The following is a 72,089-nucleotide window of genomic DNA, read 5'->3' on the forward strand; positions in this document are numbered from 1 at the left end:
TTTTAGTTAAATTCGAGGTCATCTCCACACAAATCACATCCTCAGGATTTTGCAGACACTGCAATAATGTGCTAACCTAAATATTTACCATCATACATTCCCAGTGACTATCCCAAAACCACTCCCTCAACCCAGTATCGTTCCAGCTCACAGACGATCCTATGACACCATACAGTCATCTCCTCCCACCCTCCCACTCTGAAGGGCTATGTGAAGAAAGGCAAGAGTTACCTCACACTAATAAGGAAAGCGTGATTAATATTTTCTCTATATTTAATCTAATCAGCTCATGCACTAGGTGACATAATGAATATATAGATTCATATTCCTACATGGTTCTTTGTTCTGAGGGAAAAATAACCTCTATTCAGTGTAACAAGTATGCAAATACCTTGCTCGTGGGTGCCTACCTATCACTTTACCTGTGAGCAGGAAACATGAGAATTTTCTCAAGAATTGCTCACTTATAGAAAGACTGGGAAATACTGCTATTGGTGTTTCCAGGCATACACTTGGCAATTGTACTTCTCCCAGTCCCAGTTAAAAGAATTTGAAGCCTGGATGCTTTAATAGAGGTGTAACTCACCTCCTTGCTTCAGAATCATGATGAAAATGCATGGTGGGGTAGCTTGTGGCTAAGTGGCTACTGGATGTGATCATAAGGTTTCTTCCTATGCTTAAGTCACCTGAGCAGTATGGCCACGCTGAGAGCGAGGCAAAGCTGTTGAGAGAGAAAAGAAAAAAGCACGTTGCACAGAAAAAGGAAAATAAGGCAACGTTTGGTTAAAAATCTGCATCACCTAAGTGCTTATTATACTCTCCCTCACGAGCCTGATTTGCTTTTGCTGCTTTGACACAACTGAATCGATCATTAAGCTACTTTTAGAGAGAAAACAGCCAAACAGTAGAAAAGGTGGAGGAAAACGGTTTTAATAAAAAAAGTCTATCCTGATGAAAGCTTTCTTTGTAGGATTCATCCAACTCACAGCAAAGAACTAAAATCTTATGACAAACCTCAGGGAATATGGGCTATATATTCCCCCACTGATGTCATTCACATTTTTTTCCTCCTTTTTCTTTTGGCAGCCATGCTCTCTTCACCTTAAAAAGAAGTTCATGAAATTAAATGCCTCTATGGAAAGTCCACATCTGGGTCACAGTTTAAAGGCTGTCTTTTTTGTTCTGTTAAGATGATACCTTGTCAGCCACATGAATGAGTAGACACATGTGCAAGCAACCAGGCACATTCAGGCAAGACATACTTGTCAGCCACTGAGTCTTTGCAGTGATTTATTTGAATTTAGGGTTCACTCCTGCTTTCTGTGTAGATTTCAAAGGAAATTGCAAACTTACATATTCATCAACCTCTGTTAATGGAGGGACAGAATCAGGAACTAAAGAAGAAACAACATTTATTCAAAATTACAAAACAAATGGAGTAGTCTAATAAATACAGTGGTTTTTATAAATTACGATGTTCCATGAACTTTGCGCACTGACTTGATAACACTGTGGGGTTTTTATTTTGTTATCCCTTAGAGGCACATTTTTGATCCCGAGCATACTTGCTTTAGAGTAAAATATACCGATATTTAGATCACTTTTATTTTCCATTCAGACAGATCAAAAATTAACTGTGTGACTGTGTTAGCTGTAGATTGTCCCTGGGGGTATGATACTCATGTTTGAAGTTCATTTGTTTGAGTAAGGAATATATGTTTCAAGCCCCTCCAAAGGTTCTCCATGCTATAGTTGATCAGGTTCAAAGGACAAAATGGAACCGCACTGTACCATTTACTACTGAGCACTCCTTGAAGTACTATGGTCTTCAGTTATGGCAATCACCATCTGTCCGCCCTATTCATGTGGCCTGATTAACTGTAGGATCTAAACATCTCACAATTTTGGATTTATTCATCCTCACAACACCTAATAGAACATTATTTTCCTGTTCCTACAGTTGAGAAACTGAAGTATTTGACAAAAAAAAATAATTGTAAACGACCAAATAACTTTTAATATTAGAGTGGAAACTGTTGCACTGTTGTCCAGATCAAGAGAAATATTTAAGTGCCCAACTGCCTTTGATTTTAATGGAAGGAAAGATACTGAATTGGGCTAAGATCAGTTTACAGCAATATTCACTTTGCATTAATGGATATGACTTACAAGAATAAAGTTTTTCTTAATAAAACTCCACATAATGAAGTATGAGCAATATCTTATATATTGTTATGTGTCCAGGTTTTGCACATGTAAAGCTTAGATGAAGGGAGGCAGGCAAAGGTTAAAAGTGTAGACTGGGGCCCACCAAAGAAAGGCAAGTGCAGTTTACCTATCAGCATTCTGTCTCTTCTTCCCCTTTCCTGGATGGTGAAAGGATTGCTTTACAGATAGGGTCAAGAAATGAAAACAGAATATATAACTTGCATTTGTAAATGTCAGCTCTGACTCTCCATACATCACTGAACATCCAGCAGTTCAAACGCTCCCTTTGGCTTACACATCATGTTTCAACATCACTCTCATTTACTTGCATTGTAGCCTCATGTGCACTCAATGTACACAACAGTCAGTGTGCTCTCCCTGTCTCCACAGTATTTTCACACTTGCGCATTTGTGCAAATACACAAGCACACATTTTTCATGTAGGTGTAACGAGCTGGAATGATTAATGGTGAATATTAGTGCATCTCTCCTGCTTCCCTTGTTCTTTCAGACATTATGGTTACCATTGCAGTCTTTAGTTTCATATTACCTTTCATCCTGAGAGATCATTCTGCATGTACACAGAGCAGCTTAAATACAGCCACTTCAAAGTGCAAAGGAAGCATTAAGTTGTAGAAAGGGCAGTTGGGGAGATAGCCTTCAGATTCTGACCCACCAAATTTGCATCTTTCGTGCCTACACAGAGAAAAAGGTTTTCATTTTTAAAGCTTACTCTTGCAGAAGTACCATGTGTGGAGGATTGTACGGGTTGCATAAGCAACACAGTAGTGAAGCCTGGTTTCCTCAGATGTGTGTTTCTGCTGTCTAGGGAAGTAAGCCCAGACCAAAACTTTTCATAGGCTGCAAGAGTCACAGCATTACTGTGCTTTGTATCTAGTATTTGGCAATTCATGAAACTGTGCTGCAGGTTATTAGGGGCTCTAACAGGGTTTCTGTCTATTTTTCTGTATTTCATATTTTGAGTCCCCCCAATCTACTTGTCAAGTTCATTGAAAAGTTGGTTGAAAAGTTGCTTGAAACTACTTCAAAATTTTCAAGGAGGGCTGGACAGGCAAACTGACATTTGCAGCATAGACATGGATTGCACAATTTTTAGGGAAACAGTTTCAAAATACATATAAGTTGTATGTCATGCACTCTATGACCTGACTACTCATAACGGCCCAAGAGAGGAAGCACTGGCTAAGGGGACACGAGTCCTCTGTGTCATAGTTTTCTTCAGGGTGGTTCTGCATCTTCTCATCTGCCCATCATATGTTCTAGCCCTGTGTTTTGGCATAAAAAGGACTCTCTGCCACTGCTCCTAAATCTAGTGTCAAGGGATATCAGTGGAGGTCAGTTCATTCTTCTCCTATTTTGTCTTAAGTGTTTGGACAGGTAGTTCAATAGCATCCTTTCTGCTTTAATTTGGCACTTTTCTTCCCCTCTACATCCACAGAGGGTGAAAGGAGTTTAATTCAATTGCATAAAGAATCTATAAAGAATTTATAGCTGTGAAAGGTTCTTCAGAGAAATCTTTGAAATGTTGTGCATCTTTATTACTGTAGTCCCATTCCATTTGGTAGTGTATATGTAAGTAATCAGAAGTCTAATAAATAATATAGTGTAAAGTAGGAAACAGCATTGAAAGCCAAACACTATACAAAATTACAGTGTGATGAGTAATTTCCATTTACTTCACTGGGTTTTGGATCAAGTCTTTATGGCAGTGAATAAAGAACTGGATTAATCTCTTTTCCAATAAATAGTAAAATTGCCACTCAGTGGCAATGGGCACACAAAGAGTGCTCCATCACTATAATTGCTTTTATCTTACCAAAAAAACAGTTATCTCCAAACAATTCCATAAATAATGTAGATATAAATCTATATGAGAACACGTGACAGATGTAACCAGAATCACACTTCAATGTTCAAGTTTTCTTAATTAAAAATGCTTTATACCCACAGTGTATTACATAGAGCATCCATGTTATCTGATTATTTTTAAAAGAATGCACATGTAATATTACATTTTGACACTACATAAACCTTCATAAATTCATAACAAAAAGAAGCAAGCATTATTTATCTTTAAAATCCAGACACTGAACTTGAATTTCCTCCTGGAAGTTTTAATTAGCAATTTGAAAAATGCTAAGGCGAAGTATCTGCTCCCAGTTGTCTGTTTAGGTTAAATTAAATTATTTCTGAAAGTAATATAATTAAAATCCTTTTAGTTCTTAATCAATATTTTATTTACATTTATTTTCCTTGTAGTACTTGATTAGTTCTTTTGAAAAGGGTGGGGTAGCTTATTTCCTGTTTATTATATACTCAGATGTATTTGTGCTTTCAGTAACAGAAAAACCTCTTGCAGTACAGAAACACTGTAGAAATCATAAAACGGTATGTTTTTTCAGGTGGGCAATTCTACCATGTCTCAACAGGAACTATGTTAATAAGTTTTTTAGCTGATCTAAGTTCCTACATGAAAATATCCTTCACTGGAGATCATGTAAATTATACATTACACAAAGGGCCTGATTCAACTAGTTTCACTTAAGCTTCTGCAAAATGAAGTGAATAGGGAAAGTAAAAATTATCATTCTTATTTAGTTACACTTTACACTCCAACAGACCCGAAGTAAAGACCTAAACCTGGACTGAGCCAAGCCCTATACCTACTAGAGCTCCACTGATATTAAGGCCTCCACATAATTGTCCCCCAACAAACATGCTTAATGACTAAGCACACAACACAGAATATCATATTCCTAATATATAAAGAAGTTGTTGGTGTAGAAACCATATCAACAATGATGAAAAAGGCAAACATTCTCTTTTATCTAGGCTAGATTTCTGAAGATTTTGGTTATTCTCTTCTCTATTTTCATCATGACATCATTTAAATCAACCTTAGACCGTGTTCTGCAAAGCGTTGTGAACACTAGTTCCAGTTAGATTTAAATTGCAATAGCACATGATTAGTTTAGACTGATGGAGGGACAGAGGGATATATTATATATTATAATACACTTCAGAAAGTTTTTTCAATTGTACTAGCTAATCATTATTTCTCTACGAAGTTAGATTCTGTAGAGTTCTTGGGGGCTATTGGTGTATTGTTTCGGGGACAGGAGATGTGGTGTCAGTGACACAGATCTCTAACCATCTCTGTGCAACTTTTTAACGCAGCACATGAGATTCCCAGTGTCACAAGAGTTTGGCAGATGACTGCAGCCACAAAGCCAGCTCTCCATAGCTGATGTGAGGAACTGTGCCCAGCATGCATGGTCTTGGAGCAGGAGGAAGGCAGTGTCTTCCCAGCAGTGTGAGTTGAAGGCACCAGAAGCAGGGGAAAGTAAGGCAAGGTGCCTCAGGTTTTATGTACAGTGCTTAAGACTTGATAGGTCTGTTAAGATCTATATACTGGCAGACACATTGTGTTTACATCTGAGGTTTGATATATTTATGTATACAGTGTGCGTATGGCTAAGCAATGAAAATTAGTCAGTCCAATGTTTCACCAAAACTGAAACCCAAACAGAAATTTTGTGATGCGAAACAAATCCTTTACATTTATTTTAAATTGTTTCATTTGCTTTTTTCTCTTCTGAGCCACAACTGAAGTCCAAACATCAAAATGCTAACTAATGTTTTTCTGAGATCTTTGAGCCTATTTTGTATAACCTGAGCCTATTTTGCATAACCAAGAGAGTAACTCATCTATTTCAGATAAACATCCAAGCTGAAACTGTCAACCTTGAGTGCTTATAATTAAGTAGTTGAGTCAGTATTTAGCAGTGATATAAAAGTGACTTGATTTTTTTTGCAGTATTTATAAAGGTGTACATGTACTGTTGAAAATTATGGCAAGTGCAAGCTCTTTAGTACCTGTTTTATATTTTTCCTTTACCCACATATCGGATACAGGTTTCCATAGCCTAAAGTGACTTTCTAAACTAAACTTTGGACCTCAAACTTTAGGTTATGATTTGAAAAAGTTCTAAAAATAGCATAAATGTTTAAGTTTGTACAAAGGGAGAAATACAAAATGATCCAGGTTTTGGGGCAGAGTGTACCCTCAGCAAGTGTGCTGAGGACACAAAACTGGGAGGTGTGGCTGATATACCAGAAGGTCATGCTGCCATGCAGAGAGACCTCGAGAAGCTGAAGAAATAGGCTGACCTCTGGAACCTCATGAAGTTGAACAAGGGGAAGTGCCAAGTTCTGCACCGGGGGAGGAACATGCCCGAGCAACAGTATATGATGGGGGCTACCTGATTGCAAAGCAGTTTTGCAGAAAAGGACCCACGGGCCCTGGAGAACAGCAAGTTGACCATGAGACAGCAATTTGACCTTGCAATAAAGAAAGTTAATGGTATCCTGGGCTGCATTAGGAGGAGTGCTGCCAGAAGGTTGAGGGAGGTGATCCTTCCCCTCTACTCAGCACTGGTGAGGCCATACCTGGAGTACTGTGTCCAGTTCTGGGCTCCCCCACACAAGAGAGAGATGGACATACTGGAGAGAGTTTAATGAGGGGCCACAAAGATGGTTAAGGGACTCGACCATTTCTCCTATGAGGAAAGGCTGAGAGAGCTGGGACTGTTTAGCCTAGAGAAGAAAAGGGTTGGGGGGATCTTATCAAAGCATACAAGTATCTGAAGGGAGGGTGTAAATAAGATGGCACCCAGTGACAGTGAGAGAAGGAATGGGCAAAAACTGAAACACACAAGATTCCAGCTGGAACCTCTTTGTGAGGGTGACCGAGGGTGACTGGCACAGGTTGCCCATAGAGGCTGTGGAGTCTCCGTCCTTGGAGATATTCAAAAGCCATCTGGACATGGTCCTGGGCAACTGGCTCTTGGTGGCCCTGCTTGAGCAGGGTGGTTGGACAAGATGACCTCCGGGGTCCCTTCCGACCTCAACACTTCTGTCATTCAGTGATTCTTTACAGGAGCAGCTTTGTAATTATGGCCTGATCTTCCTAAACACAATGCGATAACTTTCGCTCAAAAGCCTCTCATATGAGCCCTGACAGTAGCATGGGTGCTAAGTCTCCAGAACAGTATAAAGCTACGCTATGTATGTACCAGAGTACTCCCCTCAAGGACTCCATAGCACAGTTACGCTGGCAGTTTTTTTCCTAAATGAAGGGCTCTTCTCTTCAGATATTCTGTACCAGAATTGTGTAATAATCAGAAACCTTTTCAGCTCTCCTCCTGACTGTGACACCTCTCTGTTCCAGTCTTTTCCACACTGACATGTTCTAGATCCTCATCACTAGTGGACACTAACTCATTATGTTTCCCCCAGTGAGGTAGAATATAGGTCTGAGTAGAACAGGCCTGTTTACATGTGGTTGTAGAGTCCTTCTCTAGCAGAGCTTTCCTGGACTGTTCTGTCAAGACAGAATTTCAACTACTCAAATTAACATGCACTCTCCTGGTGGTGGGCTGCTTCCTCGCTGGCTGGAAAGGAACCATAATGGCTCTTTTCCCTGGATCTCCTGTACTAGCTGCTTTTATTTGTACACCTCCAACTCGTCCTGAGGTCCTTTCTAGTAGCAACAAAACAGAATGATCCCAATCTGAATCTTTTTGAGATCAGAATTTCTTCCACGTAGGAAGCAAATAATAGATTATCTAAGTCTAAACTAAATTTTGCAGTGAATTAGTTAAAATGCATTAGACTTCTCTGTGGATAGACCATTTTATTCACATTTTAAGCGAACATAAGTAGTTTAATGTTGCTTTGGGAGCAAAGCAAGCTAAATCAAATTAAAGCAGCTTTAATTCTAGATAAGACATAGATTTGTATGCAATTTAAGGTAAACAATTTTAAAACTGTTTTTTCAGCTATTCAGCAACAACTCTTCCAGCATTCCTGTGTGAATAAATTTTCAATAGCCTCTTTATTTGCCTTCTATTTCTGGTACTGCTCTTCTCACCATATACCTAAGCAGTCTGATTTTGGCCTACTTTTTGAACAGGCCATGTTTCTGGTAGCTGTTTGGAAGGACTGTCTACCTTTTGGAAGTCCTTCCAGACAAAGAGTAGTAATCATGAGTGGTCTTCTCTGCTAGTCAAATAAAGGTTCTCTCCTTTGGTTTCAACAATATTCTAACAGCATGGCCATTGAGAGATATTGCAGTCCATTAGAAAATGGCATCTATTACCCTTAAATACAAGATTTTTCAGCATAGTGAGTAGTTTTAGAAACCAACATTTTAAAAGATGTCTAAGAAACAAGAAATGTGCTTGGCAAGTTTGAAAGAACAGCTCTACATAAGAAGTGATTCTCTCATAGCATATGCTGCATAGATAAACAGTATTGCAATATAGCTTTCAAAATACAATTGTACTTCACAGGATACTAGTTTCAAAAGCATGGAAAGCAAAGACATACACTGAATTTGGAGTAAAAAATTCCCGCCAGCTCCTTCCAATTTCTTCAGGCCATCTTATTTCTATGCATTTTCCATAACACCATCATATGCCATCCCAGTCACGCAGGAGAGAAATATCAATCAAAGTCTGTAAGTCTTCAGATAGATGGAGAGACAGGATCTGACAGATGGAATAAATGCACAGGCACACACACGCACACACACAAAACAGAGAGAAACTATAGAAGAAATTACATATGAATACAATGGTAACTGTCTGGGAAACATCCATTATTTCTTCACATGGCCTGACTAAGATTCAGAACACTTGACTACTTTTATGTGAGATAGCAGAAAAATCAGATAAAGTATAAAAACCTCAAGAAGGTCCAATTTTAATTTCATTTCTATATATTTCACCCTGCATCCAGTATAATTATATTCATTGAAACTGTTCCTGATTACAATAACATTAGAGGGTTAGGAACAATGACCTCTAAAGCCTTGTATTAAACAATTTTTAGGTTCTCATGTGTTACTTAAAAGCTAATATTACTATCAACAGAAAATGAATTCATTTGATAAACAATCATGTTATGGTTTCAAATAAAAAAAATGTGTCAGGACTTGGATAGCAATTTAATTTGCAGTCACACTAATGCATTATTCTAAGTTAATTAAAATGCTTTCAATTTTTTTGCTAATGCTTTTCATTTGTGTTCTGACCATTTCCTGATGTTTCAATTAGTTTTGTTCGCAGATGTGTTATAATGAGAGTCAAGTTAAGATCAAGGGTTACTAAAATTTATGACACTGTTACTCAACCAACCCTTGAGCCCTGTTTGACTTCATAATATTTCAGATGACTTGATGTGTATAAACAGATAGCTAATTCAGCTACTGTTACATATGTACTTAATGAATGTAATGACATTTATGGAACTAGTCAGAATTTTTTCAATGAAATATTTTCTGTTCCAACTGACATTATGCCAAAACTGGAACATTTTGGAAACAAATACTGACTTTGATGAAGTTTTGACAGGATTATTTCTAAATTCTAGAATAGGCTTCCTGGAAGATGAGAGTAAAAGACGGAAAACCTGAGTTTCTTGAGCCAAACACAAACATTTTGCCAAAGTCTCATTTTTGCCAAAAGCTTTTGCACACTTGGCTTTCATTCCAGAGTGACGCAGAAAGATTTTCAAAGCCAGAGAAAAACACATAAAATGGGAGGCTCCCCCACTTAGCTCTAGCTCTTTGCTGGAATTGCCATCGTTGGTCTGTAGCAGTCTCTCTGGCTTTATAATCTGCTCATAATTTAAACCTCTTCAGTTGTGCTGTGGTTAGTTGAAAAACCCTAGAAAATTGTGTTGGAAATGGAAGTAAGAGACTGTTTGGTGGAGCAGCGTTCCACATTGCTGCAAACTTTCTCCACAGACTGGATGGCACTGAATTTTGTTGCCCTTAGGACAAGGGGGAAGGAACTAGGCTCCTGACAGAGGAAGAGAAGAGAGAACCCAGGATGGGAGCCTGGAGAGAGTCTGCAAGGCTGGACTGTGGATCTTCCTGATGAGGAGAATGAATGACTGTTACTCTCAGTGGGAATTAGGTAGTCAGTGCTTTTGAATATTGTCAGACACATTCTTTCATCTTAAAATGCCTAAATACTTTTAATAAATCTCAATCTAGAAGACAGAAACAGACATACTGCAGAAAGAAAGAATTAAGATGTCTTAAGATAAAGCCAGGAAGCCTGAACCTGATTTGATAAAACAAGGGTAACTGATGGTTCAGAGGGGTCAGGCTGATCAAGTCAAAATCGCTGAGGGACATGTTTTAAGTACAGGTTTATTTAAATGATTTGGAGAGAGGACTTTGAAATTTACGGAAACCAGAGATGGGGATTGTGCTGGTTTTGGCTGGGATAGTGTTAATTTTCTTCAAAATAGCTGGTATGGGGCTATGTTTTGGATTTGTGCTGGAAACAGTGTTGATAATACAGGGATGTTTTCGTTACTGCTGAGCAGTGCTTACACAGAGCCAAGGCCTTTTCTGCTTCTCACCCCACCCCACCAGCAAGGAGGCTGGGGGTGCACAAGGAGTTGGGAGGGGACACAGCCGGGACAGCTGACCCCAACCGACCAAAGGGATATTCCAGACCATATAGATGTCATGCTCAGCATATAAAGCTGGGGGAAGAAGAAGGAAGGGGGGGACATTTGGAGCAATGGCATTCGTCTTCGCAAGTAACAGTTATGCGTGATGGAGCCCTGCTTTCCTGGAGATGGCTGAACACCTGCCTGCCGATGGGAAGTGGTGAATGAATTCCTTGTTTGGCTTTGCTGGTGTGCGTGGCTTTTGCTTTACCTATTAAACTGTCTTTATCTCAACCCACGAGTTTTCTCACTTTTACTCTTTTGATTCTCCCCCCCATCCCACTGGGGGGGTGGAGTGAGCGAGCGGCTGTGTGCTGCTTGGTTGCTGGCTGGGGTTAAACCACGACAGGGATCTTACAGCAATGGAAGAAGGAGACAATGGAGATATGACAGCGTATGACAGATGTAGGCATAGATGTCTCGACAGAAAAAGAACAGAGTAAGCACAGCCTGGAGAAACAACATGAATGTGTAAGAGAAGGAACAGGCAAAGATAATTCCTAGCTCATAACTATGGAAATAAAAATAAGCTGGCAGAACAGAATACAGTAACTTGAATGCTTGACTTCTGCAGTCAGTTTGCTGTTGCTTGCACACTTAAGGAAGGATGGTGAAGATTCTAATTGTTTTCCCACCCACTTGCAACTCCAGGAAAAAGATAAAATGTGAAAATTTTTCTTAAAATGCACTTTGCTTTGTACATGTATGCATATAAGTAAGAGCTAGCCAGGTGCCTTCTCATTCAATAACTAAATTCAGTACTTTACTGGTATGAATTAGTACTCTGTGTTCAGTTCAAATGCCGACAAACAATGATCTGATTTTCTGAAATGGAAAGCGCAAGACGTCTCAGAATAAACATAGTATCCTATGACTTACCAAGAATCATATGTTTATCACAGTGCTGCCAAAGTACAGAGAAATTGCAAATGGTTTAGGTAATTTCAAATTACTTCTGGGGCAAACACCCAATATCAGAGATCTGAAAACTGAACTGTTTAAAAAGAATTATCTTCCAAACATAATTACTTCATTTCAGCAAGCTGTACCAGTAGCATGCCAATCTGAGATCTAATCTAGTGGCAGCCTTTGGCCTAATACAGTAACTATAGCTCTTATGTTTAAAATTATTTTGTCTAGTTAATCTAGCTAACTGTGCTAACAGCAGAGGAAGGTATACCTGTGATATTTGAAAGATTGCAGGTAGCTATTTGACTAGATGTAATTATCACTATGCCTGAACTGACATGACAAATTGATTCTACATTTAACTAGCAAAAGGGTTCACATGCGTTCTACCAAAATCCCCACCACCACCCTACCTTGAAGTTAATTGGACATCACATTCTGGCACAAAATGTTAAGTTTCTTGGTCTTCTCAGTGAATTCTCTCAGACCTAAGAAGGTATAAAGAGAAGCAACACCTTTTCATATTGCTCAGATATTTTATGCTCCTTGTCTAATTTACAAAATGTTGGCTCAATCTCTTTTTTAAATAGCTGAACAATGAGTTGGAATATTTTATAGACACTGTTACAATAATAATGACTAGCAGCTAGGTTAGATCAGTCTGCACTGTAATTCAGACATGATGAGCATACGTGTATATATGCACACATTTCATGGAAAAAAACCAATAATGCAATCTTTTCATTATGGTTTCAGTTCCTGGCCTGGTCTGTTTCCAGCAGAAGTTAGCAGTGTCTCAGCACTAACACACAAGGAGATCTAGTACCTGATACAAAGAATATACAAAATGCCATGGTATCAATCTCCCTTCTTCCCTCATATACTACTTCTGCTACTGTAAAATTGTCATCCTATAAGGTTTTAGACAGTTAACTATTATTAATCTTTCAGCTATTCCTTTCTTGATTCCTTTTTTTTATGTTATTCAAAAAATTCTCTCTTTAAAGATTATTTCAAATAAATAATCCAGTCTCAGACCACTTAGGTTTTCATTTAAGAGGAAGGTGAAATAAATTAGTTTGGTCCTTCATAATATCTATTGATCTACTGGACAGGTTTACAATACAATACAATTTCATTTATAGGGTATCTCATAATACTGACATCAACAGAATGACTTACAGTGAATTTTAAACACATTATCATAACATATCCATTGACTAAATTAGAAAAATATCTTTGCTGTATTTATTTTTTCAGAAATGCTTAACAAAGAAAGATGTGGTTTATCCTGAAGAAAGGAATTCTAAATGACAGCATAACAATGAGACAACACCAGTTCATCCATAAATATCTGGAGGCAGCAGTTAACAGGTACACTCAGCTTGCTGGGAGTTATGATAAAAAGTGCTCACAGTAAACGTCATTCTCTATTGTCCTACAGCTTGGGAAGACATTTTCACCATAATTTGGTCGGTGTAAAATAGTGAAGATGACAACTGATTTGGTAAAACTCTTTGCTTATTTCTACTGAAAGCAATTTCTACTGAGAGCAATTCTGCTGGATTCTGCACCTGGGATGGTGTGATCCCGGATGTACTTACAGACTGAGGGGCAAGAGGCTGGAGTGCAGCCCTGCAGAAAGGGATGTGGGGGTTCTGGTTGATGTTCAATACAATGGTTGATGCTCAATACAAGTCATCAATGTGCCCTGGTGGCCAAAAGGGCCAACTGTATCCTGGGTGCATTAAGCACAGTATAGCTAATCCGGTCAAAAGAAATTGTTATCCCACTATACTCAGCATTGCTGCAGCCTCACCGCAAGTACCATGTGCAGTTTGGGGCTCTACAATATAGGAAGGATATAAAAATATTAGAATATGTCCAAAGGAGGGCAACAAAAGTGGTGAAAGGACGAGCGGGCATGACTTAGGAGGAGTGGCTGAGGATACTAGGTTTGTTCAGCTTAGAGAAGAGGAGACCGAAGGGTTACCTCATTTGCAGTCTACAACTTCCTTATGAGGGAGAGTGCAGAGGGAGGTGCTGATCTCTTAGACATATGGTTTAACTTTTAGGTTGCCCAGTGTGGAGTCAGAAGTTGGATTCGATGACCCTTGTGGGTCCCTTCCAACTCAGAATATTCTATGATTCTATGATTAAACAGGTACAAGGTAGCAGAGAGCGATGTCTTAATATCACAGAGCAGAGTGATAGTAGGTCTTAGGTGTAATTAAAGAATTCTAAAATAAACTGTAGCTGGGAAATAAGACAACTTTTTCTTGATTTTGAGAATTAAGAGTACTCCATATACTGAGAATGATGTGAAGTGCCCAAACTGCTGCATTTAAACACTGAACACCACACATCAAAACAACAGCAAAAGCAGCAGGAAAGCAAGCAAAAAATATCATTATAATAATAACAGTGTCCAATCTTGATAAATGTATGTGAATTCTCAGAGGCATATCTTTCAAATGGGTAAAAATATCCATCAGTGTCTGTAATTAATACACTTTTTCCCCCACTACAGAGCCAGAAGTCTAAAATGAGCCTAAAGTTCTTGTTAGAGTTATTTACAAATGGCATTTAGTACTCTTTATTTTCAAAACAAAAGTGAATGAAAAGTCACCTTTTTATACCAATTTCTGTATACAAGACCTCCACAGGATAATACCAGCAGGCTGTCTGGTGGATTCCACAGAGCAGCCATGACAGAAACAGAAGTAGGTTTAGGGAAAATACAGAGATGAGCAAAAACATCTCCAAAATTTGAAGATCAGTAAGATTATGAAGATTTGTCTCCCTCCATTACAATTGTCAAGGTTTTCCATGCTAGGTACAGCATGAAAAAAGCTAATATAAAAAAGCAAAGAAGAGTTTTTTGAAGAGTAAATACTATAGAGGGAAAAGTCGACTTTAGTGATACTATAAGTCTATCCATGGCTATTTTGGTCCCTCTAGTTACTCTGGTTATCATGGTCATCCATTATGGCTTAATCCAAGTATTATTGAAGTTGGGAGATTCCTTTTCCTTGAGTTCAATCTGCAGCAGGCTTTTAGAACCTACTTTTTGTAATAGGAAATGCTGAGAAAGTAAATTGAGGCTCCTGGAAAGACCTACTGGTAATTCAGGGCTGATCAAGGTAAATTCACATTTTCTATTTACTGAAATCATTAGGTGATCCATTAAGATCACCAAGATTAGACTGTATAGTGAGCTAATTAAAATTGTGTGTGTGTAATATTTAGTATCCACATTCAGTTCTCCAGCCTTTGGGCTTACGTTGATGCCATTATGCACTGAGATATTGGCTGCCTGCCTGTAAGCCCTGCTTTAACTTCTTGGTTTTGTATGAAGATGAAGTTAACAAATTAATGCATCACCTAGTACATAATAAGAAACCTAGGACAACCACATGTCCCCTGGCTTTGGTCATTATTTGAAATTTTCAAAGATGCAAAATATTGCCTAGCTTTTTAATCAATGTTTGGAGTGACAAAGTCAGCCTCATGATGCTCATGATAAGTCTTTGTCTATCAGCCTTTAGACTGGAGGATTCCTACTGACAAATCCAGACATTCCTGTTAAACCACTAATACGGTTAAGAAACAGAAGCAAGAAAATGTACACCTAAATCTGATGCAGAGACTCCTAATTCAAAACATTTGCACTAAACATAAAATAAACCAAAGAATGACATCAATCCATTTGTGATAACATAGTGGCTGAGCAATTTCAAATCAATATGGTCAACCTTGATAATAGGAATAGTCAGTGCAATTACATTCCAAATAATCAATGGTTTTTTGCCATCAAAACCACAAAAGGCAGAGAATTAACTTACTGTAAGAGCATCACAAATGCCCACCACAAATGTGAATGCAAAGGGAGTCAAGTTATTTATTAATTTTAATGAAGGAGTATTTTGTAGCTTGTTCCATGCCCACTCTGGTGCAAGAATGTACTGAACTGTCTCTGTTTCTCCTGGGACAAGCTAGGGTATCTCTAGGGTTGCTCTTACTTGCTCCTTCCCTTGTCCTAGATTTTCCATGACTTATGATGGTGAGAGACTTAGAAGTAAGTCAATGCACCCTCTGTAATAGCCCTGTTCCAGCACTGTTCCAGCCTGTTTGGCTTTGCACAATGAAAACAAACCCGAGGTTGGCTGGGGAGAACTCTTAATGAGTTCAGTAATTCCCGCCATCAATAAAAGGGTCCTCTCTTTTGGAGAGGCACACAGCCAAAATAGCAGGAGCAAACCTGTAGTGTCACACCCATAAATTTGATCATCTCTTTCTCTGCAGCCCTGCCCCTGCATTACATATCAATAGAATATCTGTAATATTCATATACGACCAGATCATCAGCTAATGTGAATTTGATTCAGTAAAGCTATTCTGAATGGTGAATATGTCTGTATTTTTCAGTATTTCTTTCATTGAACTATGCTGTAGTGATTTTTTTTCTTAAACATTGCAACTTCTCATTTTTCAAGCTTTAATTCCAAAGTCATTTGATTCTGGGCAGGGGAGAGAGGAGACTTTTAAATGCTGCTCTGTATGTGCCAGCTGGTGCTTCTATCTCTATTTCCAGGAGTCTGCTGATTTCTGCAGGTATAAGTTACTCTTCAGGATGATAATTTTCCCAGACCCCAGTGCAGGCTTCTTGTTAGAATTTTACCAAAAGAGGATAACACTCTATTTGTTCAGCACAGGGAGCACTGAAAAATAAAAGCATGATGAATTTTCACATTTTATGATGTCTTAACTAGCACCGTAGTTTTCCTTTTCTCTGTAACCGTGACTATTAGGAAAGCTATCAGTCACAGATAGAGTAAAATAAATATCAGCTTTCAAAAGGCAAAAATTCAATATAGGCAGTTTAAGAATTAAACGGCATTGAGTAGTGTCTTTTTCGCCCTTTTTGCAGTGGAATAAATGACCACAGAAGTTACAAGCAGTTGAGGAAGTAGCACTCTACTCTGCAATTAAAAATGATGGATAAAATGAGAATAGAACTGCAAAGCTGTCATTTTCAGATATTAAAAAGACAAGCATTTTTCTACGCTAACTGGAAAAATCATTTGCTCATCTACTTATTCTGCTTAGATGTCAAAAAAATAAAAGCTTTATAGCATTTAACATTTTAATGATTCAGGAGAAATAGCAAACTTAGGCCTAGTCTTCCTCTCATTGAACATGATGAGAATTTTTGTCTTTAAATTCAAAGTAAGTGGACTTAGACCTTTGGTTTTAAAGAAAAGTAATATTTGAGAAGATGATAATGTAAATATAGAATAATGTGCTACAGTTCTGGTGGCATAAATTTAGAGGTAAAAGTAACACTTGTTAGTAATAGTAAATTTGGACAAATTTGCTTATTTTCATCTTGTGCTTTCTTCCACTTTATGGATTTTCTGAATAGTTACATATCCGCGAGACAGACGTCCAAACTCCAGGAATGAACCACACAAGGCTCTCCTTAAAAAAAGGGCCAGGCTCAACTTTCCATTTCCCCATTAGGCCCATGTTAGGCTTACAGTTGCCTAGGCTCAAGGGGAGAAAATTCCCTTGAGGCTGTGACCTTTGCAGTAGGCTAGGACAGTTTTGAGATTTTTCTTGAAAGCAGGGTAATTCCCTACTTGTGCACAAATGCTTCACATATAGGGTCACTGCTACATATAAGTAGCAGCAAAAAACCAAAATCCAATTTGAGAAGAATTGGTAGTGAGAGCTCAGCTGCTAGACTACATTGAACGAACAGCTTGTCTGTTAAAAGACTGCGTATTAGTGTGACAGTTAAAGAAAGATCATAAAAGGTGGAAGCTCTGGGCTGGGTTCTCAGCTCCTGGAAGGACCACGGTTACATTGGAGTCAATAGATCAATGTAGTTTTCTACATGCGAGGGCTTGGCCGTCCAAAGGCGTTAAAACGTGTCTCAGGGCTTGGTCTACCAAAGCCTTTTTGCAGTTTTTCCAGCACAGGGCAAACTGTGCAATGTTCTGCAGAACTTATTAAGTGCAAGAAAGGCCACAGACTGCCACACAACACTAAGTTGATTAATGTTCACGTCATGAAGAGTAGCCAGTGCACTACTGCAATGAAAGGCAATAGTTTCTTTCCTAGAGGGATTCTGTGCCGTACTAGCAGCTAACTGTTGCACTGCTCTGTTTGCCCTTACTGCTCGGTTGTCTGGGACATCATCTCTGAGATGCGTGTTGAACTAGATGCCACTGAATATGGCCCTGTCCCTGCGCACTCCCAAATTCCTGAGATAATGTAATGATATTAAAAACTACTGTCCTTATGTAAATACTTCTCCTCTCTTTTTCCTGTAAAGGAAGTTAAGTAGTATCTGTGTCAGTGTAAACAAAAAGCTAGGAGCCATTTGTAATCCTGACATTATTGTCTCAAATTGTGAATTATGACTACCAGCCATGATGTTATCAAACCACATGTAGCCACTGTCACTGCATCACCATAGCTCTGCAGTAGCATCTTCCTCAGCCAGATTAATTTTATATACTGTATTTCAGGCTTTTTTCCCCAAGAGCAAACCTAATGTTTCTACCTGCCCTTTAATCACTTCTGGTTCATATCAATCTGTGTCAAAGAACAGTACAACAATAATATATAACTCTAGGGAACACTGATATTATATAAACTGCAGCATAATACTTAACATATTAAATTCAATTTTTCAATTTAGCTATTCTGTCTGTTTTACTTGGCTTTAAACTAAACAAACCTCCACTGCCAAATGCAGCAGTTGGAACTGACCACCTACAGCACAAGATTAAGGAAATGAAAAAATGGTGTGTATTTGTTCTGCAGCTAAAACCTCCTTCTCTCCAGCAAAGAAACCTCATTGATTATAAACCACACCGCTTTAAATTAAATAAAATGGAAATATAATGAGCTATGGTGGAGTGAAGTATAGTTTATTTAAAACTTTTCAATCACATAAACTCTAAGGGAGGTCACTCTTTTGCTAACAGAATTTTCCAGGCTTCTCTACGAAGAAAAAGTTTATCTGTAAACCTGGCAACTTTACTATAAAAGACAATACATGTAGTGAGAGAGAAGTCGATTTCAGTTCATAAGAGACCCTTTTACTTCTTCAATTTTACCCTGTCTGTAAATAACATCTTCTTGACAGTGTCACATCTTTTGGGGCCCTATGGAGCAAAACCCCGCTTTGCCTCTGCAGTCAGACCTCCAGAGGCTTCAGTCTGACCATGCATGCGGAAGACAGGAGCCACATGTTTCAGTGTCACCCAGACTCTGAACTTTGTCAACATCTCTCTAACTAGCGTAGCATGAAGCAAGAACATAACTTCCTCCACTTGCCCAGACACAAAAGGTGACCTACACTGATGATACTATTCTAACTCAAGCGAGTGTGCCCAATGAGAAATGAACGTCAACAGATGAGAGAAAAGGGACCACCTCCAGAGGCAGGGTGGCCCTGCTACCTGTTTCTCACAAAAGAAACTACATATTTCTGAGGCTTGCCAGCTCACATTATTTCTAATGCTTACCCAACCATCTAAAACAAACAAAAATTAAGCTGTAGATTAGTTCAGAAATGTAATAGAGAGTGATACAATGATCCTATCAGTCTTGGGGTCATTATGATGCTTTCTCAAGTACAGGTACAGTTGGTTGGAGGATGTAATTGTCCAGTTAAAAAGATGTATATAAACCTAAGATCTATTAAAGTCAATGAAAAGAATTCCATTACAGTTTGTGTGCTGAAGAACAGCAGTAATATCATGGGTGCTTCTGTGTGAGCTCTCTCCCATCCCCTCTGATTTAAACCCGATATTTAATATATCATTCAGTACAGATTTCAGTGCTGTCCTTTATGTCCACTGAAGGAGCACAACTGAAGACTCTCCACAGCGTTCAACTCCCATGTAGTGAAAATAATTCCTATTTTCCCATTTATTTTAAAGCTGCTTGACTTGCATACTTTATATTACTACATACTTGTGTGAAATCCGAGAGGCCTGTTTCAAGTCAGCTCAGAGAGGAACAGAAGCACAGGAAAAGAAAACCATAGTACATGTTCAGTGTGTACTGAGAACTAGGAATCAGTTGGTCATTTAAAAATATATAAAATTAATCTCAGCCAGAATATTGGAATTTAACCCAAGTTATAACAATTTTGAATAAGTAATTTCCAACCCAATTTAAATGTCAGTCTTCTGCATAGAGCTCCTACCTTCACTGTAGTTCATGATGAAGTAGTAGCATATTGGATAGCTGCTGCTAAGCCTGCTCTTTGTTTCAGTGCACCGGTTCCATGCGTGGTAGCTTGGAAGCTCAGGAGAATTCAGTGAATCCTGATTAATACGTGAGATATCAACAGGAGTAAAAGGAGGTCTGTAAAACCAGGGAAAAGAAGAGATGCTATAGTAAGAGGTCCGTAAAGCACTAGCAGATCCTGGTTTGCCATGTCCCTCCTCAAGGTAAGCAAGTAAAATAGAGAGAGTCTTGAATGACTCTCATGAACAAAAGCATCAAGATTTGTAACTCGTTTCTGAGAGAGTGAATAGCAACAGACCTTTTAAGAGGTCTCAGAAAGAGGCCACACTACATTGTAGAGGGTGATGTCAAGAAAGACAGAGAGAATGATGTTAAAATGAAGAAAGACCAGAAGACTGAGAACAAGCATCACTAGAAAGGCCATGGAGGTAAGTTATGTGTTAAGTCTTCTCAAGAGTCAGCCAAGAATTACTACTCAGCCTGTTGTGGAAAGACTTTTTAATACCCTTCCCTGTAATGATAGAGAAAATTAAATACTAGTCATTTTATAGTTAACACATTCCCAAACTGTTAGTTTTATTCACGTAGATGGTTCCTCTCAATATATTTTACTAAGCTCTGCTCTAGCAAATTGGTAATTGTGGCTTCAGTCCAACAAATCAAACATAAAAGCGAACCTGTGAGCAGTTGAACTGATTCTAGTGAATTATAGATATGTTTAAGGTATTCATACGCTTAACTGCTTTGCTGGGCTATGGTTTAGATGAACAACATCTCCATATCACCCTATCAGCCTGTCCAGCAATGCAATGGAGCCAGCAAAAAGTTAATGTGATTGTTAAGTCATTGGAAATAGGACATGCACAAGTCTATGAAATGATCCTGTGGAAGCATTTGTCTGAAATTAGTTCTTACTTTTTCAAATTAGCTCATTTTTCTGAATAAGAGAGCTGACTATTCTGTGCAAAAATGGAGAAATTAAATAAAATTAACATACTGAGTTATTAATCACATTAATAGGTAACACCAAATTGTAGCTTAAGAGCACATCTGAAAGGAAAAAGGCTGTTCAAATGCAAAAGTTTACACGTTTTATTAATGACAGAAAAATATTATTATTCATTGTATTTTATTAGTCCTGAATAATATCCTCCTAATTAAAATTAGCGCCTGCTAGATTTCTCGAATAGCATTTTAGCAGTGATAAAGAAAACAATCCACATTTCCTGTAAATACTTTGCTGCACATTAGAAATAATTATCAATTCATTTACTTAAATACCAGGCTTGTGTTACAATAGTCAATGAGGCTTGTGCTATACAGCAAATTAGATTTCAAAAACCAAACAGGATCAGAACGCAGGGCTCTGTACTGAAAAATCAGGAAATGGTGTTGAGCTCAGCAGGTGAAATTATTCCTAAGGATCTGTGCAGCTTTGAACCACTACCCTAGATGGGCAGCAAGAGGCGGGCGCTGACAACGCTGTGGGACCTAGAACCATTTGAGTTGCCTAACCAGGCTTGACCCTTACCCCAATGAAAGGAACAAGAAGTGAGCATTTGCAGAACCGCCTGGGTGATTTAGGAGATTAGATCCCATTCCAGATGCATAAAAATTCAGATAGGTGTCTCAGTACCCTAAAATGCACCTCCGTGTGCACCTGTGGTTATGGTCTTAAGTAACTTTAAGACATAGGTTATTTCATTTAAATTTTTCTCTTTTTCTTTTTCTTTTTCTCCCTTTGAGAACATGGTTCAGAGGCTGCTGAAATCAATGGAAAGCCTTTCTTTGTATCAACGATTTTGAATATTATTTGTGAAAACCAGTCACGCATCATCTCAGTTTGCAGACAGACAAGAGAACACAAGCACTACACTTTATTTACACTCTGTACCTGAGTCAGAAGACTATTTGAAATCTTATTTAAGACCTTCTCTAATCTGTCCTGCACTAAGCAAGATCAGAAGTGAAGTTTATCCCTTCTCATTGCAAAGACATCCCAAGGGCTTTAGGCCTTTTAGGACATAAGCGGTGCACAGGAGCATTATCAATATGTCTTCATGATTTTAAGAACAGTAAGTAAAGAAAGCAAAAGTTTACCAAGTCACTGGTTTTCCTCAGGTGATTAGACAGGGACTTTACCACAGAATTTCCTCTATCTATTACAGTCGGATTGTTGTAACCATGATCCAAGTATATAAGAGAAGCAAGGTGGAGAGTATCTTTCATTAGAGAAATAGTTAGAGGTGGAAAAATACCTGGCAAATACCTATTCAAATCTGAAAAGGAGCAGCAAACCTCCACCTACATAAAGATTAGAAACAATTAGTCCGACTTTAATATAAGAAAGCTAAGCACTTACACAATTTAATCATCTCTTCTTCTTTCAGAGTACTATCTTTTCTATTAAGACCTTAGCCTTTGCAGCAGGGTGGAGAAAAAAAAGTCAGCCAAGAACTGTGGGGATCTAGTTAAAATGAAAGTGGAGAATATTAAAATGTCCCATAAACTCAGTATCTCTACTTAATCCATGCAACTATTCCCTTTGTATCCAGTAAAAAGATGTATTTTTGTTTCCTAGGTTCTGTTCTGAAGATATTTTCTAAGAGTACCATGAGGACCAGGACTGAGAATTTGGAGATTAACTAACTCTTTTATGAAAAATAATCTCTCATTCACAACTGAGTGTTTTCATTGTTTGTTGATTATCCGTCTGAGCTCATTTCCACGCAGAGCGACTGTATAATTTTGCTACCATTGTTGTCATTGGTACACCTAGTGGATTGGGTAACCTTTATTTTGTTTTGGGATGCCCGTGTGCAGAATCCATGGAGTGTGAAGGTCTTGCTGTAGTAGACAGGTATTGTTATAATTGTGAATACAAGTTGGTAAGATTCGCTTTGTACGCTAACAGAATTAGACTCCATTCTGTTTCTTGGCCCACAGCGGTTTGCTTCTAATTTGAGTATTTGTGAGGTAGAAGCACAAGGCAAAGAAGTGTTTGAAAGGTAGGGGAAAGCTGAAGAGAGCAGGTTCTGGGAAAGAAATTTCAATGATGTAATTTTTTAATGCCTATCCATACAGTTTCTAGCATATTTTTTCTGACAGCTATGGTTGTACAAGTGGGGACAGGTATAGGTTATGGATTTTCATTTTTATAGTAGTTAGCTTACCTTCTTTATTCTGTCAAGGCTCTTCTCATGATGAAAGTGAAAGGAGGGGAACTTAAAAAAAATCACCTCTTAGAAGATATTTTTTGGAGTGCTGTAGTTTGGGTTTGGTTTTTTCCCCCTAATGGGCACAAAATGAAGTTTGCTACAAACATTTTCAATCTTACTGAAGAAATCTATTCTATTTTAGGTAGAGTTTATTAAAAAAAGAAAAAAAGAGATATCAGGGCTTGACCTTAAATTCCAGGAAGCTGTGTGAGAGTAAATAGAAAAAATATTTTAATATTGAACTGAAATGATAGGATTGTGTGTGTGTGTGACACCAGCCATTTCAGGCTAATGTGAAGATACTGACATTTTTCCTATCCTATTTCAAATGAAAAGTATTCTAATTTTTCTTTTGTTTGTTCCATGGAATATTTTCAAATTTCAACTACATGTCCTAGCTTAAAATATGCATGCTAAAAAGTTGGTATTTTCCTATGGCACAAAGATCTCAGTTTTGCTTAACTTTAAAATTAAGTAGTTAGGTACCCATCAGTCTTTTTATCTGTGTTCATATTCTTAACAAAAATTGTGGAGCAGGCTATTATTAAAGATGTGTTATGTACTTAGCAACAGAAAGAACATGATTTTCTTCCCATCCAGACAATAGTAAGATAGACAGTATTTAAACACAATTTTCCTGTATATATTTTCCTGTGATTAAGCCAGGATAATTAGAACTAGGCTTGCCAAAACCACCAACTGACTAGTTCTATAAAACTACGTGGGGCAGAAGGCTAATAATTTGAGAAGCAAATAAAATATTTATATTCATCAACCTGAAGGAAACATAACAAAGATGTGGAAGAAATTCTGGCTGGCCTAGAAAAAAAAAAGGCTGTATTCTGTTGAAGTTACTTAAATACATTTTTTCCAGTTTTATATTAATAGGTCTAACAATATTACACCCATTATTTTGAGCAAGAGTAGGACCTTCACCTAGTAAGTACCATGTGGAAACTTAAAGACAATCTTCTCTCCAAAGAGCTTAGTATCAAAACAAGCAACACAACATGAGAGAAAGAGGAAGGTATTTATGCTGTCTCCACTGCACATGGATGAGGGCAAGACACAGACAGACAGTCTGTACATGTGTGTAATGATGGCAGAGTTAGCAATTTAGCCTAGGTAGAGTTACAGGTTATGGATGTGTGAAAATGGAACCAAATTGTTTATGTCAGCCCCACACACTAAGGGGGCAATTTTCTAAACGTGATCTCCAAAACAAAAATTAACCTCAGCTAACTTTAGATAGCTAGTCTTTGAATCATTTCCCTAAACACAGGTATCAAATGCCATTTGAGATATGTTAGGGTATCAAGGACATCTATCTGCAAGGGGCTGGCAGATACAATACAGGGCATACAGGAAATTCAAGCATCTGGATCAGCAGTAGTGGGGGAGATGGGGTGCCCTGCAGCATCTCAAATGGCTTAGATGTCTGTGTTAGGCAACTAAAACAAACCCTTAATTGAAAAACATTTATCAGGCATGTACATTTATCAGGGTGTCTCTGTAATCAGTAGAATGAGATACTCATTTTCAGCAAGATGAATAGGTCTCTGGAGGTACCCTTCTTTCTCCACTGACTTTAGAGAGAGCCTTCGCCAACTGTGCTCCTGAAGAAGATTCAGAATTTAGGCAGTGACTTTTTTCCACGATTTTTATATTTTTCAGAAAGAGTATCCTGGCCAGCCTTAGGCAAAAAGAGCAGTGCTTTTTATTGCTTTTGTTTGTTTGTTTTATTCAAGAATCTTATATTTATTTATTAATTTTTTTTCTTTAAGTTAAAGGATTTATTTAAATGGTTAAAAAATGGTAAGCATGCATGAAAAAAATCAGCAGCATTCATTATGTCTTCATCAGAAGGCAAATCCACAGTACACTTTGGAAAAATTTTATTGTCACTAACAAAGTGCCAGATTCAGCCTAGAGTACCTGGGATTTGGAACAGCAAACCAAACATAAAGATGATGTTGAAATACCTTTAAGTGAGAACTACATTCTAACTCATTAAGTAAAAGCCTTTAGAGGAATTACAGCTGTACTGTAGTGAAATCAGCTGTGGATACTTAGAACTTTTCAAGGTCAGAACATACATGATCACTTTTATATAGCAATGATGGCTGGTTCAGGACGTAGGTCCTCTGCACTAATTTTTCAAAATATCTCAGTTTATCTCCTTGTGACAAAACACACATACTTCACATGGGAAATTTCTCTCTGAGGTTTGCTTTCTTAATAGGATCCAATTAAAAAGTATACACTATTTTGCTTTGTATTCTGGTTTTCAGAGTCCTGTGTGGTCCTTGTCCTCAGGCATCCCTGATTCTGATACGAGCATTTCAGTGTTGACCTTGAATAGGAGTTTTAAGATGCCTCCCAGCAAGACCTCCCAAGAACCTTTCACCTATACCTTCCTCCAAATCTTACAGCGCAGAGGAAATTTTGCAAATCCAGGTCTGCACCTCATCACTTCAGAAAGTATTTGTCATTTGGTGCTCCCCCTTTAAATGTTGCCCTTGTTTGTATTTTCCATCATGCCATACATTGATCCAATACTTGATCCCTCCCTAGTGTTTCATCTGCATTTTGAAATTCCCTGTCTCCTCTCTTAAACAGGTAAGTGACTTAGGCTTCCCAAAGAGTGTGTGTTTCTCAAATATCCCGTTCAAGTCTAGACTGATAGCCAGTCTATTCTGAAATAAGTGCATGTGTGAGCATTCAGAATTTAGTTATAAATATCAAAATCATCACATTTATCTTTTCAGGGTTTTAGCTCTTTTACCACCCTGGCATCACTAGAAGTGTTTGTTTATTATAAACACTTGTTGGCTGTCAGTGAGAGTTTCAGTGTTTCTCATTGGTTTTATTATTCAAACAATAACTTAGATGAATGCAACCTTTTGTGCTGTTTGTAGGTTGACCCTCTCTGTTCAACCCCAAAATATTACATTTCACTTGGAAAAATCCATTCAATCATGATATAACCTGGGTTTCTTAAGAATGCTTGATACATGAGGAAATTCTACACAACAAAATAAACGACACTCAAACATGACAGCTATGATCACATCTACCTACAAAAACTTGGCATGAATGGCATCATCTAGATCTTCTTATCTGGGTTGAAAACCAAGGTTAATCAATTTGTGATGCTGCACAGAACACATTTCTCAGGTGATAGCCATACCCACAAGCATTCTCAAGTGCAACCCCTGAAATCAGAAAGAAACCAGAAAGGTGCTCTCCTGTCAGCAAGTCTTCCTGACAGGTTTTGTTGACAAGTGAACACACTAACACACTTTCACAGAAGCTGAAACCTTGCTCAAAAGTTTTGCAATTAAAAGATGTATCTTAAAAATGTTTAGAGTCTTTCTCCTTTCAGACTATATGCTCTTAAAGTTATAAGCATAAATGTTATGTGACAAAATGAATAGGGAGGCATCTGGTGGAAAGAGGGACCTTCAGTGTTAATATGATTGGTTTTTGGATGCCACCCTATGGAATTAAGTGGGAGATTAATTGTTAATTTCATTCAGGCACGAATTTCTGAATCCAAATGATCTTTTTCTGTATCTTTTTAGGCGAGATCTTTCATGCGCAGCATGTTGACAGATAGTCACTTCCTTTAACCTTACTGTTCAGGCCTCCCCTGAAGGTCAAAGAAAATTTCTAACAACTGAAGGGAACCATGAGGGAATTAGCTTGTTAAACATATTGCTAACAAAATTAAAGAGAGATCCCAAGGAAAACTTCAGATCCAAGGCCACATTTTTCAGTTTGGGATCTCCTTGTAACCACATGAGTTTGCTATAAGAGAAAAGGCACCAGCCACTTAAAACATAATAGAGCTGAAAAGCTAAAGGTCATTCCACATCATCTAGGCATATCATGAATTTGAGTGGTCCGAAGCCAGCTTCTCTTGTCACAGGATATGACAAATTGTGAAGCCAGGTCCCCTTGAATTGTCTTTGCTTTCCTCTCTAACAGTGTTTTTTCCATGTGGAGGAAGGAGCTGAAGAAAGCAACTGCCATATAATGTGGAGAGGAGGCAGAGGATTCTTCTTCTGGACTAGCATATCAGAACTTCAAAGAATTAAATACTGTCACGTAATCATATAGTCCGTCTGCACACTTCACATTTTCCCCTTGGCCTTGGAGGAGAAAAGTTGTCAGTATATTTATGGTTTGTTACACATAAAATATTTTTTATTTCCATTTATGCAATTTAGATTAGATTTGTAAACAGACACATACTGTTTAAGCAATGCACAGTAACCTGAGGGACCCAGGGGTATGGTGACTCATTTAGCAAGCAATTACCTCATAAAGATTAGGGAAATAAACTGTACCTGACAAAGCTATTGCTGAATAAAAGACTCTGTTTTGGGTTTCTTTGAATGCCTTTGTTTAAATCCAAAAAACATCACCAATATCTGATAGAAAGCATTGCAAGACAGCAGTGATAGCAGGCTTAAAGGATGCAAGTACTTATTAAAGAAACACTTTTTAGAAGAGAATTTATGCAGTTCCATAGAAGGAAATTCTAATTATTCCACCACCCTCTGTTTTAAACTATGAGTAATGTTTCAGTCCTGAGTCCTAACATTCTTATCTTTCACAAATGAATCAAAAACAAGAAGGTGGCCTTAAGCTTCAGGACCATGCTATCCTATCATCCAGTTTCAACAAACTGTTCTTATCACCCAGTGGGGTTCAGAGCAATGCTGAAAGCTAGTGCTCACATTCATGCTTCTGTCTTGTACACATTGCATCCTTGTCCCAGTGGAAAAGGTTGAGGTCCTTCCCAGCTTTTCATTGCCAGTCAGGGACTGCCTGGGTGCAGTTTTCCATGAGTGTTATTTCTGGACTGTTTATCAGAAAAGATAGCCAGTATAATACAGAGACCTGAGTCAAGCACCTTTAATTCAGTACAGATGCCCACTTGCTGAACACTTGCATAAAAGTAATGTTTCTCCTTAATTTTCACTAAGGTTAATACCAATAAAACTGTTTATACATTTTTGCAGTAGCATCTTGGTAGCTTGACAGGAAGTGATAGCACAGTTGATAATAGTTAGCTATACTTCCAGGCAACAGCTCTGCAAAATCAGTATATTCTGTATGTTCCTGCATTGCCACTTACTACATGCATTGTTAAATGGAATTTAAAGGTTTCAGTTTGCGATGTCTGTCTAACTGTGCCCTTTTTTCTTTTTTTTAGTGGAAATGACGTAACTTTCATCCTGCCTGTTTTGGATTTCACTCCTTCTGATGCCTTATATTTGTTCACAGCACAATATCAAGAAAGATCAGATAGATGGATGACCTGACTCATTCAGGTACTGTTTATCTTGAAATGGAATTTGCATGCAACAAAATGTCAGGTGTTGATGAAAAAGCTATTGGTTCCTTCCACTTTTATTTTGTACAATTTTAAAAGCGAACACAGTAGTCTTCCATCCTCTTGTCTGCCTTTTAGCAGTGCTTGAGCCTGCACAGCAGCTCAGCCTGATCACATGAGGAAGAGATACATTTACAAGCAAAGACCAGAATCCTTATCTGGAGTAAATCATTGCAGTTTTAGTGTAGACCATAGATAGCAGTTTAGGATATGACTACTTCTATCAACTCATAGAAACTGTTTCTGCAAGATGCCTGTGTTATATTTATACCTACTCCATGATCACAAATTCACCTCCTTTTCTTTGGAGAAGTGAAAGACAAACTGGCTGACATACTTGGGACAGAAATGGACATGGGAGTAACATGATACCAGAAGACCAAGAAGTGCCAGACTGAGCTGGCAAATAGACACCATGACTTAATTCTTTAATTATCTGTCTTGAAGAGCAACACTGCTGAAATCTGAATATCATAAAGCCCTTGGTGAAACTTGTCTGAAGTCGATTAATTTGGTTTCTTGTTGAGCTCGTTCCTCAAGGCTAATCTGCATCTCTAATTGTGTTTTATGTGCTTCAAATACAGTTTACCTCCTTTTTTTTCTACCATTGCATAAAATGATTCAGTAGTTATTTTGCATCTTAGAATAAATATTCTGTTTACAATATTACAATAAGCTTGTAGGGGAAAGCAGTTGTCATGCAAGCAAGAAACTGAAAACTCAGTCTTCAAGCTCAGGGGTTTAGAGGTGAAAGCTACCAATTTCCATACCATTCTGGGCAATATTGAGACCCTTATTTTCAAATACACAGAGGAGCGGAGAAGGCAGAAGAATTCCAATCCAGTTGCATGACTTCTGTATCCTCAAGCCAGAACTGCAGTCCTTGTCCTTGATGAAGAACTAAGATGTCTGTTAATTTGAGCCTTATGTAGATGAACTTGTCAAAAGTGCAGAGAGACTTCTGCCCTGCTAAAGTAGCTGAACTATCACTTAGTATACAATATATGCCATCACCTCCAAAACTGTTCAAACACTTGAGAAACTTTCTATGTCTGGAAGCAAGTACAGGAGACATCACGTGATACCAAGATGGTTTTTATTGTGCTCTGAGCAAAAATTTGACATAAATTTGTTCCAGAGGACAAAAATCCACTTCTTAAATGCCCAATCCTGGTAAGCTTGCTTCTCCTCATGTAGAATCATGCTATTCAGTGACACTTATCCATCTGAGCTGTGAGGAAGACAGTTCTAGACTTGTCTACCCTGTACTAATGTCAGTGAGGTGTTAGAGGAAACCATCCCTCTCTAATTAAAGAACAAGATGTTACACATATTGATAGGGTATAGGACAAGTTCCATTTTTTTGATGGTAAGGTTACACATCTATATCTTAATCGAAGCAACATATTTTGCAAAGAGGGTAAGGAATCTGTCCTTACCAGACCGTCTGTCCATGTTGGTCTGTTAAAATTTCTCCCTAAAGACACAGGCTTTTCAGATAGTTTGAGTTTTTCTGTCTTGCCTCTGATAGGGAGTGCTTTTATTTTTTTTTAAATCCCATTACAATCCTATAGATGTGAAGCACCTGTGTGTACTCAAAACAACTTTACAAGACATAAAATGAATGCTAGGGAATATTCTGTAGTAAAGCAGCCAGCCCTGAGCATACAACATCAGTGAAGGGAAATAAAGTTGGGAAGCGACTCTTTTTGGTTTAATGCCATTCCTATGAAGGCTGTATTTTGCATGATATATGTATACACTTATAACAATCTGTACATAAACATTAGACAAATTTACAGCTGGAAGTCACAGAAGGATGTGGGTAAGGTGGGAACAAAAGAGTGTGCTTACATGTATGACTACAAAACAACTTGCAACTGAAACCAGAAGGAACATCACAGTTCAAGAAAGTCGCTTCCACTGTGCTTTTCTCCCTTCTAAGAGGGGTCTGTTTTTGAACGTGGGTGAGATGGTCTAAGACTGGGACTTTTGTCTTCTAACGACTTCTGTCTAACTTGCCCATTACTGAAGGTGCATTAGCACGAACCTGGTTAATCTCAGATGAAATGCATATTCTTTGTAATGATATGGTCCAAAGCAAAAGGATTAAAATCTGTGGATGTTCCAGCCCAGCGAGAAGTGATAAAATATCATGTAATATACACTTGAGGATGATCTATTGCTTTTAATCCACGTACAATATATTATTTTTCTCTAATGCACACATACAACCCCTCTTTACATTCCTGCAGCTTTTTTAGAGTGATACCATGTTAATCTGCTGAAGGTCAAGCTGAGAAAATTGATGCAACAAAGCAAGTGCTCCTAGGAATCGTGTCACGTCATGTTAGGCTCACAGATAAATGGGCATTAGCTGTAGATAGAAGTACTTACCAGTTCATCAAATTCTTTCACATGTCTGGTATCTTATCTTGGATTATGTATTATTGGGTTCAATTTACTATTTTATAAGTTATTAGTGTGTAATTTTTTTCATATATTTGTACATTAAATACAGAAGGAGTGAGTGTATTCCGAAGCACAACTTTCTCCCTGTGCTACCTCTCTATGATTGGCCACAGTACAGATAATCATGATTTATTATGATGGGTAGTAATTTGCCTGCAATGAATCACATTTTATCAAGAATTAAAATTGGAATTTGTGTCTTTAAAGAATTGTTTGAGCTTTTTTCTCTGTGTCTCATTTCTAACTTTTCTTCATAGCTTGGGAGTTCCATGACTCAGAGAAGCACTAGAGTGCAGATATGTTGACAGATTCACTTTCTGTCATTTCATTTAAACTGAATCCATTTTCTAGATCTCTAGGTAATACATTGCTAAGACATACTTTTCCATTTTTAAATACCTCCTGCTTTTTCTTCAGTTGTGGAATAGTTACTTGTTCCACCACACTCCAAAAAATATATACATTGTACAAAAACTAAAAAAAAAAACCCCAAAACCAAAAACCAACAAAAAAAAGCTAAAAAAAAAATGCAAAAAAACCCCATTTCGTTTAGAAATTATGTTAGGGCAACTAATTTTCTTTACTTTTTTAATTAAAGACAGTGCAAATTGCTTTTTGTGAGAACACAATCAGATAAAACAGCTGGCATTATTCTAAATGTATGAACAAATAAATCATTCTTTCTGTACCTTACGCTACTAAGAACTTAATTTAATCAGCTAAATATTAGTTAAATTAATGATGGATTTCCATATGAATTTCTAGGCTGGATGAGGAATCAGCCTTATGGTTCTTATTCCTGAAGCTGAGTAATTTCATTTTTTGTCTACATATTAGAATACCCTAGCTGAAATGTTGGACTGTATTTCTCAAAAGCAATGAGAGAACTAATAGCCAAGATAATGAAGAGTGGACAGATTTACACATCCTTTCTTCCCTGACTGCTTCTGGTCTTCAGGGGGGTATTTGTCACACCACCATTCAGACCGTTCAGAAAGTAGCCTGAATCTCTCACATTTCCTGGTCTGACTACAAGGAGACCTGTATCATATGGCTGTCTCCCATTTTGTTTCTCCAAAATACTTTTGTTTACTGGTTTCACCTGGGCATTTAGGACTGCTTTATACTGCTGCAGGCCTTTTTATTTGATAAAAAGCCTGAAATAGGGGTAAAAGTCTCACAACAATGATGAAAAAGATAAAAGCAGGGAGGAAGAGATTAAGAGATAATCAGAATGATTTTTCACCCCAACTAATAAGTAATGTACCTTGAATTGTTTGAGGAAGAAAGGAATGAAGGATTTTATTTCTTATTACTTTTGCTCTTCATTCAGCTTTGCATCTTCTGTTTTTAAATACTTTCAGACATGAAATGGATGGTTGCAAAGGTGTTGTGATAAAAGCTCTGAACTGATTCCGATTTCTTGACAGGGAGCACAAGATATCTTGTGGGAGTATTAAAAGGAAATGTGAACCAAGCAGAGAGATTTCAAAGCAAAGTAAAAAATATGAACAGATGCAGGAGTGGAAGAATCGGGCTTGTCTAAAAGAAGCGACAGTCATAACAGTTCACATACATACATAGCAGTTTGCTTCAGTGGAGAAGATAATGTATGTTATTCTCTGTACTGGGAATGGGATAAAAAATAATAGTGAACACTTCAATATACAAGATGTGGGCTAGCCTGGGAAAGTATTTCATCTGAAAGGCTAACATATTCAACTACACTTAAAAGGTTGCGGGACCACCATCACTTTAAGAACAGGTTAGGCAAATATGTCAGAAATACAGAGAATGTCAGACATTCATAGGGTTGATCCTGACTTTAGCCTAGAGATGAACTGGACAAACCCTCCAAGTCTTTTCTAGACTCACAGCCTAAGATTTGAAATTGATCTTACTGGTAAAATGTAATACAAGGACTTAGGATCTAGCTGTGGCCTAATTTCCTTCGTAAGTACCACTACACTAAGAACCAGAGGTTTACTGGATTACCAAAATGTTGGGTAAATTTATTTTAATGCTCTGATTTCATGAAGGCCTGATCCATAATGGTATAGACAAGACTGGAGTTCACTCTTCTTAAAAAAATAGAGGGGGAGGCAAAGAATTTTCATCCTTGATGGACTGAGAAGCCTAATAAAAAAATCAGTACTTTTCATTCAGTTCTCTGAAAGATGGTTTATTGTGATTATTTTTCAGTTCTGTGTGCATCTGATACAGAAAAATCTTACAGGTTTTCACAGAAGTTATATCTGAATATATTGCAACATCAGTTCTTGTTCCAGCAGTCCAGTTCCAGCTCTGGTTCAGAGCCAAGACTACTGCATAAACTTCAACTTTCAAAATCATATCTAGCTGGAGTGGATTTGACTTCAGAGAAGCTATATATGAATAAGTCATTATGTGCAACTTATTAGCAGACAGAAATAGCTGAACTTAGATGATGCAGATGCTATTTATGGAAAATTAAGTTACATTAGTAGCTTGTCTGAGAGCAGCAGATACTTTCTGTTTGCCAGTTCTTTTTGACTTGAGAGAAGCAAGGCTGGCTGACTTTTAAGGACAGAAAGAATAGCAGGCTGAGGTTCAGTAATGGCACAGAATAGTAGAAAATATGTCTCATCTAGTAAGAGAAAATTTAATGGTCACATTATTAATCCTTGATTACAGGCCTTTGTAATGAAAACGTAATGTATCGTGATAACAGTTAATGATTCCAAAAGGAGTGGTACCCATTGTGCTGGGCACTGAACAACCTGTGCAAATACAAGTTTAAAAAAAAAAAATTATATGAATCTTGAAGACTTTACTGTCTAAGGAGACTGCAAAGATTTGAACACATACCTAATAGCATATATTGTCTATTGGCCACTGTCCACATTCTTCCTTTGTGACTGTGTGACTAGCAGGATTACTCCTTCAGGAACTTTGCAAACGGACAGCTTTTTTCAAGACTGACACCTAAAAAACGCAAACAAAAGATAAATGACAAGAGTGTAACATTTCAAATCAAAAAATCTAAGGTAAATATGCAGTTTTGTTACATGACTTATTTCTGGTGAAGCATAACATTAAAGGCTGGCTACTTCTGAGCAAATTCTAATTCCTTTTCAGTGGTGATGACAGAAACTGTGAGCCTGCTAAAGCAACCTGGGATGCTCAGTATATTTGCTTCCACTTTTATTCCTTGTAGCAGTTGCTCGTAGAACACACCGCAGACAGACATCTGAGGACTTTTTTTCTCACAGAATACACCAGAGCGGGACAGCTGAGAAGAGAAAGCATTAAAGGTTGACTTCAATGGGAGTGTTCCCTGACGAAGGTGAAGATTTGACCCAGAAAGGTTTGAGTGTGTTTCTGAACAAACTGAATTATCTTTTGTGCTTCTCAAACATGGGTCGCTTAAAAAAAAGTGCAAAAGTTCAGCTCCCAGACCACATCTTTGAGTGAAACTATTTTATGTTATTCCTTAAAAAAAAGCCCTTCTCTTTTACTTCCAAACTGCAGTGAAATTTTAAAGTCTAAATAAAAACTGACTGTCTTTAACCTTGCATTTTGTAAATGTAGTGCATTATCCCTGGCAGTTACTCGCTGTTTAGATTTTTATTAATTCTAAACTTACCTCTTTTCATGCAACTCTTTTGATTCCTTTTTTGCTTGAATCTTTTTTGCACAGTAAGAACACGCATTTTCTAAGCAAATGCTTTAAAGTTTGGGCCTTCTACTTTTATTACAGAGTATTTGTATTGAACACAAATACCACAATCTAAATGAGGATACAAAATGGTTTTGGTCATGAATAATGAAGACCTGTTTCTTCTGCGAAAGCAAAACTGTCTTCATCCTGGTTCTATAATATTCTTATCTATTCAAATGTCATTTTCATTATTCTGAAGCATTTTTAATCTACTTAAATTATCACAGCTTGTTTAGGATTATTTGATCACTACAGTTTATTTAGAGCAGCACTTAAAAATAGTTTTTAAAACTGCTGATATATTTGTAATATTTGGGCATATTTCAGAATACCTTTTCTATTTTTTTCTGATGTAAACTATTCACTAAATTTAAATTAATTGCTGTGATTTCTCTTGGCTTCTACAAATCTTTTCTCTGAAAATCTTGTACAGCAAATGAGCAAGCAATAATTTTTATCTATCTAATGCTGATATCTACAGTCTATCATATGTTGATATTAGAAAGTTATGTTTTAGATTGTTTTAATGTATTGCTTAAATTCAATATTGAAAAGTTAAATAGTTAATAACCATTTATCCAAATAGAAAAATAGCCAACATACATGTCATTTTGTCATGTTGTAGTATTTAAATACTTTTCAGTATAGTTCAGCATATTCCTGTTAATAATTAAACACATCTTGTAACTGATTAAAGGTGACCAGTTCCAAGAAGAAGAAACATGGAGAGAGGCACTGTAAGAAGTGAGCTAATAACATTAAAATGTGGGAAATAATTTTCGAAAAGTCTGAATCTAGACTTGTGCTTTATAAATCACAACCCAGAAGTAACTGGGGATTCAGCCAGATCTCATTAATTGCATAGGAATAGAAACTATAAAGACTGAAATTTATGTAAAACCAGTTCACTGGTCTATTCTTTTATGGGAACTATTTGGAATCAATTGTATCTGCACCTCTTCTATGGGAAATGAGTCAAAGAGCTACAGCAGGTGCTTTAAAGTAATAAGGGATTTCCTATGAAACCCAGTGGACTGATGACTCACCAGTTTAATTATGGCTTACTCTTCTGTTATAAAAGCAGGACAATCATTTGTAAGAGGCTCTTGTTGAGTAAATGAGTTTGAACAGAAAATCTTTGATAGGGAAAAGAAGACACTCATATTTTATTTTAAGGAGTATAGGATTTATAGAGAATGTCTTCAGACTACCACAATTATTAGTGTTGTCTGAGTGTCCCAGAGTAACTGGATGGATCAGCAGCAACTGTTTCTGTGCAGTCTGGCTTTTCCTTATTTTGAATTTCTGACTTATTTTTCAGTTCAGCCATTTGATTTATTCCTGAATTATGTATATATCCCAGACAGACATTACCATAGTTCATGCTGCTTCAGTATGGTTGGAGTGGTTTTGGTTTTTTTTTTTCTTTAAAAAGAAATAACTAAAATTACAGTTACTGTTTCTTAATTTCACAACACCATTCCCTTTTAGCAAGTTGCATATGCCTGGGAAATAGGACAGGCTTTACAAAATGGTGAACTACCTCCTGTTGCTGTCAATGGGAATTTTACTATTTACTTGGAAAACCACAATCTTTCACCCCATAAAATGGGAAATAAGATCTTCCATATCCACTGCATCTCTGCTATAAGCAACACACACCTCAGACCTGATGAGAGCTGCAGAGGAGAATCTTCTCAGTTTTGAATCCCAATACCTTGGGCTGCAACAAACAGCAATACAGCAACAAACAGCAATAAACGGGATCCTCAGGGATCCTCCCAGAGGAATGGAATGCTGTATCAGTCCTGCCAACATCGTCCACTTCCCATGACCCTTCTGCAATTGGCTTTGTGGAGACTAGAAAAGATGCGTCTATGATCATGTTCCTCTTTTCCTTTTCCCAGCTGCAACTATCTGTAGTGACTGCACCCACAAGACCCCTGAGGATGGATGTGCTTTTCCTTGAAATAATAGAGAGCAAGGGTGAAAGTGGGAGAGACTCAGGGCCTGGATATTTAGAAACTCATTTATTCGAAATATAACATGCCATCCTAACAAGTGATAAAAAGCCAAGGAATCATGATAGCTGAACCAGAAACACCCCGCTCTTTACACTATTTATTGCAAAGTAGTAGTTTCCAGTGAACACTCCACTGATGAAAGTGAAGGAGGCTCTGGTATTTAGGGTATGGTAGACGACAACCATTAGGCAAAATGGTTCTTTTTCAGGGACAGATGGGTCATGTAGCCCAGCTCTCTGACACTGTTCATTTTCTAGGTTGGTTGGTTGGTTTCATTTGACTGCTTCATTAATCTGATTTTGCCTGTGTCTGTCATGTCACTAGCATAATGCATCTTCTTGATAAAAGGTAAACTTTCAGTATCTGGAGGGTAAAGGAAATAAAAATCATAGCCAATATAAATCAAGAGAAAAAGGAGAAAAGGAAGCCACTTAGAAGAGTAGGTGTCATTGATTGACTGTAATTTTAAAGGGTCTTTCTTATGATGGACAAATTCCTGAAGTGTTCATTAACTAATGGAATTATGGTGGCGGACTACTGCTGTCTCCACAGAACATCAGGTTAAAAAGTGCAGAGGAATAATGGGCTCTTCTTAATTGTGGATCAGTGTCCTCACTGTCTGGAGCTCACTCAAAGACACTGGAAAGGATCAAGGGGTTTTCACTATTGAAATCCATGCTTTCCTCTTCCTCAGTAATAGTACACACACCCACTAGGGGACTAGATAGGGGAAAAGAAAGAAAGAAGGAAATGTCACAGCAGAGAAGAAAATTCCCCTTCTGAAATTCTTGGTAACAAATGAATTTCCTGCTCAAAGAATCAAATGAAGCTGAACTCAGAGGGTTAAACAATAGAAGAACAGCACCTGGGCTTTAATATATTCAATTACCCAGAAAACAAAATCAATTTTGTTTTTGTTAATAGCGCTGAAATATGCATTACACTATTTTAATTAAAGCAGTCTATTACGCTTGCCATTCAGTTCATTCCTGCATATTCCCTTAGGGCAGTAGTCATGTACTGTGATAAAACATAATGAAAATAATTTATAAAGGAAACAATACAATAAATCAATCTGATGCCTAATGAACCTGCATTACAAGAATGGATACAAATTTTTTTTTAGAATATGTAGTACTTTCTCCTCAAATAATTGGAAGAATGCCCTACAGCACTTAAAAAATAACACCTTGCTTCATCTCAGTGTGCTTTCAAAGCACTGCAACTTCCAATTTAAGCAAATCTTGGCAAAACAAATAGAAATCTCTTTCATTTACACTAGCTTTCTGATTTTTCTGTTATTTTATCTTTAGTTAGATTCATCTGCCTCATAGGGACACCTGTAGAGACCACAGGGATTCGACTCATCTGCATACTGCAACAGTCAGGTCTTCATTGTCTGTATTCCAGTAGACTTAAATTTTATAGCTAACATCAGGGCTGTCTGGGGCTGCGAGCTCTTCAAACACCAAATATAAAACAGGCTCTTCCCTGAAGATCTCACAGTGCCAAAAGGCAAAAAGAAAGATTAAAGGTGAGAGAGAGGGACCATTAACACTTTCATTCCAGTGGAAGGGAGAAGGGCACTGACTAGAGGTGAGGTATTCTAAAGGATCCAGGATCCCAGCCCTAAGTGGCCACAAATGTGCTGGAAGGACCAGAATTTGTCAATGACCATGCAGAAATTCCATGGCTGAGTCCAGTCCTCCCATCCTCTGTATGTTGGTCCTACCAAGAGAATCTTCTATATGTTATTTCTTCAAGGTTAAGTTCTACCTTAGTGTTATTTTCTAGTACATGAAAGCGATAATTCCTGCAGTTGTGTACAAAGTTATTCAGTGAGAAGTCTCAGCTTTCCGTCATAAAGATGAGCAAAAATAACAGGAAAACTCTATTGCCAGTAATTACTTTTCTCTACATGCAAATGACCCTTGAAGACTTTTTTCACATTCAGCCAATGAGTGGATTTGTGAACTACCTTTACCTGAGAACTGTCAGGGAATATCTGTCACTACATAATGTTTCCATTCAGTGACAGAATGTGTGCATAACAGTCTGATTTAGTGCAGTATTCACCATTTGTGTGAAATGTGTCTTTATTTTGATATCTGCTACAAGATCTTCCCACTTGGAACAATCCTTCCTTAAGAATTTGATCACTCACATATTTATAGGAGAATTCAGCTGATTTAGCAAAGTAGATTGACCAGAAGAACTAGGACAGCAATAATGAAACAGATGATACAACATAGCCCAAAGACTTTGAAAGAGGAGTCACCCAGGGTGACTTGACCATGAATCCTACTGACACAGCCTAGAGGTAGTCCGCTAAAAGTGTATTAAACAAGGCGTGCTCTGCTGTTTTCCCAAGCTGGTTGATAAGGAAGGAGTAGGAAAAAGGAAGAACTTTACCTACCACAGCTGAATAAGCTGAGATTGGCTGTGAAATTGCAATATATTGGTGTTGTAGCCCACTAGTAAGTTGGGAGAAAAGAAGAAACAGAGTGCGGAGGTGATGAGAGACAGAGTAGCAGTCCAGCAAATTTTCTCTGGGTATGGGTTTCCCCTTTATCATTGCAGGGACGGAGTGGCTTGTGCATCATTTAAGTTAACTAAAATGGGATAATTTATTTGCTTAGATCTTTCCCTTTTTCCATCAAAAAAACCCCAAAACCCCAGAACAGAGTACCAAAATGCTTTTCAAAAAGGTCAGTTAAATGCCCCTTGCAGAGAGCTGAATTGGGCCCAGAGGGGAACAAACATCCTCCAAATGGTATTTCCTGAAGTGCCATAACCAAGCCTTTAATATACCTGGAGTTCCTGTGTAATAATTTAGGAACACAATTTATTGCTCTGGTTATTTATTATTTTTCTGGAAAAAAAAAAAAACAGATAGAAAAGAATGGCTCAAGATAAATACTAACAAATACTTAAAGGCTGTTAGAGAGCAGTGCCAGAACTCTTAGCTTTTTATGGTTTTTGTCTCCTCTCACACCAAACCACAAACCCGCACTGGAGCACAACAGGCAAATCTAGGACAAGCTGCTGAAGCAGGGTTGCAAGAGCCACTCCAAAAGATTTCAGACAGCCACCCAGAGGAGCAGGGCCTGGCAGTCTGCCAGCACGGGCCAGCAGGAATCCTTTCCTGGGGTAGTGTCTGGTCAGGGCTGTATCAGTTCACAAAAAACCTGTATGAAACTCTTAAGTCCCAGCTCACGTTGGGGTACAAATTTAGCAGGAGACAACAATCCTTGCCCCACAGTGGGGCAGCAGCTAACAGCAGCTACTCCATAACAGCCTGTCTTTTTGAGAAACAGCATCTCCTGGCTGGTCAATTTACTGTTGCCAGCCCTGTAACTACTGTTACAGGTAGCTGTTACAAGCTCATCCGCTAAACTGGGGAAGAAGGAATAATACCTGTGGAAGCCTGCTAACACATGGCATTAAACGTGTGTGAAGAAGCCCCAGCTCCCTAGGTTACCATCAGCAGCCTTAGGCAGATTAGAAAGACAGGCTGACTGTTCTATGGTTCTATAAACTGTTTCTTATCTCAAATTTTTATTCCTTTTGCTAAGAGAACCAAAAACCTTTTGCTGAACTAGGTGAGCAAACATGAAATGGTCAGATAAAGCTCCCACAGTCTGGTAGGTGATGGAAACCCTTTGCATTTTCTTCCTCCTTATATTCATTGCTTCTACCATATGTGACTTTTTTCTAGGTGAATAATTATTTTGCTTCACAGAAACCTGTCTGGAAAAGTGTGTTCATATATGATAAGCTGTCCTAAATGGAAGTAAAAGATTTCAACTCTTACTCTTGCCATGAATTCTCCCCTCCTTCAGCCCACTGTTTTCTGATTGCTTCAATGTTTTGAATATGGAAATTAGTGACTTTGCTCCACTTTAAATAGCACCATAATAGCACAAAAGAAAAAGAAAGCCAACCATTCCACTCAGTTTTGAGACTCATTTACAGACAGATCTTATCTTTCTAAATAAACTAAGTGGAAGGCATTAGATGTCAGTTGTTTTCCCTTTTAATGACAGATATAGTTATTTTAGATAGAATAGAAATCGATAAGAATATAAAACCTCCAGGTTCACAGAGAAGGGAACTATTAATTGCCCCCAAAATTGTGCTTCTCCAGGGGTCTGATTACTCTACAATTATTGTTTGGGTGTTTTGCTCACCTTTCTTGCCGTCAACAAGACACTGTATTTGATGGACTATTGATTCAGGTACAACAGTTCTTACCTGTATTGTATTCAGATGCCTCATGGTATATTAATTATGTTTAAGAATGTAGATGATTAAAGTCAGATCCCCCCCCCCCCAAGAAGAACTGGTCATTCATTGCAAATATTCCATCTTATTCCATCATTGTAAAGATAGACATTTTCCTCTGTTCAGAGGCCAGAGAAAAACTTATGGAATAAGCTATACTGTAAATTTCATTTTAAGTTAATTGAAACATAAGGTGATAAAATTACAAAATACGTCAACCTCTGTCAAGTCCTTATTGGACATGGGTGAACTGAAATCCATGACATGGTCAAATTTGGACTAATTTCAATAAGGAAGAGAAAAGAAGCAGACCTCTGATAAGTACACAGCAACCACTTTCAATCCAAATGTTGAAACTCACTTAGAAGTCTGTAGAGAGTCTTTCCTAAAGTCTTTTCTTGACCATGTCAAAATAACATTTCTTAGGGGTTTTTTTGCACACAAGAAAAATTTAAAAAGTGTGGCAGATATCCTACAAAGAAGAATTTTCCTTCTGAGAAGTATGGCAAATTAACAAGCAACTGGAAAAACTTTGGTTATTAATGGAAAGTTTAGGCAATCTCTAAATGTAGGCATCACCATATGTGCACACTGTAATACACATACACATGTGCTCATTTCTATATACATCCAATTCTGCTCTCTGTTATAAATCAAAGTTAATACCTGTCTACAAAATGTAAGTCAGGAGAGATTTTTGGCCCACTGCCTCTTTGGGGCATCTCATTCTATTAAATAACCTACTTCTGAGAAACTTAGCTAGACCTTCACTGTTCAGTAACTTATGATTGCCTTTTTAATTAAAAGCTTGAACCTTACTTTATACTCATTAATCATATTAGATTGGAGTGTTGATATAATGGGCATAGTTCACCCCTCAGACACGTTAACGGAAGTTTTATTGAGGTGCAGGGTAAGATGTCCAAGGATTTAAAGATGATATTTTTCTCCTGGTGTGCTCTGCTTCCGCATGCCTCACCTAATACCACACAAGGCACAACCTCCTTTCCTCAGGATTCACTTTTGGTCCATATGATAACACTGCATGAGAGAAACTAGGCTAACAGGAGAAAAGCAGCAGGACATGAGCCTCACCTCTGTGTGCTGAGAATCTCTTTGCTTCAGGTCTGACGTCAAACCATCCCCTTAGCTTGGTTAGACAGCGCTCGAACTCACCCTGGTACAGAAGTAGTACAAAGTCAGGGTACAACTCAAGCCTTACTTCACACCTGCAAGTCCACAAATCTCAGTTACTTACGCAGCAACCTTTCTCCTCAATTTGCTGAATAACACCTGCTGCATATAGGGATGCATACTGCTTATCTGTAGCGAACATGGCTCCTTCAGTGCGTGTCCTTTTTCCACAAAAATCAATAGCAAAACTTCAGGTGATTTCAATGGTAGCAGAACTGGGTCTAACAAGTCTGGCTTTTATAAGAAATACAAGCCTCAGCCTCTGCTGGTATAAATCAACATAAGTCCCCACTGGAGCTAGGCTAATTTACACCAGAGCAGGATCTAACTTTACATATTCTTTTCTTTTTGCTCTGTCTTACTGGCAAGAACCCAACAGCAAAGATTTTTGTGCATTTGTTTCACTTTGTGTAAGGTCAGCTAAGGTTTTATGTAAAACAGATGGGCAAACTTAAAAATGATTTTTCACATTGCATTGAAAACCAGTAAAAAAGCAAAAGGGGGAAAATTACTCTTTCTGTTCTTTCAAAGGTTGTTGCAATGACCTTTATTTTACCCAATGCCTCAATTTTAAAAAAGGAAAACAAAACCCTGTTTTTATTACAGTGGAGTTGTTTTCTCTGCTATTCATAGAGGTCTTAAATAGGATCAGCAAGAAAAAGAAAATTCCCAGTGGTTCATTGGCAGTTTTAAAATGGGAATATAGTGCCCAAGTTATAAAATAAGGACTATATTTAAACATCCTTTAACTTATTCTGCTACATTTTTCTTCTCACAAGTCTGTAATTTCGTGGTAACTAATGTTGTGGGGCTGAAATAGTATGCAGACATACAGGTTACCAGCCTGGAAGGGGATACGGCACAACAATTTTAAATAGCCTGTCCTTTTCTTCTTTAAAAAAAAAAAATAGTTACACAAATGGGATTTCGTGATTATAGAACTTTTCATTCTAAGGCACACAGAACAGAAGTTGATAAGGCTTCTGTGGCTGTTCTGACTGATTGCTAAAGCAGGGTGGATTTTCTAACGAATCAGGTTCTTTGTCTTTAATTAGGACTGATATATTTAGATATTTCCATTTGTTTAAATGACTGTAGGCTGCAATATGTTATCCAAACTGCTGAGGTATGCCTTATAAGCCAAAGAGAAAAGCCAAGGAGAAGTCAGTTTGTGCAATCTGCAGACGTATCCTTGTGCCCTTCACCTTGAGCCTCGGCTCTGGGTGCTATGTTCAAGAGAGACAGACCGGGTGGAGCGAGTCTAAAAAAAGAGGTCCAGAGGAGAACAGTGAATTTGAACACAGTACTGTAAAACATGATCTGCAAATAATGACTGGACAAGTAGGGGATTGGCAATAAACAAGAACGGGATGACAGGAAATGTAAGAACGGTCTTCAAGTACACAGATATTGGAAAAAGGAAGTTTATAACTTGTTATGTATGTTGCTAATGAATAGAACTAAAAATAACAAGACTTACATTTTAGGAGAATTCGTGTTAGGAGAAAAAATTGCCAATGTTAGAGAGAGGGACTCGCTGGGATAGCCAGGCTGGTGACCTTCTGATGCTGCCAATGTCTCTTTAAGCACAGTTTTGACAAACATCTTGTAGGAGTGACATGGGCACAGCTGATTCTGTCCTGGGAATGGGGAATGGACTAAGTTGACCTCCCAAGGCCTTTCTAGCCTTATGATTTTATAAGTAAGGTTGAAGGCATACGTATTTATAATATCCAGATCACGCACCTGATTGCAAAAACGTATGTCTGTATCATGAGAGTTTTGTGACTTCAGAGGAGTTTTGAATGGACTAAGGTGCTATCAGGAAGCCTGTCCAGGCATTGACTTAATACTACATATAATGTCCAAAATAAAATTTTGGTTATGCTTATACATGTATTTCACATAAGTTTCGAAGCTTAAAAAACAACTAGAAGTGTTATCAAATTACTGCCATATTACCAAATATTTAGTTGCACAATTTTTAAAGTATTTCAAAGTAATTAATGTATTTTCAAACAAAATGATAATGTGATGCTTTGGCAAGCCAGATATACCCATATTTTACCTAGTTTTGTGCTTGCTGAATACTGTTTAACCAGTTCAGACATTCATGTCATTTTTAGTCTGGGACTAGCTATGTGTTATCTTAGCCTGATGGATCAATTGACCATGTATTTATTTGCAATCTAGTGCTAAAAAAAAAAAAAAAAGCTTAGAGAGAAGTTGAGACAAATTGATGGCATTAGTAAGTGTTTAATTCATTGAACTCTACAGGAAGAGAGGACTCTCAGAATGAAGGAAGCCAAGCTGACCACGTAACTTGAAACCAGCCTGCTTACATTACTTGGGGGAAAAAAAGGGTGGGGGAAACCATACATTTGAGCTTCAGGGGCTTTTTCAGAACAGAAATGTGACAGTCATTTAAAACGGAAAAAAATCATCAAGACAATTTTCATTTCAGTTTACATTCAAACATTTCAGAAGACAAATAGCCTTTAAACTTTCCAAAATGCTTGGGGAACTTCAAGATTAAAATACTTTGATGTACTTAGACAAATTGAATCCAGGATGCCTCTGCAAGGGCAGGAGAAGTAGTAAAGCTGCTGACTGCTTGCAACGGTTAAATGTTTAGTCTACGAGCTTAACAATGGTTCTGGAAACCAAAGTGAGAATGATTTTTATTGCAGATGGCCATGATGGTTTAAGTTAGGACTGAAGTCGGCACTTTGACGTGCTTATGAAACTGAATATTTGGCTACTTTCATGTATTACTGAAATAAAGATAACAACCTTAACCACAAATAATTGGAATTGATGTTTTGGCACTTTATAAAGGAATTAAGATGAGCTTTTTTTTTTTTTTTTTTTAATGAACTATTGCATCCTGAACTTACCATAGCTCTAGCTATCTCAACCTGATATCTGCATTTCTTTGACGACACTGCCTACAGATTCAATCCGAAATATCTGTTACTCAAGTAGTCCACAGGACTCAGGAGAATGCTATTTTCATGCTACTTTCATTAATTGCCTTTGGTATGCATAGGTGGGAAAAAGTCTGTGGGCAGGCTTTATCTGCCTTGAAAAGGCAGATACCCTTGAAAGGGCAGATAAAGTAAGAATACAAGAAGAAGCTATTAGTGAATACTCATAATTATTTTCCCTATGACCTTAAAGAAACTTTAAAAAAATTTATGTTAATTTAATTGCTAATTTTGATTTATTGCCTGCCAGCTTAGTAGCTCATCATTTAGAAAGAGTTTGCTAATAGTGGAAAAAGCTCATGATTACTTACAATGGTTTAAATTTTACAAGAGCAAAGCAATTGCATCATTTCCCTGAACAAACGGAAATAACTGATTTCTTATACAGAAAGCTAAGAAAACAGACAAAACGAAAGGACACTATCTGTTAATTTAAAATCTATTTCTACATATATACACTGTAAGACTTCAATTATAGCTATGTAGAACTGATTGTCCCAGGTGTTGAAAAGCAAATGGTCTTGTCCTTCCAAAAATCATGAATATCACATTTAAAGAACTTTATTTTTTAAGTAATAAACTTTGAGTTCTTTTTATTTGCCTTTGGCTTTCAAGCTTTTAGCATGCACTTGGGTCACATTTTCACACTTTTCTGTTCAGCTAAAAGAAAAAGAAATTAGTTTTTTAAAATGATGCCCAAGAGTCTCACATAATCACATTATGCCAGGAAACGGGACTTGAGGAAAAATACCAAATATTTTGATAAAAGCATGGAAGTAAGTAACTATAAAATAGTAGTATATTATGTGTGTTTAAAAACAGAAGTCCCTACTGATTTTAGGACAACAGAAGGTTGCCAGACTAAAAATAAGCCTTTCTCAGTTGTGCATTTAAGAAATCAAACAGGTGCTATGTCTAAAAAGTCTGGGATACTCCTGATATGGAGATCTTCCGACAATTAATAACTAGTCTGTGCTCCAGATAGATAATTATGGGTTTTTGGTGAGAAACAAACAAAAAAACCGTGAAGAGATTCATGGTGAGGAATCATCTGCATCTTGCTAGTCTTCAATGAGAAAACACACAGAAGTTATTCCACCTCTAGACCTCCAAAAGAAAGGGAAACAGCAGCAAGCAAAGACAGGATTAGGGGCGGGGGGGGGGAGTGTAAGGAAAAAAAAGTACAAATCAAACTATGGTGCTGGCAGCATGTGAACCTTCCAGGCTGAGTGCATCGCACTGAAAAAATAGTGAACTACACCAATTCATGACTTCTGTGTTAATTATTTACACCATCCTAAATAATGATTTATGCTGCTGAGGTTAGTAATGTAACAAACAAGTAAATAAAAGAGGAATTCCTTAAAAGAAGAAAGACTGAAACATTATTCTGTGACTCCTCAGAATATTAAATTACCGAATACCTTTAGTCTGTGAAGTTTGCAAGCATCTCAACTCTCTACAGGTCTAAGGTTTATCCAGCTAGCAGTGGTTTGTAACGGTTGGTTTCTCTTGGTCTGCACTTGGCTCAAGCACATGCTGTCATTAAATATGATGAAGATTCTTTTCTGCTCCCAGAGACTGAAATGACAGATGACATAGGTTGCAGAAGTTTTAGCTGCCAGCTGAAGGAAGCAAAAGACACCATGCCTACACCAATGGGAGTGAAGTGTTAAAAAGCAACCACATAATTCTGCATGACATATTTCCCCCCAACAGTGCACATTTGAAAGCCTTTGATTGAGATTCAAATACAATTAACAATGTTTTCCATATCCTGTAGTTTTCTCAAGTAGAAAACTAAAGAGCAACACAAAGGTTCCGACAAAAAGTAATTCTATACTAAAGGCCTTGAGGAGTCCTCTCTATATTCACTCAATGACAGGTAATTCTAGCGAGGGAGGATTACCTCCCCACATGCTTTACAAAGCCAAAACTTCAGAAGGCATCCTACTTCAGATTACAAACCATTTAAACCCTAACACACAGTACATATCAGTATGAACTTATTCTATCAGGTAGCAGTTTCAAGTAAGGCTCATAGCCAAACACTATAAACAAAATGCAGTTATTCCATACAATCGAGGGGTGGGACTTAAGATCTAACCACATACCAATAGCAATAGTTTGCCTCAACTTAAGCTAATGCTACTGCTTTGTGTCAAGGTGACTTTCTGATCATGCAGAAGTTACTCTTTAAGCAATCGCTTTCCCCACTGGTTTGGTGAACTGGACCTACCCTCTGTAGACTGTCATTATTGACCTCAGGGTTTTTCATTCTCAGGCATTCTCCAATGTCCCTGTAGACTAGAGGGTTCCACTTTTGCACCAGTTCAAGACCTTTAGGACACATTGACATTTTGGCCTATAAAACAACTGGAATAGATCTAATCCAAATGACTGATGTGGATCAAGGGACAACAGTGCCAGGGATACCCAAAGTGAATGTTTACAGAGTCTTTTGGGTTTATGTCACTAGGAACAGGTTGTCCTGAATGTGGAAAGACTGGAATTCAAGACACTGGTTAAATTTCTAATGTCAACCCCGCCTCATCTGACTAAATAATTCCCTTATTGTCTAGTTCTAAGATATTTCTGACATTCCTTTCTGGCAATTGAAATCAATGCCTCCATTTTCAAATCAGTATCTAAAGGCATATAAGAACCCTTTCTCCAGATCTAAGGCTTGATTGCAAACTGCCTTGCAGTTTAAACTGATTGTGGTTGCCCAGATTTGATCCTGATTTTGTTTTTTGTTTGTTTAAAAACCACCACAGTTGGCCTAATTCTAATTTCTTTAACAGAAGTGCAAAGTCAGACCAAGCCCAAGAACTGCATTATAGCTGTTCTGGATTCAACCAACATCAGTAAGATTCAAAGAATGGTCTTTTACATTGTTATGCTATGGGATGCCTAGTGTTAGGTCACCAGCTATTCAAAATAATCATGGTTTTACTGAACAGAAATACAACAGCCAAGGAGCTGGCCCTTACGTTTAGCCACTGCTCAATGTAAAAAATGAATCACATCTGAGCGAAGTTTGTAGCTCACCCAGTATCGGCATTTTTAACATGGAGCTAAGAAGTGCTGCAGTTTGTAGAGGGCTACTAGGGAAAGCAAGAGGCCTTTGTACAACTTTTCAGCTAAGTTATTTGCTTGATGACAGCTGCTTTGGCAATTACCCCTTCTCCCGACCTTATGGTCTACCACAGTATGCTTCAGAGATCTCTGGGAAGGGAGACTATTACACCTAATGTGTTTGGACAAGTCTAGCATGTGCGCAAATTAGTAAGAATGGCGTATTCTAGTCTGTATTTTCCTTTACAAATGTTGTCCTGCATTTATGCAACCTGCACATCTGCTTACCTGCTCTAACTAATGATAATGGATCTAGCAGGATGCAGGGAACACAATATTCCCTCAAGTGATATTTTCAGGGGGCAGATCTCCTTCCTCTACTGAAAGGTAGCAACCTTAACCAACTTCTTAAAATGGAGGATAGATTTCTTATGAAATTCTCCTCCTTGGACGCAGGAGGAAGAAATATTCACCTATCCATGAATGTAACACATGAAAGGATCTGGGAGTTGGGAAGAGCAGGGCAGGTCATCCTTTGCAATATTCACATTTAAACTGTGAGAATAAAATTTCTGATTTATGATAAAATGAAGCTGCGCTTTTGCCTCTGGTATTATAAAATAAACACAGTGAATATTAAACAGCTCATGGCTACAGGTGCCTGGTATGCTTCATAATGTCAGTTAGACCTGTAAGCGAGGGCACACCTTGGCTTCATTTCATCTTCTAACATTGCATTTCTCTTTCTAAAGTAGTCTTTAAACATTTTTTAGCTAAACTAGGTGACGCAAAAGAAGAAAAGGTCCTGTAATACATTGCTGCAGAAAAAAATCGTTCAAATGTTTCTGCTGTCCTCTTTCAGTGACATTTATGAATAAATGAGTGTCTGTGTTAAGAAAAGTTCCCGTATTACATTGTTTGTGCAATTCATTAAATAAGCATTTTATAGCTTTCTAATGCTCACACTGAGGCAAAAACCACCTGTATTAGTGACCAGATTTATAGCCCAGTCTGACTAAAAACACATTGTACGTCTTTTCTCCCTGAAAAGCAAATTCCCTCTTTTTACCTGAGCACAAATGGCACGAGCACAGAACAACTGGTACTCAGCAGCATAGTAGCAGCAAGATGCTGATGTCGTAAGATAGCGAATATACATAAAGTAGAATCTCCATAGAAAAGCAGTATTACCAGGGAGGCTTGTGATGCTGCTTATCAGCTGCATGTTTAGCAGTATTGCAGAACATGGAGTGTGATCCTGGAAGCTGTCAGGACTCTTTCATGGAGGGTTCAACTCCACTAAATTTTGATAGTGCAAACAAAAATAAAATGTTTCTGCATTTCCACATTTTTGGCAAGGGATCCCCGTAAAGCCTGCTGCACCGGCAGCCATATGACATCCTCAAAAAAAGTAGCAGAATCCTCCACATATTTGCATAATTTCCTGCTAAATCTTTACATATATGTTAAATTTTTACATACCTTGTGCAGGTATTCCAAAAAAGCACCTTCTTTCCTGTTCTCTGTCCAGTACAGCAACACCTATTTTCTTAAAAATGAAGGAAGAGGACAAATCCAAATAGAATATTATTTCTTTCTTTCTGAAATACCTTTCCTTTTTTGGGGAAAAAGACATTACCCTTGTTCAGCTCTGTCTATGAGCTAATGCTAGATTTGAAGCCGCTTCTCATCACAATTTTAGCATTTATTAACTTTACATATAAGATATACGATTTCTAGATTATTAAATTAACCTGTAAATCGTTGCAACTGATTTAATTGTACTACCTTTACTTAAATTGTATGGTATTTTACACTCTGTGAAGAAGCCTTTTGCACAAGTCACAAGGTAAAGAAGCTATAAGGTTTTTAAGAGCCTCTTCCAAACATTGCTATGCGTACGAAACGGCAAGTATTCCTGTACAGCACTGAGTATCAAAATATAGATTGCATGAAGATGGTGGGTGTATGCATGTTGGTATGTGCATGTCTATGAGGACAGTAGAGTTTTCATTAGTTCATTACTGGTGCTTATTAATTTAATAACAAGGTCACTTCGAAATTCCCAAGATTTCTGTTCTCAGTTACACAGACCTCTTGCTGTAACTTCAAATGTTTGGAGGAATACTGCATTTTCTATCAGACAAAACAATAAGTATTGACTATTAATAAGCTGTTGAATACTTCAGCACTTCTGAAATATGAATTCCACGGCTTATAGGATTGGAGCTGCTGTTTGCAATTTGCTGTCAGATACAAAGGGATTGTTCTAATATGTTTGGTATTACAGTCAGCTAATCCTTTTCTGATTTCTGTGAATATGTCACAAGCTAGTGAAATAAAACAATGGGATGTTGTTTTATGAGCAATGCAATAATAAATTCCCAAAAAAGGTTTTTTAAACCCAGTTTAGCCTGCAAATAACAGCTTGAGGAATGCTTTCTGGAATCTAAGCTATTATGACAATTTTCACAGGAAAAGGTTTGAAACAGTATATCAGCATTGAACCTTTAGGCTGGGATTCAGAATATACTTACTCTTTTTAGTATGTATAGGATATTCTTAGCTTAGTGCATTAACAGAACAACACAGTAAAAGAGGATTATGAGTTTTATTTTGACAAATCCTGGGTATTTTGCTCAAAATTTATAGGAAGTTTGGAAAAGAGCATTTTGATTTTCTAATTCTGTTGTTTGTGGAGAAACATGAGGTCCATTTGGGATTTTATTTAGCTTAATAATTATATTAACAATAACAATCAAAATAATGGCTTAAGTTAGGAGCCCAAAATCATGTTAAAGTCCCAAAATAAACCTTGTTTTCTTGAAACATCCCCACATCCAGTAAAGTCAGTGGTGTTACAAAAATATAAAACTGAAGTTTTAGAGAAAAAGGAAGAAAGAACAGTTTTTCATTTACTTTATAAACATCTTTGGATGATGTCCAGCTGACACACTGGAGAAAAAGGCTTGTGATGCTTTGGTAGAGATATTGTATTAACTTGCAACTCATGCTATTGTCTTGTACATCTATTACAGACTACTAGACATTTCATTTCAGAGAGATTAATGATTTTTGAAATGTCCCCTTTACGTGAAACAACGTAATACCAGAAAACAAGGCAAAAGTCTTGCAAAATGAAATTCTAAGAAAAAAAATGCATTTTGAGCAAATTAAACTGTTTAATTTCAAGTTAGGTCGTTCCCGCTGCACACATGACTCTAGGAAATTTTAAAACATTGAAACACACAATCATCTTGAAACAGAAAAAAGAAAAAATTAGTTTTCCCTTTTCAAATGCAAACTTCTGATGTCATTAGAATATTTGGTCAAAACAAACTTTACTCAGAGGTCACACTTTACTATGCTGCTGTAGATCTTGGACAAGTGACTTGTTTTGTGATGAAAACAAGTTCAGCTGGAAAATTTCTGACAAGGGCCACTGAGCTGCCTTTTCTTTTTACTTTTCTTTGGCAGATGAGCATTGGATATCTGTAATTTGGTCCTCAGGACTTTCATGTCCCACATAACATTTACTCCTCTAAGTGTTTTTTCCTTATTATAGCTAAAGTTTAAATCTTACTTTAAGGGGCCTTTCTTTCTCAGAGTTGTGAAATTTTTCCCACCTTGATTAATAGGTCACAAAGACTTTAGGGAGTGGATAGACATGAGAGGTAGCAGCAGCAGCAATTGGTATCTCAGTATTAGTGGGAAGATAAGGTCAAGCGAAAACATAAAACATCTATAAATATCTGACATAAAGAGGCAACACAGAGTACAGAAGATGAAAATGATTCCTTTGTGAAATGGATCTTGAAGCATGAGCCTGGTACTGAGGCATAATATTTGGTAAGGAGAGGAAATTAAATTTTACTTTTAAATTTGAGACCATGTATCTTTTAAAAAAGAGATTTACTGATAAGATGGGTATTAACTTATATAAAACATGGTGCTAGATGGCCTTTTAAATGACAGACTTTCACAGACCCATATTTTAATGTGCCATGTTCTGGGATAATACAGTATATCAGAGGTTCCCAAATTATTTCACAGTGCAGATCATCTTTTAAGTGAAACAGCATGTTCTTGGACCACTTTCCCTTTGAATGACGTTCCTATTCACAGCTGCCCAACACCCCTTTATCAATCAAGCAATGAGTGCACGTGTACAAACACACGCACACGCACACACACACACACACACACACAAAATAATGGCCACCAATAAAAGAAATTCTACTCTTTTCCCCCTGCAAATACAGAGATTTTCTTTCTGCTTGCGACTCTCACTTCAGGTTCCCAGAGCTTTTGCCTGCAACAGGGCTTTGGGCAGCTTGTTGGCTGTGCGGTATCATCCCCACACTGCAGCTTTGCAGATGCTTTCTGTGGGAACATTAGGCATTTAGGGAGTTAGGTGCTCATTTCCATAATCACTTAATGGTTCCCGTGGCTCCTAGGATGGGGCAGAGCAGCAACCAGGCGATGTTCCTGGTTGCTGAACAGCAGACATAAGCTCTTGCTCAGTGGCAGGCTGAGAGCCTCTGGGGCTCCGGACCCAGTGACCAGAAGGAGCCATTCACCAACAGTTCTGAAAGCAAAAGTATACTCTGTTCTTGTTCTGTTTCAAACATGTAATTCAATGTAGCAATTAATTACTTATTTCTTTAAGTAATTAATTACTAACTGCTAAAGAATTATTGCAGTACTGTATGTAGAAGTAATAAAATTACTTAAGGGTTTTAGAAAATTCTTCAAGAAAGCAATTATTGCTAGTTGTAGTCAAAATTATTTGTTATATTAATTACCAGTAATCTCTGCCTAGCTATAATTAGACTGAAAGCAATTTTATAGTGGTGCAATATAATTATGTCATTAATAAGAAAAATAACAGATTATTTTACTTTAATTTGACATATTATATGTTTAAGAGCTTGCCAATTAAAGAACAAAGCGTTGAATTAAAGAACAAAGTGCGCACAAAGTTTTGGGATAATTTCTCGCACCAATAGCATGTTAAGGCAGATCTTAAAATCTGTAGATTCTTGTTAAGTGCTTATAAATATGAACTGAACTTAAGTTTTCAATAAATTTCCATTTCAGAGCTCAGTTCATTGCTTTTCAGTAGTTCTAAACTCTTGTGCAAATTCTACTCAACTAAATTCTTGGGGAATGTATCTTTCAGAGATACCCATGTTCGTCTCAATAAGAGTGATCCAATGAACAAAATAATTTATTTCATATTTGTAATTGACTATTGGTTACTTTTCTGTTAGCATTAATCTCAGTCAGGCCCATTTCAGCATAACTTAAGTACAGGCTTAGCAATAAGCAAACATTTGAGGTAGCCCACTGAAGTCTATTTGTTCAGTCTTCCTTTTTTTCCTGTATTTTTTCATAAGGTCTAAACACATGCTTGACAATAAAGAAATGCCCAAGGGGGTTTCCAAACTTAAGCACAAATTAGCAAGGAAAAAAGGTAATTTCAGAGCATAATCATAAAATATTAACTAGTGATACAGAATGTTTTTCTTTGAAACAACCAAAGAAATGAGTTCCTGGTTTTTAATAAAATGAAACTATATATCACAAATAAAAAATATTTTGCTGAAAAGTTTTTGTCATTTGGGGGGGGGGGCCACAGTATGTGAAACACATTTTCAAATTAGGTACACTTTCAGCAGTGAATAATAATATTTCTGATAAGTGCTTTTATATTGCTTAGACAAAGACAAAGCTTTTGGACTTTTTACATTTTTTTTGATGTACTATGGGCTTTTATTCCACAGAATATCATCAATAATCAGATAATTTCATAAGCACAAAACAAAACCACAACAGAAAGATTAGTTATCTCAGATAATTTTTTACCATCTACACTAGTACTACTTTTATGAGAATTCACTGACAAGAACTGTGAAATAAAAAGTATAGGTTTTTTTAAGGAACTAGCTTTTATTTGTATCATTGTATTACTGCAATTACTTGCTAGAGTGTTTTGACAGAGGCTGTAGCTTTTCCGCTGAGGAATGGAACAATAACCTATGACTACTGAGAGTCCATGTCAGGAGTTCTCACTTGCTATTTCCACACCAGTTTTTAAGGCAATCCCCAAGGCAAGCTGGATGGGAGGAAAGAACCTGGAGGTGTGGCTGATAGGTACACTGCGGAGGAGACAAAAAGCCACATGTCTGAAGAGCCAGAGAGGCTGGGGTGTACCTGGAGGCGGCTCAGTCCTGCGCCTGCACACGGAGGTAGGCACTCTGCAGGATGTTGGCGACCGTAGGCACTGGAGGAAGCCAGGTTGGGTTTATGGTCACTCCCAGACCCATTCCTCAGCGGCCCTGTGGACACGAGCATTTTGCTGCATTACGACCTGACCAGCTGGTAGTAAGGTCTTCTGAGTGTTTGCAAGCAGCTCATACAAATAAAGGCCGATTCTTTCTGTAGTCATTGTCTTACAAAGGAAGGATGCAAATTAGCTTTTGTGCAGATCAAGATGCATCACTTCGGTGATGAAATTATTCCCATGGTTTTAATCTGTAAAATATTTCAGCACCTTTTCAAAGGGGTGGTATGTATAGAAGAAATTAACATAAGCCCCCTTTTCCCAAAACCTTTATGTTTAAAATAAATACCTCCTGTGACTGCTGCAGCATCTGCTAGACCTGCAGATAAGACGCAGTGTAGGTACTGAATTAAATTTTAGGAACATTCCACCTAAGCAAATTCTTTCTAGATATCTGAATTTCTAAAATGTACTATATGTTCCTACGCTTATATTAATTGTCAAAAAAAAAAATCAGAATCCCGCACATATTTGGCTTAGCTCCTCCAAGTTATTCACTGTAGTAGTATTCATGAGAGACCTAACCTACTTTTACTAGAATATGAGGCAAAATTCTCATTCAGGAGTCTGAAAATCATTTTCATTTCAGTATTGAAACAAAAAAAACCTACTCTGTAATTGTTTTTAGTTTTTAGGTAGCCTGTGGGTTTCAAAGTGAATAGCTCATTTTTGTATGTGATTAAGATTTTTACAGGAAATGAGTACCATTTGGTTTTTAAGCTACTTTTAAATGATAAGTCACATGGTAAAAATGGAGTCAATTTATGGAGCACTTCAGATTTTGATTTTTTCCCCTCATATTTGGTGCTAATTATAAATCCTTTTTTAATGAAGTTTTTAAGTAAAAGCAAATCTCATATGGCTTTTTTATCACCTATTTATTTTAGATCAAAACTCTTACTGTCCTGGAGCACGAGTATTATGCAGACTAAAAATGCCATATTAAAACTGTAGTTTTAATCTCAAGCCACGGGTTGCACCATAATTTATTGTACTAAAATTATAGTAACAAATAGCAGCGATGATGTAACACTATATTTCAACATGTTTTACAGCACCACAATATTATTCTAGTGATTATATTGTAGTTGGAATAAATATTACTAAATTTGAGACAGATTTATTATGGTTGTAGACTTTCTTCTGCTTGGTCCAGGAAACAGAGGATTTACGCAGTAACTCTTATTAACATTAATGAGCATTAATTGCTTATCTCCCTTGTGTACCATGAGGAGTTTCTATCCCTCTGGCTGTCCTGTACGTTAGCACCTTTTAAGGTTTGATTTGGGACTAGATCGTCCCTCCAGTTTCAGCACTGTGTAAAAGGAGGCACCAAGCCAGAAAAACACTGCAGTCCTTCACAAGTTCTTCCCTTCATCTCTATTGCTCTTGAGAAATCATCTGTTGCCAGTCATGTGGGAGAGAGGACCCAGGCCAAACCATGTGCAGACTTTTTGCAGACACTATGCTCTCCTGTGTGAGTAAGGGCGAACCGCACAGGCAGGTCGAATCAGACCCAGCCTTTCTGCCCCTCATCCTAGATGCAGAGCGCAAGGAGGCCATACAAAGGACTTGAGGAGATGAAGAATCTCATTTTGCCTTGTTGTCATAAACTGGCAGGTTATGGTCTGATTCCTCATTATATATTCTGAAAAGATGGTCTCAGGTTAGGGACAAATAGATTGTTACCAGAGAAATTTGAATATCTGTTGGAAATAAATTCAAACCAGACTTTTTTGGTGAGATGCTGAACTGTGGGAGAAACAGGCAGTATCCTATTGACTGGTCATTGATTCCCACATTTCTTACAGTCACAGAAATCACTGTATGATGTTGAGGAAAACCGTTTATGGTGTTTTCGGCTAGCCCCAAAACAGCAGAGAAAAACCAAACTCCCAAGAGAATCTGTTCTTACATCAGCAGCCCGGTTCTGCAGACTACTATGGCTCTGGCTGTTCAAGTCATGAGGTTTCCAATAAGCATTTGAATTTCTGACCTGCTTGTCAGTATCTCTAATGAAGAAAAGGCTAAATCCTGCTTTCATCTGTACCAGTGCATTCCATTGAGTTCAATGATCTTGGCCTGGAATAGCTGATTTTCATTTGATGTTTACATTACAGTACCATTACATTACAGGAATGACTGTATCTGGCCTATGCAAATTTTCCTTCCACATTATAAAATCAGTGTTTAACTTCTGTTCCCATATTTAGTTTTTTTATCATTTTTAACATCTCAGAAAATAACATCTTTTAAATACAGTCCCCTGCAAACCTGATCTGTGATTAGACGAGTTATCCTTTACCTTGTATGCTGGCCAGAATCTCATAGACCAAGTGGCTGATAGAAATGAGTAGAAACTGGGCGATATTTCTCCATTATGAGTTAAATCTTCCAGTGCTTCAGAGTATTTTGGGGCAACAGAAAGGGGAAAAATACGGGAAACAGTTTCAGTTTTTCAATTTGGAACCTGCTTTGCTGTAATTTTGAGACATGGTCTAAAGCACAGGTAATTGATCATAATGAAAAAAATGCATTAATGAAAGTAATTGACAAAAGCCAGTCCACCTGTCAAAGAAGAGAAACCTTGAAAAGAAACGGCAGGCTTTTGAAGGTCAAGGCTCAGTGTGGTGTAATCCCTACCATCTGTGTTCAGGCTGGTGCTATTCTCAGACTGTCATATGCACTCTCTCTTCCCGACAGGGAGCCTAAATGTAGTCAGCTTTATAGAAAATGAAAAAGCACCACTGCATAAACTTAAGATGACCCTTAATTTTCCTTCCCCTTGACCTACACACGTCCACAATCGGTTTCAAAGCCGTAGTAGCACTGGGAATGAAAATAACTGAGCGACCAATAAAATATAACAGTATAACAGCAAGTTGGAATAGTAGGCAACCATACCCAATGCAGTCAGCCAAGCATGGTATTGCCCTGCAAACACACTAGAGTGATCAAGAAATCTCATCCTTTCCTTCAGCTTTTGAAGGGAGTGTGGTTCTTGCCTTGAACCTACAAAAAGCTGTGGGCGGACTCCTGTGCCCGCGTCAGAATCACAATCCTCAAAAGACTTGCTTGCCTGCCACCCATAGTTGCATCACCCTTTTGGGTGTTCCAGATGTCCTGCTCTCTAAAGCTGTGCTTCTGGCCATTTTCAGGCAGCGTGGAGAAGCTTGACACTTACACTTGCGTGTACGGTCCTGTGGGATTCAGTGACTGGGTACACATTCATATGCTGGATCTGCAGAGCTCAGTCAGACACATATTCTCAGAAAATACCCGTTGGCTCACAGTCCATACGCACATAGCTAGAACAGGCACCTTTGATATCCAGCACTCTAATAGAGTTACTACTCAGAATAGGAAAAGCTGGGTTCAGTGCCCTGTGTTTTCTGAACACTAACCACCAGATAACAGAGCAATTAAGCTCCTTAATACTTGGTTTAGCATGTTGCTTGGACATCTTGGAAAGTATGAATGAGAGTCTTCTTCACCCACAAAATACTGTAGCTTGCTAATCAGGTCACTTTGTGTGGTCTGGAGTTCAAATCCCTCAGGCAGAGGAGGAAATTGAATTCAGGTTTCCCACATACTGACAGGATATATTAATCATGGAGTTATTATATTAAGTAAGGGCGTTAGCTCCTCCATGTGCTTTGAAAGAAAAGGTTTAGAAATCCAACTCCAGAAGCTGGAATTCCAAGTGTCACATCCAAACATAAAGTCCTGATGAGGGACAATATTTAAGACACAAGCTGGTTCTTAGTATATCATGTCAAAAGCAGAGGCAGCTGCATGCTTGCCTTTTTGGTTCTTATTCCTCTGCTCTCAAATATCCACATGCATCCCTCAGGGAGCCTGTTCTGGAAGTTGCTCCTTCCTGAAGGTGGCCAGGTATCTGCAGTTTTAGTGATCTAGCATTTGGTCTCACTCAGCCCCTTGAGGTTCCTTTGCTGCTCTAGTCTAGGTTATTTCAGACAGAAAACTCAAGAACATGAAAGATTTTTCAAAACCATTCCAAAATTCCAAAATTTTGTAATTTACTTTCAAAATACACTGGACACATGGAGTCAGTAGGCTGTCACTATCTTGGAGACTTTTTTGTTTTAGACAGGCTTTTTTCCTATAAAAAAAGTTCATCTATTAAAATAATGATAAAGAAATTTTTATAGAGCTTTTTACTCCAGTGCGCTAGACCTATGAAACTACAAAGCATAACCAAACAGGTCCCCCAGAAGTCATGTTGCATACACTGTGGAGAAATGGCGTATATAAAAAGCTCACTATTTCTACTAATTTTAAGTGACAAAAACTAGGATAGTATATCTAAAGAGCAGATATAAATAATATATAGGTTATATATATTCCTTGCTCCTAAAAAAAAAAAACACATTAAAACTTGTGCCTCCATGCACAAAACCAGAACACACCACATAAAACATCCCTCTGTTAAGTGTAGATTCCTGGGAAAACAACCACAATAAAAATAACATATAAAAAAATAATAGTGCTCCACAAATGTCTAATTAAAAAGGTTCTCCACCTCTTTGGAAGAAACACATTTTATTTGCCCTCATTAAGGTGACCTAACCACTGTGCTTCACCCTTCCCTGCCTGAATGATGTAATCAACACAATCCATGAAAACTGAATACAAGAGGAAAAGAATCATGCTCTTTCTCTCTCTGAGCTGTAACTGCCTATCTTTCTAGATACATAATCACTTTTAAGCATATACTTCAATTTATGATTCAAAAGACAAGCTGTTGACACTGTATCATCTGTCAAAGTTCAGGTATAACTCTAGAGTATATGATGAAGCTAAGAACTGGATCTAAACTGAAAGGTGCTTCCACAGAATCTTCACTAATACCTTTTGCTTGTTATTCACACTCACTCAAAATAAACATTTATCTCGCTATTTTTTGAACTACGCCTGAAGATGCACCCTCTGCTAATGGAAAAAGACGCCAATGAAACATCTTGCTCAATGCAAGAAGGCAATCCTTCCTCTCGTTTGCAGTAATTACTTTTTTCAATTCATTCCATTTCTTTTTCTCCATTGCACGTGTCTCATTATGCGGTTTGCTTGTACTGAACCCATATATGCCAGGTAAGAGAAAATTAGGGAATTTGAAGCTGCATTAGCACGTAGGAATACACTTGAAGCACAGTTCACAACTGCTTCTTTGGGCAGCCGTGGAGGATCTCATTTCTAAAGCTATGCTAAATCACACCACCTTTGACAAAATTAGAAGCTGGTACAAAAAGCAAGAAGTGTTAATATGTCAAGGAATGCTATTATTTGCTGTGGTACTCACTGAACAGTAACATGGGAGAACAGACATGACAAAAGCTAGTGTGAGACTAGATTGAAATCTCTTCATTTATATTAATTAAAGTTATATAAAGGAATTAAAACTTCTAAAAATAAATAAAGAAATATTCTAAGAAAATTACATGTTCAGACTTACCTTTACTGATAAGAAGAAAGAAAATCAAAATAAAAAAATTAAAAAGTAAAATTGAAATCTAAAATTGAGATGGAAATGCAATGAAGCCTGGGTATTCTGACACTGTTGTGTCCAGTGGCAAAAAAATGGAAAGACAGAGAGAGAAAGAAATGAGGAAGGAAAACCTAAAACCCAACAATTTTTTTATTAAAATGCAGAAACAATATTTTTCTATTATAGACTGCAAAAAAATTTTATTTTGGAATTTCCAAAGACTTTGGTATTTTATGCACTGTCTTGCCAATCTTATGGCGCACCTGAAAAAATAAAGTGTGAAAGAAGGAAAAACATTCACAGGGGGAGCATTTCTACGCAGAAAGAGCAAAAGAAGCCAGATCACAAAGCTACTAAGACAATAAAGATTTTCATTTGCGATGAAGCTTGCATCCTTTAGAAAGAAAATCTGACATTGGCTGGGAGTAGCATTCTCGGCTCACAATTCTAAGCAGTTTATGTCAACATATTTTTCTTTTTATCCTCAGGGAAATATATTTTTTCTCCTACAAGAACTGTTAGCTCTGGTCAACATGTAGTAGGTGCAAAATTTGTACATTACAGCATTGTTGATATGTTGCTAGTACTATCTCCTATATTTTAATTAACTTTACAGGAAGGAGAAAGAGCTGCTTTTTTTCCTCTTTCATTTTTTGAAATAAAACATTTTACAAAATGAGCTAGCATCTCAAGGGGTAAAGATCATTCTACACCATGTGCGAAGGGGCAGAAGATGTTCTGAAGTATCACTTCTACATTTCAATTTGTCACTATTGTTTTGGCTCTCAAGTCCCCTTTGCTTTTTTTCAAAGCCACGGGAGAGCAGGCAGGAGTCACGAGACAAGGCACTTGCTGAGAAGGACTGCACAGTCCCATGCTCGGGCTGACAAGCTGGCAGTAGATATCTTTCATTCAGTACATCTCTATAAATTGCACAAAAAATGCCTGGGGAGCCTTGGTAATGAATACATCAACTTTTACCCTGCTCTGTAAAAACAGCTATAAGGAAATGATTTCTATGCTACAGAGGGGGTACACAGGCTAAAAAGAAAACACAACACTTGCCAGAAAAATAAATGCCCTGCTCCATCAGAGAGATGAGGGAGAAAGATAAAGTGCTCTGTTTATGCTACGCCATCTGAGTTTAAGTAGACTATATACCCTTCTCCTTCTGACCGGGGGGGCCAAACATCAACACAGGTACATACGGTTTCTAGTCTTCCATGCGATGCTGCTCACCGTTCAAGCGGAAACTGATTCAGGAAGTTCTTTCACTTAAGAAGAAAAGCTAGGAGAAATAAATGAGAAAAAACCTGTCATGTGATACGTTGTTACCAGTCACAGTTAAAATCTTAATTTGCAAAATACAGCATACAAAAATGAAGGATATTATAGGAAATCTCAGCTGGGAATGATTCTTAATTTTTTTTCCCAATATGTGAAGAAGTGAACAGATGAGACCCAGTAAGAAAAAAGAGGAAGAGAGAAAAGAAAAAAAATCTTCCCAAAGTGTGGCTGGCTCTGGTATTTAGAGCTTTACTGATACGGTCAATGTGCATGCTGAGAAATACAAGTTGTATAAGATGCTTCCCAACTTCTCCGTACGTTAGGGACGATTGATTTCACTGCCCCACTCTGGCAAACCAAAGTTTGGCCCTGTCCCTGCAAAGGCCAGCAAGCATGCGGAGCCCGCTGCTGTAAGGAAAAGCTGCTGCTCCCAGAAATCCCCAATTCCGGTTAGTGCTTCCATCTGATAGCAGGAAGGACAGCAGTGCCTGAGCAGCCTGCGGTCCCCACCTTGCTTATCCTTTGTCAGGTGCCAGTTAAGCCTCTGCAATTTTTGTGCTGCGCTCTGCTGTTCCCAGAGTCTGACGGGACTGGAAATGGGTGGTGTTGGGCTAACGGCAGTTTTGTGCATTTCACTCTCTGGATTCGTGCGTTTCTCTGCTGAAGTCCAGTTCTCAACTAGCCATAGCTGAACTGAGAACAAAAATAACCACGTAGCCTATGATTTGAGTTTTGATTGAAACAGCTTTCTGAATTGTTTTCATCAGTTAGAATCCTTGTACAGACCCATGCAACAGAAATAACAGAAGCATCTGAGATGGGGAATTACGTGTCCCATCGGCTGGCCAAACTGGATGGGCTGCTCCATTGTACATATTTATGGATCTGAGTTGAACCCTCAGGGCAAAAGTGAACAAAGAATAGACTGTTTTTCTCTTAAAGCATCTGGGTGTAAGCCTTATTTTGCCAGCAACCGTAGTGTTTATGGGCATGTTTTACTGGAAACCTGCTGCTTCTCACAACGTTTCCTGAGTGACTGTCTTAGTAAAACTGCATCTGGAAATGACAAGCACACAGCTGTAAATCTGAAAAGCAGTGTGCAGCCCTAATAGCTAGCAGCCACAGCACGGCTGTCCTGCTGAACACTGAAAAGATTTACAAAGACAAAGCAGAGCAATGAATACGTTTCTGAGCGCTCTGTGATCACATTACACCTCTTCCTCTTCAAAGATTTTTTTGTAGACATAGAAGGGGCTATCACTGCACTTTGAGTTAATGCCTTAGGCAGGTAACCTATTATTGCTTACCTGCCTAAGGCATCCAAAATTTCTGCCCTGCACTTACCTTCCAAAGCAATGGCTAGTACAGTAATATACCTTTCTTCTTTTTCACCTGAATTGGATCCATGACAAGAGCAAGGCCACGAAAATGAGCCAACTTAAAAAAAAAAAATATTGTTGTTACTCTGATGTGCACCATTTTGGCTAATGCAGGGAGTGTTCATAAAATGGTATCACCACAAAATTGATAGGCAAGAGGAAGAAATGAAGAAGATTTGTACTTTTCATTATCATGCCCCCTAAGCTGTGGAGTCCCGAAACCGCTCTAGAATCACAAACTCCTGATGCTTTGAAGTGCAATTGCAAGGAAACGGTGGCGGGAGGGGAGCAATGCTGACAACCAACACACATTGCAGCAATACTGACTTGGCTGACAAGAGGAAGCATTGCTCCGTTGGACCAGTCGTTGTCAGGGAGAACTGGGGGCTGGTGCCAACGTTTTGGAGTATGAACAACATGGCAAATCGCCCAGCATTGTAATGAAATATACTTGCTCTCTTCAGTATAAAAAGCTAGGCAATAAGCTGTTCATTTAAAAAAACCTTCGAATGCTAATATTAAATTAATAATAAAAATATTAATATTAAAAATAAAACAATCTTTTTTACACTCGTAGAGCAAGGAGTTTTAATTATTTCATTAAAAATATTTTTTCTTTCAAATGCCCTTCAGTTTTACTAAAAAATAAAATACTTGACGATGCTAGAATTCTTAAACAAACCATCTCACCTGACCTAAGTATTTTTGCAGTTCCTGCAAAAATTAACACTTAAACATATTAATATGTAGTGGTGTGTGTTTAAAACTAGGTTTTATTGGTTTTAAACTTAAACTAAGTGTTAATTTTATGCACATAAATATATATATATAAGTATGTACATAAGTACTTAAAGTCTGTGTGCTTCCATGCTTGGGTTTGGATTTGCAACGGCAGAAAACCAAACCGCAATTATTCACTAACTCCTTCTCTGAAGGTAATGCTACTGGATGTGCAAGGTGTTAAGGTATGTATGTGATTTGATCAGTTCCAGAAATAACCAAAGGGCAAGTTAAAACTCAAGAGTGTGGGTCTGGGACATCCTATGGAGCATGTATCCCAAATTCAATTTTCAGATCTACCCGGTCATTAGGGAATGCCAGTGACTGTATCTACTTCCTCTGTAGTCAACAGGAGAGAGACAGCATGAAACATGGGGGTTTGGTCTTTTTTCTTTTTTACTTAAACCTAAGCAAAAGCCTTGAGTTTGCTAATTTTGCATCTGACTATAAATTCATACCTACTGCAGGCTTCAGAGAAGGCTGAATACAGACTTTAGAAAATTCATCAAACATCCTTTTCTGTGAACCCAAACCTCTAGATCTCTGATAGTTTTTTCATAAAGACCTGCCAATGGCCTCATTAAATCAAATAAGCCTCCGGTCAGGACTCATCTTCTATTTAGAAGCAAATACATTGTTCGTTTATAGATTAGACATCGTCCTTCTATGTCCCTTTTTACTCCTTTATATATCTATTCTCTGTTTCTGGCATTTTTCCCATTTTACAGTACTGTCTATTGCCTCCCTAAGCCCCCTCAGGATGTCCCCATACAATGGGGGGAAAGAAGAGGAAACTCTCACTTTGTGCCCACTTTGGGTACCTGTGGCTTGGGGAGGCACCAAGGTTGGGCTGGCAGCACCAGAAATGGCAGCAGTGCTCACTCAGGAAGGGGATCATGGCAGATGGGCTTGGCTGGCACAGGGTCCGTGGGACTTCAGTGGAGCTGGGCACCACTTTGCTCCATGCTGTCATGGGGAATGCCACTGCAGGTTGTGCTGCCGCAGAGACACGGTCCTTTGCCTCCTTCATGCCCAGGCACTTGTGCTGTGGTGGCTCTTCCACCCAAAAGCACCCCCATGATGTGACCATAAAGGGCACCGGGGGCTGCAATGCATCCCCCACCTCCACTCCCCCCAGAGCTGCAGCATTTGTGGGGTAGCACGGCAGCAGCAGTCTTCCAGGGACCCTGCAAGGCGCCCAGCGGAATATGCTGAGTTCCCATTTTAAAGTAATATAGGGGAATCAGGGTAAATGGAGCCCTTAAGAATCACAGCTCCGAGGAGGAGGAACTAAAATGTCTCTTCTCCTTGACAGTTTATCCACCTCCTATAACAGGCAATGTGCTCCAGGCCCATAGGAAGCCCACTTTTTTATTTTTTCCCTAGTTATAACCTTGACTTCCCCTTTAGATTTTAAAATAACAGCTATTTAAGATTTGGGAAGAGTCAGCAGCCCCCCCTAAGCACCTATCAGGATTAAATCCACTAAAAACATTTCCTATTAGTCAGGCACAAAGTAGCTGGGTAAAGGCATAGTTTCTGTTTCTCTGCAGTGCCGTTCCTTTGCTCTGGCCCTCAGTTAAACAGCGATGATAATGCTCCTCACTCAGCTTGTTTGAAGATTAAATTAGCTGCTATTAGTTCAGCTCTTTGAAGATGTACCCAAAGTGGTAAGTGCTAAGTATTATTAGATGAATTTTAGTCATTAGATGCTAGAGAAATTTTGTTGCTTTGTATTAGTGCTTGAGCCATGTGAAGCCTTGGCTGCTGGTCCACTTGAGCACCCTAGCCCCTGGGTCCCCCTCTGCTCAGCACTGCTAAGTGCCAGACTATGAGTTTCTGTCCTTAAACAGAGTCACCTTAAAGGCATTTAAAGGACCAGTCTGCAAACTGGCTTTAAAAAGTAGTTGTTATTCTTCAGAATTAAGAAAAGCTTCTCTTTTTCCAAGCCCTATCTCTGAAAATTTCTCTGTCTCCATTTTACGTGAACTTTTAAGAAGCAAACCACCTACACTATTTATTAAGCCGAACTTTGATTTAATTTAAAAAAAAAAAGTTGTCAGTCTGCCTTTCAAATTTAAAGAAAAATGGGGAACTAGATTTTCCATTAAATTACTCCAGATTGGGAAGTGTGTAACAGAGGTAAGAGTTAGGTCCTTATTAACGCCCTCTCGTGGTAGTTCCAGTTATACTAGCTGTTGACAGGAAATTGCCACATTACTAGACTCTTTTATTTGGGATCTTTGACAGGAAATTAGATGCATCTGTCCTTAGAAGTAGGGAGAGGAAAAAGAGAAATTTTTAGCAGCAAGGCAAGTCTTTTTATATAGAAATAATTGTGATTTAAACGTACGGTGTAGTAGAAATTCTAAATGCCAAATCATATAAACAGAAAAGGCAGCAAGTGCCACCCTAATCAAATTACAAGGTCTGTCCTCCAGGAACTGATAACTGGTATGGACGGAGAAAGCTTCTGCAAAATTAAAGCTGACCCAGTTCTCCTACATACAGGGTCACAGTGTCTAAAATCCAGGATTTGAGTATACTGGTGGATTGCTGTGGAGAAGTTGCCAATGAGTGTGCTGTACCAGCTACACAGATAAACAACAACTTTCTTTCCTCAGGGCCATAAATCTGCCACTTTGCATCAGCCACTATTTTTCTCAGACTTCTTTCCTTCCTCTGTAAAGTTCTCCTTCAAAACAAATACACAAATGGTACAGTCCAAGACAGCAGAGACAATAACACAGAAGTAGTTCCGTGACAATATTGCCGAGATTAGAAAAAGGAGAGCTCAAGATTAGAAAAAAAAAACCCCAAATCGTGTCAATAAAATCAGTATAGGTAGAACCACTGCTATTTTAAGGTGTATTGTATCCTGGCTGCCTTTCACCAAAAGAAACTGTGTAAAAAACTGATATGTAATTTAAGCTTAAACCAGTTTTTAGAAAGCAAGACATCCTTACAGTTTGTTTCCTAGAAGCAATGTCAGGATTTTAACAATAAAACTGATGAGGAGGACCTGCCCAGAGCCTGTCAAATAACCAGCCTGTCTGTCTCAGCCCCCAGGTTAATATACTCTATCTGTATACGCTACATAGGGTTGTACCTGAAGCTGTCTCAGTTGTTAAATGGCTATATAGTAGCTGAAGTGCCTGGCAGAGCATTCAGTGTTTCTCAACAATAAGTCTCCCAGAGTTTTCTGGGAGAGAAAAACATTACTCTGACAGCTCTGAATGTTTCTTCAGCATCTCCTCTTAACCATCTAGAGGACTTTCTGGAGTGCTTACCTGAATAGAGGTGCTTATTAGAAGTACTCATTTCAAGAAAGTGTTTTGAGAGTGAAACAAGAAATATAATAGACAGTCAAGAGATCCTTTGGGGAAATGAGGCTGGCACTGGAGAAGACAGAACATCCTTGCTGAATAAAAGATTTTTGTGAGGAAAGTCAAAATTAAGCATGACAAAAGACCCCTTCCAGAAGGGGATGGTCTTTACCCTGGGTACTTCACCATGACTTTTCTCGTGTTCCATGAGAGCTCTACAGTGTCCAAATCATCTTTGGACTACCCCAGAAAAGTGTTAAAGACATTTATTTGTATTGTATTGTATGACATTTTCTAAAATAATTTTTAAAAAGCCAAAACAATAGAGTGGTCCTGATTAGTACAGTCATAAAAATTAAAATAATAAAATTTACGTTGTTTTGTTCGCAGTTATGGTATAAAACAAATAACACTTATAGTAAACAATGACATATGCATCACTTACTAGTAGGAACTCCCCTGAAAGTTACCCTTTGGAAAAAGGATGACCACTTAGTAATGTATAGGCCATGTTCAATAAAAATGTACAATGAACACACTGTGTGGCAGAGTTTAATTTCCTGACTCTTGTGTGACTTAAATCTCAACTTTAATAAGACTGTACTGTTCCACAAAGGGCACTGTGAAGCAGTGTGATGCAATGGCTACAATGCAAGCTGAGTGCAGAAAATTATGTTCTTTTCCTGGATCTACCATTGGCTTCCAAAATAATTTTGTACATGTCACTTCTACAGCTCAATTTCCTCCTTGATAAAAATGGGAATAACAATGGTTTCTCGCCTTTGACATTCACGGATGAAAAGTGCTAAGTATTATTAATTCATGAATTTATCAACCTCAAGCAGAGTTGTGACCTTGAAAATGGAGAAGTTCCAAAGTGTACGCAGAGGCTGCTGGGGAGATCATTAGCGCTATTTATTTTAACAGGCAAGCAGGTGGATGTTATAGCGATGTTTGCAGGGCTGGAAGAGGAGAGGCAGCATGATACATTAGATAGCATGGTGGTTTTCATGCCCAGTTAGACAGAATTATGAAAGCACAGCACTGAGCAAAGGTTAGAATGAGCCCATCATGTCTAAGTGGAAGAGCCGCTCCCCTCCTGGGAGATGCTGAGCAATGTTTTGAAAAACTCTCCATGCTTCAGTCCCATACCTTATGGAGCAGTTACAGCAATCAGTCATAACTATTGATTAGCATGGCAGTACAAGGGAACTCACAATAAAACCTACTTCTCAGTAAAGATCATTTGAGAACATGTTTCTTTTTTAAAGTATTAAAATAATCAAGGAAACGGGTGTTGTGAGTGTTTTGTAAATCTTTACTAAGGAATGGCAAAACCAAGACAACTCATCATTTGAGTTCTACAAATTCTCCCTAAGAATGTTTTTCATATGGAAGTCAGCTTTAGTCCATTGATATTTCATAATTCTATATAAAAACAGGGCGACGGTTTGACTTACAAAAATATTCAGTGCTTTATTAACTTGCCTTTTTGCCTTATTGCAAAGAGAATTGGAAAGCCCTGAGTGAGTTACAGCTAAGGGTTCTGCAGCTTTTCACTCTGCTTTACAATTTCCTTTATGCTCTTTTAGCCTATGTTAATTGTGCACCGTTGCTGTCATTTAAGCATGTGTCCCCTGCTGCACTGAATCACCAGAAAGCAGCTCTTCCAGTCCATCTGTGACAGCTCCACGCTCAGAGGAAACACTCTGTGGAAATGCTGATTCAATGTGGCAGGGGATAAGTGGGCTGGCAGAAGTGGCTTTGTGCATTTTAATAACTGATGGAAAAAAAGGATGGGAATGACAGACAGGAAGTGAGACAGAGAATATAAATTCTCTCTTCTTGACCAACCCAACATGCTTGTGCTTAATTCGTATTTTAAGGGGCTAGAAATTTATTTTGGACAATGAAAATTGCATGCATTTCTCATAAAATATGTTATATTATACCTCAATGTGTGTATAGCAACTTAGATATTTTGTATATCTATTTATACGTTTTACCATATAAAAACATATAGTGTGCTTGAAAAGGTTTGCTTCGGGGTTTTGTTGTTGTTCTTGTTTTGTCTTGTTCTTAATGGGGATTAGTGATATATAGTAGTAGCTCGTCTAAGATTAGAGAATGCAGAGGAAGAAACAGAAAAGATCAACCAAGCAAAATCCATTTCAACTATGCCACTGTCAGTATCTGTATGGGTAAACAGATGTAAGCATATAACCTTTTGTACTGCAGATTCATTCTTAAATCTGATATACACAACATGTTTTTTATCTAGCAAAGAACTGGATACTCTGTTATCTATTGTATAATCTTGCCACTGTAAATATGAAATCTAGAGATTTATACATGACACATTTCTTCTAACAGTCTTACATCATATTGCTGAAGCTGAAAAGAAATTTTGGATACCAACAAGAGGTGATAATACTGAAAATAAACTATTTCTTTTCTTCTCTATAATTTCTGAGCCTTCCATACAGATTGGACTGAGACTTCAGCAACTTTCCTCACTCAAGTACAACAAATACATCACAATACTTAAATGGAGCAGATACCAGTGGGACTCCCAGTGAAGAGCATTCTGCCTCACAGGGAAAATAGTGACCCTATGGATGATTCAGTTACAATGAAGCTGTGACTTACCGAATCCTAAAATGCCCTTGTGCCCTGTCTTAAGCTGCTGTTAAGCATTTATGTTGCATGTTGAGCTACTGACCAGCTCCATATGGAGGTGATCAAGCTTCTCTAGGAGCTAAGGGGTTACCTTAGCTATTTATTTTCTGCTTAGTCTCCTTGACATGAAGGAGTTCAGGACCCTTTGGACAGAAAAAGAATTGCAAGTGTGAGATATTCATATTTGCCTTTGATGAGCTAGTACAAAAAAAAAATTTGAAGAGAGATGATACAATGTTTTTTCCACTTTTTCCAATTCATGCTTTTAGAGGCCTTTGGGGGGGGGGGGAAATCTATCGCCATCCCAGCAAATAAAAGAAAAAGGAAAAGCACTTGTGACAATGGAAAATCACAAAGCCATGTCAAAACTCTTCCTGACTTTTCCAAATTTGATTGGCAACATTTGACCAGCTGTAAAGATAGTGTGCGTGCCATAATCTTTAGCCTTTCAGTCTGAACTGACTATAAAAGACTCACTTTAATTTAAAACATAAACAAATCTCTTATCTATCTTTGCTATTTTGGAAGTTCAATGCAAACATAACTTAATAACTAATATAGCAATAAAACTGCTGCAAGAAGAAATTTATAGTACATTAATCTCTAGATTCTGTATTTGGACTGGAAATGATTACATGATAATGGAGTAAATGCTTTGCTAAGTGAATACAAACTTAAATACTGTATATATCAAATGTGGACATGCTGAAGAATAAATCTGCAGTACATTAATTTACAGAAAGAACTTTCTTAAATGAAACCTTCTGAAATAATAAGTCCAGGGAAGTGAGCAGGCCATCATTAAAGGGCAGGAAGTAAATTCAATGTGAATCTATTAAATGAGAGACAGCAAAGTTTTCCATTGAAAACAGTGAAAAAATATCTACAGCCTTCAAAGTTTCCCTCCACCAACTATGAATCAACTCTTCATGCAGCCTGGAGATATTTCCAAATTCATTAATGGAAATGGTCCAAATTGTGGCGTTACCTGAACACAGAAGACTGCAGATTCTGTAGAAATATTTCCTCCACAAGGAGGAGAGGGCAGGCGACAGAACATCCCAAGACAGTACTGTTCAGTCACCAGGCCATCCACTCATCATGGGACCTGAAAGTTTACAGTGGTTCACACATACACATTCCACTCCTACACTCACTACCCCCCATTTAAAAGTCAAATGCTATATAAGACTTAGGCTGCAATATGCCATTCACCTTTTTTATGAGAAAATACGTGTAACTGTACTAAGAACAAATGTAGTTCTGCACGCAAAGTCCTAGTAACCACTGTACACAAATGGAAGTCATCAGAGGTCAAGAGGAAACAAAATCCTTCCCACCCGGTTTGCTGTAAGGCAGTACTAGCATTTAGCCGTGGCCATTTCTATAGCTCCAAGTCAGCTGTAACCCTCACAGTCTTATGAAGAGTTTGGGTAAGGAAGCCACTAACAAATTTCTTGTGCTCTTTTCTGTCTTTCTTCTCAAAAAGCACTTCTATGTTAATTTAACTGTACAAAAATAAGTACATAAAGATAATTTTCCCCCTCCTCCCCCCTTCCCCTTCTCCCATTCCAGCAATCTTCAGTTAAAAGTAAACCAGGTTAAACTGCTGAAAAGATCTGCTCTGTAGAACTGAAACAGGGGAAAATAGGTTATTCTAAAATTAGAATTGATGGTGACCCCATGGAAAGAAATTGCAACATACGACGGATAGACTTCCGAGCACAGTCTCACGCCTTTCTCTAAGGTACCATGAAAGAGAGCAGAAAATTTCCACTTTCCCAGTAATACAGATGGCTTTGCCCTTGGCTGAGATTCAAGCATTTTTACTAATAGTCATGCTATGAAAGACCAATATACACATAATTTACAATTAAGTTGCATTGTTCTGTTTGAGATTCTTGAGTATCGTGAGGGAAGCAAGGCTGAGATCAGGCTCTTGATTAAATAAGAATAACACTGAATGTAGTACAAGGAAGGAGAAACAGTACCAGTCAACCAACAAATATTACCAAAGCATGTTTTACATCCTTATTTGTCACATTTCCTACTAACTTTTTTTTTTTCCTTTGAAAGAAGCCATACTTTCTGGGAGTGACACCATTCTGTCCTCCAAGAAGTCACATCTGTGCAAAGGGAATGTAGAAAACTGTGTTTTGATTTTGAATTTTAGCTGCCCACACTGAAAAGCTGTGAAGAATGAGGTTGTGCTAGTTTACATGAATAAGGCCTCCCTACAACATGTTAGAGTGGGTTACAAAGAGATAGGCCCAAGCATTTCAATGGATTAAACATTGTTTCACTCAGTCTTGCCCAAGTTCTCATTCTGAAAATTGAACTGTGCCATTTACGTCATTTCAGCTATGCGACACCAAGCATAACAACCTATTTTTGTAAAACTACATCTTTGTGACTAATGGCCACCTACCAAAACAAAATGCTCACTTCCACTGATAAGTGTGCTGCAGGAAGACACATACCATTGTA

This window comes from Gymnogyps californianus, chromosome 10, assembly GCF_018139145.2.
Source record: "Gymnogyps californianus isolate 813 chromosome 10, ASM1813914v2, whole genome shotgun sequence".
Classification (NCBI taxonomy): Eukaryota; Metazoa; Chordata; class Aves; order Accipitriformes; family Cathartidae; genus Gymnogyps; species Gymnogyps californianus.